Source organism: Alosa pseudoharengus, unplaced genomic scaffold, assembly GCF_046254945.1.
Source record: "Alosa pseudoharengus isolate Yale_2024_CS ecotype anadromous, Long Island Sound unplaced genomic scaffold, YU_APseudo_1.1 YU_APseudo_1.1_scf_10, whole genome shotgun sequence".
NCBI classification, from domain to species: domain Eukaryota; kingdom Metazoa; phylum Chordata; class Actinopteri; order Clupeiformes; family Clupeidae; genus Alosa; species Alosa pseudoharengus.
Window position 1 is genome coordinate 40,386,729 of NW_027468565.1, and position 72,089 is coordinate 40,458,817.

At 42.1% G+C, this 72,089-nt stretch overlaps 2 protein-coding genes and 1 long non-coding RNA gene across 4 annotated transcripts; 2 read left to right on the top strand and 1 right to left on the bottom strand.

Moving 5' to 3' along the window:
• Positions 1–10,413: 10,413 nt before the first annotated feature.
• On the top strand, positions 10,414–18,199 carry LOC143141525 (galectin-2-like). Its single transcript, XM_076302424.1, has 5 exons — positions 10,414–10,520; positions 16,735–16,910; positions 17,100–17,179; positions 17,504–17,666; positions 17,987–18,199. Exons 2-5 carry the CDS (start codon positions 16,815–16,817, stop codon positions 18,131–18,133), a joined length of 486 nt encoding a protein of 161 aa, XP_076158539.1. The 5' UTR covers positions 10,414–10,520; positions 16,735–16,814; the 3' UTR covers positions 18,134–18,199.
• Positions 18,200–27,079: 8,880 nt separating this feature from the next.
• Positions 27,080–53,485, top strand: LOC143109347 (calcium-independent phospholipase A2-gamma). 2 transcript variants are annotated; one of them, XM_076272050.1, is made up of 10 exons: positions 27,080–27,274; positions 27,948–29,199; positions 30,710–30,859; positions 32,167–32,318; positions 32,505–32,599; positions 34,898–35,069; positions 35,368–35,425; positions 35,661–35,855; positions 48,829–49,024; positions 51,353–53,485. In XM_076272050.1, exons 2-10 carry the CDS (start codon positions 28,033–28,035, stop codon positions 51,622–51,624), a joined length of 2,457 nt encoding a protein of 818 aa, XP_076128165.1. In that variant the 5' UTR covers positions 27,080–27,274; positions 27,948–28,032; the 3' UTR covers positions 51,625–53,485. The 2 variants fall into 2 exon arrangements, with proteins under 2 accessions (XP_076128165.1, XP_076128175.1); XM_076272060.1 differs by having other exon boundaries at positions 27,080–27,238.
• On the bottom strand, positions 45,374–47,583 carry LOC143109356 (uncharacterized). Its single transcript, XR_012983836.1, has 3 exons — positions 47,360–47,583; positions 46,609–46,674; positions 45,374–46,208 (listed from the first exon to the last, which is right to left on the bottom strand). It is a non-coding gene; the product is annotated as an uncharacterized LOC143109356 (long non-coding RNA).
• Positions 53,486–72,089: the final 18,604 nt, after the last annotated feature.

Sequence of the window (72,089 nt, forward strand, 5' to 3'; positions counted from 1 at the left end):
TCTTCAGGCTCCTCTTCCGGCAAGAACTTCTCCCATGGCCGCAGGCAGCTCCAACCGAAAGCTCCTCCCCTCCGTCGGCAGTAGCGATAGCAGGCCCGGAGCTTTTTAGTAGCCCTTACAAGGGCTCTCTCTGCATCCTCTTGCGTGGGCCTCCACCCAGTGATGAGGTCTCCCGCTCCCAGCTGCTCCCGCTGAGTGGAGGCCATGTTCGAAAGTCGCTTCTGACACCAATGTAACGATTTGATAGCAAACCACACAGTTGTCCAATCAAAAGATATATTCACTGGGAACGAGAGCCGGGACACAGATAGACCAAGACACAGAACACAATGCAAACAGGGCAGGTCAAGCACGCACACACACTACACATACAGGGGAGGACGCAGCCTCCCACACAAAAAGGATCACACACGAGGGAGAACTAAAAGGGAAACATGTCACAATAAAGACGCTAACATTACACTTATAACTTAGGAGAATAACGACATAAACCCCCCAAATGTTCACCCTCGTGTCCCAGCATGCCTTTCGCTGGAGAACGCTAACACAGTCTTTATGCGCCGACGTTACAGTATTATGAATCTTTATTTAGAAAACAAAATACACATTGGTTGGCCTATTCATGATGCATCAGCAATTACACATGTTTAGGGGAATAGGGCATTATTAATATACCATGTAAGGTGGTATGTGCTAGAAATGGGTAAACCAATATCAGTGAGTCTGACCGTGAGGTGGGGGCACCGCCGCGCCAGGCAGTGTCCCACATTGTCCCTCAGAAACATACCCCTTGTCCCCCCTTGGGCTTATTAGCAGGTGGTCACCCTACTTACGCCTTACAGTATCAAGCGGACTTAAATTGCCATATCTTGGCGAAAAGTTGTAATAAAATTCACGCAGCTCCATGAGTCAAGGAAAGCGCGAATGAAGTAGCCACTTCTAAATGGGACCCACTAGCCTACACAGTAGCTTAAGGTGTGTTGCTAAAGCAGCCATAATGAAATGAAGGTGTCATTGTTTGGATACTTCACGCATGGGCGTAGATTTAGGGTGGGACGCTAAGGACTAGTCCTAATCAAAATTTTAAGATGACAAAATTGTCCCCACCAATACTTTAGCGAACTTATTTGTACTGCTGATCATTCCGACAGCCAGCACGACAATACAAGAAACGTCAGGGTTATCTGACACGCAGGCTACACATAGAGAATGCCAATGCACAGGCTACTTTGCAGTGGCAGTCAAGCGAGCAGGTGTGTCAACGACAACGGTAAGTTACCAGGGTTGTCTGCCAATACATACCCCATAAAAGGCCAAAGTAAAACATTTTGATATTCCCTTTGCCCTTCAGTGTACATGTTTGCCCCTTTTTGTGGTTTGTAGATCAGCTATGCCACCCAAGAAGAAGAAAGGGGACATACAAAGCCTTTTCATTATGCAGAGTCTATAGGCAAACTAGCCATACAAACTGGCGACTAGTGACCAGGCTTTCAAATTCGGATTTTAGCCTACTGTGTAAAATAACATTAGCTGTTAGGATTACCCAGGATATTGTCACAGCTAAACCTAGCTTCTGCAATCTTTCAACCAAAGTTAGGAGTCATGTTGAATATGGGTGTGCCGTACGGAGAGTCGCATAGGCTATAGCCTAGCACAGAAAAAGAAGCCACTAGGCTGGCAATCTTGCAGTAGGCTATATTTGTGAATGTAGCCTGCACAATGCAAAGAAATAAAAGATAAACTAAGTGCATTTCCATAGAAATTAAAAAAAACATTGCGAGACACCAGATATTTCTTCTATGATCTCATCCCATAAAGCTTAATTTTCTTTGACTTGTTAGTTTTTTGAACATTTATTTAATCTAATGACATAGCAAACATGATTAATTGAATCCACATATCCTTGCACTTGCGAAAACTATTTTTCACTAGCCTAAAACAATGAGGTCGCAAAAACAATGACTTCAGACTTGACTTGCGACTCCACTCAAAAGACTTCAGACTCGGACGCTTCGAGACTCCTGAACAAGCTGTATTTCATGCAGTTATTGCTTTTTTTAATCTAAATGTATTCATGTATTTCTATTTTATTGCAACATACAGTATACTTTGGAAAACGTATAACGAGCGGCATGGCCCCTTTGCCATAATGTGCAACGAATGTGCGCACACTCACAGATAAAAAATGCATTGACCATGGCGACAAGAAGTCCTCCCGGTGTTGTGCCTTTTATCATTACTTTCGGTTACAATAACTTCGTGCACAGAGAAAATAAGCGAACAGCTACATGCAAGGTGTGTGGCAACAACGTCTGATTTCATCTCCAAACGCACCCATATAGGTCAGTCACTTAGGCCTAGCATATATCCTCACAGGTGACAAGCTAACCATCGCAAAGTGTTGTGCTAATGCTGGGAACAGGCAGGGATGAGCAAAAATACATCAGAATGTATTTCAAAATAAAACACCTAATAGGCCTACCCTCATTTTTAATGTATCGAAATAAAATACTGTATTTAGAAAATACTCAAAATACTTTTTTCAAGGAAGTATGAAAGCACTGCAAAAAAGCTTTTTTTTTTATCCCAAACATTGAACCTATAAACTATACAGTAAAAAAATAATACAATTTGGCCCCTGTCATGCCATTTTGGATATACCGTATGCAAGTTCATGTAGTGTGATCAGAATAAAGAATAATTCAAGAATTTACATTTCCATTTAGTCATCTAGCTGATGCTTATCCAAAACGACTGACAGAGCTTTCAATTCGGCAGCCGTTGCCTACTGGTTAGCGCTTCGGACTTGTAAACGGAGGGTTGCCGATTCGAACCCCGACCCCTCATTGCTACCCGAGCGCTGCTGTTGTTGCAGGCAGCTCACTGCGCCGGGATAAGTGTGTGCTTCACCTCACTGTGTGCTGAGTGTTTAACTAATTCACGGATTGGGATAAATGCAGAGATTATATTTTCTTAAATGCAGAGATTAAAATATACTTATACTTACAATTAACCACATTATAATCAATAGGCCAAAATCATAATTGTGTATCTGTGCCGAATTTCGTAATTCAAGTCCAGTGTAGAACTGAATAAGAAAATCATAAGGCTGTATATCTTGAACTTCCAGTATGTGAGAAACTTGACTTGCCTTAATATCTCCAACCTCAAGTATGCAGCTAATAAGGAAATAGAATTGTTGGGCATTTCTCAGATTTCGGGCCTATTTGGGTTACTGAAATTTTGAAAAATAAAATTCAAAATTGTACTAATTGGTATGCATCAAATTATTAGTCATTTTGATAGGAGTAACCTTGTGAGCTTGGTTGAGACCACAATATAAGGGAATTTATGATTTTTTGTCATTTTTCAGGTAAATGTCATTACCATCACATCATCTAATATGTACATTTTAAAGATGAAATGGTCAATCAATGATCAATCAATGATCAATTATGGTTTCACATGAAGTCTATTTTTATCTTGAACTTATTAGAATTGTTGAATATTACTTACAACATGAATTATAGTCGTTTAAGTATCTTATTTTTTGATTTTTTCACTCGACCCTGGCTTGGAATTTCATTTATTTGAATTAAATGCCATATATCATATCTGTTTTCATCCAGTGGCAATTTAGACTGTCCAACATTGTCAAAAATATCTAATTAATGTCATTTATTGTAATTTATACATAATCTATTGGCAAAAATATGCATGGTGATGGTGATGACATTGCAGTTCTGGTAATGACATTTGTTGCGGTGATGACAAATCACTGATCGTAATCTATTGCAATTAAATGTTTATAATTTAGAAACCCAAGTTGAACTGACTTTGTGAAAAAAAAAACTTATTTCTTTTAAAAAGAGTACTTTAAATGTATCTGCAAAAATGTCATCACCAACACAGTTGTCATTACCACTACATTTCAAGCTATAATGTGCTGGTAATGACTGTGCTGGTGATGACATTTATACCGAAAAACTACCCTGAGAAGCAAAAATGATCACCATGCAAGTGTAGCTAGCTTTCTACATGTAATGTACATCATTTAAACTATTAAAGTCATTTTAAAATTTTAGGAATATTCAAAAATACAGAAATACAATGCGTATGGTAATGACACATAATAAGTGTACATGCCCAAAACGAGGGATAAAGAGTAGATTTTCTTATGTTTCTGGACATCAAGGCATCAATCTTTCTGCTTGACACCCATGTATTCCACTGTGATAATAGGTGACCATGGTTACCAAATATTTTTTTGATGAAAAAACAGTAGCAAAGTGCCTTTATGTAGAGTGTGCTGGTAATGACGGCTAAACCATGGGACAGGTAAACATTAAGCAAAATAAAGCAGGAAATGCATATATATGCATAATGTGTGCATGCAGTTCATTAGTGCAGATAACATTTACTTCATATGCATGATTTTTTAAATGAATTTTTGATAAATAATGTTTGAGATATGGCACAATATGTGAAAACTCTGGTTGCGGACAACACCAAAACACTGATATTGTACCATAAAACACCAATAAAATGTGTCTAAATCATGAGTAGGAGCAACCATTAAAAAAGTCTAGGCTTGTTTTTCTTTATACTAATTAGTGATGCTAAACATTATTAGATTTAATGTGTTTTTAATAGAATTACACCCTGTGGACAGGAATAGGCCCCAATTCTGGGAAATACCCTGTTATTTAATTAAACAAGGTGAACTTCTCCCCACTGTGGAATGCAGAAAAGGATGCTACAAGGAAGGGAATTCAAACACACTCAACACCTTACCATCTATTGATGTCATTGTGGTTCATTGAGATATCTGACATTTTTTCTGTTAATTGGCTTGGATACAAAAGGACATTGTTGCCTTTGTCGGTGTCCTTATGTGAACTTGCACAGGTAACCTTGCTCATCTTTACTTGCGTATGACTTCACACCAGTGCTTCAGGGCAGCCGTGGCCTACTGGTTAGCGCTTTGGACTTCTGACCGGAGGGTTGCCGGTTCGAACCCCGATCAGTAGGCATGGTTGAAGTGCCCTTGAGCAAGGCACCTAACCCCTCACTGCTCCCTGAGCGCCGCTGTTGTTGCAGGCAGCTCACTGCGCCGTGATTAGTGGGTACCTCACTGTGTGTTCACTGTGTGCTGAGCGTGTTTCACTAATTCACATATTGGGATAAATGCAGAGACCAAATTTCCCTCACGGGATCAAAAGAGTATTTATACTTATACTTCAGACCAGAGCTGATGCTTCAGCAAAGGCCGTCACTGAAAAGCTGTGAATGTCGTTGAACACAGCTGTTCTCACATTAGCTGATTGCGATAAACATTAACCATTGTTGCCTAATTACCAATTATTCATTACACCTGTGTGTATAGTATCTACTTTTTTTAGTGTTTTTCACATATAGTATTTTGCAGTATTTTTAAAATACAAAAATACACAACAATAAAGTATTTTGATACAAAATACAGAGCCATTTCCTTCAACCCAATAAAATAAAAATGACAAAATACTATTTTGTATTTGAAATACATATTACATGTTTCAGAAATCTTGACATGTCTAAGTTTTGGGTTGCAATATACAGGTAGTGGGCTCTCTATTAATTTTAATGAGTAGGCCTAAGCCTAAAGTTACAGCATTTCTATCACAATTGACCAGACTTTGACCTTTGGTCTGCTTTTAACAAAATTCTGGCTATGATTGTTCCTTGTATTGCATCATGAGCCATCACTGTGCCTATTGCATTCTGTTAGCCTTAAGCCTAGCTCAGTCATTATGTTATACCACAGCGCCCTCCATTAGAAGTGCAATGAGCTGCATTGAGCATAATAAACTGCATTTAGAATTCCAAATTCATATTTCTAGATATTTTGGTGAAAGTAACTCAAAAGTAATACAATAGTAGTGTAATGCCTTACAATTCAGATACATATTATAATGTAACAAATTATTTTAAAATGACAGTGATGAGTAATACATAATACATTACGATTTTGAAGTAACTTGCCCAACACTGATGACAACCATCACTTTCTATGTATGTCTGTGTTTGTGTGTGTGTGTGTGTGTGTGGAGGGTCAATCAAATTCTATGATTGCCACTGATGTGAATGATCTCACAAATCACACAAACCAAAAGAAGTTTTAAAAAATTGCAAAAGTATCGAAATTGAGATTCTTCCCTTAGTATTGGTATTGAAACAATATTGTGACAACAGGAGTTGGGGATGTGTCCCCACCAAAGCTGAGACCAAACCTACGCCCTTGACTTCACACACACGTGCTTTTTAATTTCACAGACTACAACTACCAAGCTGGAATCAAAGCACATCGATTCCCCTCTCACACCCTGCACGTACTTCAAACAAAATAAACAGGCGTCTCAGTCTCACGCATGTATAGGCAAAACTCAGTGTTGGGAGTAATGCGTTACAAAAGTAATGTAATTACTGTAATATATTGCTGTTTGCGGTAACGCGGTAATGTAAGGCATTACAAAAAAAAATTGGGTAATATATATACTCGGTACAAACTTCAGTAACGCGCGTTACAATGCAGTTTAACCCAAAATTAAGCGCTTGTTTTGTTTTGATACATATTCGCAAACACCATGCGAGAACAACAGAGGAGAAAAAATCCGCGCAAAATAGTATCTCCTGATACTGGTTGAATATGACTGTGGCTGCAGCAGACTCGCAGGCGGACTCTATTTGCGGGATGGACATAAGCCTACGCTCGTTATTTTCAGCTTGTCAAGAGACAAGGCTATGAAGAACATAATAGTTAGTGCACTTTGTGTGCGAAACCGAAAGATTTCTCAGCTCGCGAAATAGCAAAGTAAATTAATGAAACATCTACAGTAGTGCCACGCTAATCTTTTTGATTCTTGATAAAACACAAACTATGCTGTTGTGCATGTCAGCTTTGTGCTGTGAACTTAAATTGAAGAGAATAAAGGGATAGAAATGCAGAAAAAGATTGTGTAGCCTGGCAGTGCCACCGCTCCCACCACGCGCATCACGCACTTTGCGTTGGGCACCAAAGGACAGAGGGGGCACCCAAATGTAACCAATGAATAGTAGCTTTACTGCAAACTGCGTTTCACTCTTCATCAATAACGTTTACAATGTCAAAATGCACTAACACGATGTTAAATGCAAGTTTGATACCTTTTGGGTTCTCTCAATCACCACGTAGTACTAGAATTGGTGGGTCTTCAATCATTCCTTTTCCAAGCATTTAGGCTACACGAAGCACATGATATGCTGAGTCGACTGAAATGCATTCCATTCAGATAGCTAGGTGGATACCAGGCTCATAATTCACTTGTATTCGCAAAACGAAATGTGAAGCAACATGTCATTGCATACTTCCATTTTCAAAGCAATGAAGGTTGCTTAAAACAACTTAACATTGTGCATATTATTGTTAATATTGTGCTATCAATGTAACTCAAACAAATAAGGCTTGTAAACAAGAGCTGGCAAAAGGGCATTATGACAACGTAAAGATCAATGCTCTTAAAGTGACAGTGCACCATTTATAAGTAAAACAGCATTTCTTCAGAAATTAATGTTTAAAAATACACATTAATGGTCTGTAAATATTAGGCCTTTTATTTTACTTGATGTGTTTGAGTTATCATTTAAATGTCACTCACTTAAAGCCACTCACTTAGGGCACCGAAATGGCCAGCAGGCCACCATCTTGACATGTCTTTATTAAAGGAACCGTATGTAAAAATTGTATTTCAATTCATCATAAAATTGCCCTGATATGTCACTAGACATTAAGAAATCATGTTCATTTCAAATACTTATATCACTGACAACAGTAGTCTGGCCAGGATATTGTCATTTAAAAAGTGAAGTTGCAGCCCTCAACTGATGTTGATGTTGTCATGTTGTGTTTTGGCCTAATGCGCCACCCTCCACCTATCTACTTATCACAAAGTCAGTAGTGTTTCGTCATCCGGTTGCCAACTCTGCCAGTCAGAGGGGAGGGGAGGGGAAGGGGATACACCGCTCTACAGTAATTTGAAAGTGATTGTAGTACCTGTTTTGGCCACAATCTATACGGTTCCTTTAAGCTTTGATTTACAATATAGTAGGCTCTCTATTGATTTTAATGAGTAGGCCTAGGCCTTAAAGTTACAGTATTTCTATCACAATTTACCAGACTTTTACCTTTTGTCGGTTTTTAACAAAATTCTGACTATGATTGTTCCTTGTATTGCATTATGAGCACTGTGCCTATTGCATTCTACTGTTGCCTTAAGCCTAGCTCAGTCATTATGCTATACCACATCTCCCTCCATTGGAAGAGCAAGCTGCATTGAGCGTAATAAACTGCATTTAGAATGGCAAATCCATATTTCTAGATATTTTGGTGAAAGTAACTTAAAAGTAATGCAATAGTAGTGTAATGCCTTACAATTCAGAGACAGTAATATTATAATGTAACAAATTACTTTGAAATGACAGTAATAAGTAATGCATAGTACATTACGATTTTGAAGTAACTTGCCCAACACTGGCAAAACTGTATCAGACCGGTGTAACGTTGGTAAATCTTCCATTGCACAGAATGATTTTTGTAGCATGTGCAACAAATGACAGTCGAAAGATACAATTACAGTGCTGCTATCAATTTGCTTGGTATAACCGCATTTATAGTTTTCTACAAATGCAATCAATCAAATTGGCCTCCATCACTCAACCAACGCTAACGGTAACATTGCCTAGGTCCTTATTGATATTATAAGATTAACGTACCTGCAGTAAAAACCAAGCATGTCCGATAAACATCCTCAGATTTATTTCGGCTTCAAGAAGAAATGGGAATTACATTTCATGTGAACATCATCCTATCCTTATTAGACGTTCTCTGCGGTAAACTATAGTCCTTGTAGGAAGCGTCCATTGTTATTCCAACCCACGTTTAACTTCCAACAAAATTACGTCTCACTGCAACGATGCGCCATCTAGTGGACAAACGACTACTTATCGCCAATACTGGAAATGCAGCCATGATGATGATGATGAATATTTATTTTGGCTTTCTTTTAATCCTACTGAATTTGTAATTATGTATCGGCCGTTCTAATACCGATAGTATGAGGGTGCCTGTGTGTGTGTGCATGTGTATATGTGTGCACCGCCATCTACAGGCCAATGAGTGTACAGTCACTAAATGTACACATAATCTATTTTTTTAAAGACCCCCCCATGGATGAAATTCTACGAAACTTGGCATACCCCCAGAGAATGCCAGGTCAATCATACACATAAAATGTGGTGCAGTTCTGAACATCTTAACTGAAGATAGGGGCGATTAAAGCAGAATAATATTGCATTTTCATTTTTTACCGGGGGAGTGCAAATCACAAATGAGTGATTATGGGCCAGATTGATGTGGGCCCTTGAGACCAACATACCATAAAAGATTCTTCATCCTCGGTGCCACGGTTCAGGTAGTTATTTAGGAAAAACTGCTTTTTTTGCGGTTCGGGGGGCCCAGCACGGGGGGGGGGGGGGGGGGAGTGGACCCCGGGGACGAAACAAAATTTTTCCGTAAAAGTCTAGTGGGGCTACATACCCACCAAATTTCATGTGCCCCGGTGGTTCGGTGTCCCGGGTATCGTTGACCAAAAATTCAGGAAGTAGATGACGAAAAAAAAAAAAAAAAAACTTTGACAATCCCTATATGACCGCTTCGCTAGCGGCGGTCATAATAAATGTAACTTATGTGCAACATTATGTGCTACATTTTGTTACATTCTACTGTCTAATTAAATTACATTTACTAATCAGAATGTTGTTTTTTTTTTTAATTTATTTTATTTTTTTATTTTATTTAAATGACACACAAAGTACACAGTGACAACAATTAACATACACATAGACATATACATGACAAAGTTCACCTGTTCACAGAGCTATCTAAGCTTAACTAGCTGTATTGAGCAGCAACACGTACACAATCATTACAAAGAGCAGACATAGTAGTAACAACATTCATCGGCTAAGGAATCAGCGTTGCAAATACTGCAAAAAGGGGGACCATGAGTCTTCATATGATGTCATGTTGTTTTTCAAAGATGCAGTAAGTTTTTCTAAATTTTAATGATTAGTTAAAAGATTGAGCCATTGATTTATAGAGATTTTTATTCTATTTTTCCAATTTAATAAAATAGTTTTTTTTGCAATAGTAAAAGCAATCAAGATAAAAGGCTTAACTGTCTTAACCCATTTAGGCCGGGAAAGCATTGGCGCATTTCTACCATTAAAGCCGGGAGCGCTGTTGCGTAATTCTACCATTGAGGCCGGGAAAGCGTATACGTCAATTTCCGCGTATAAGGTTGTTTTTTGCACCAATTGTCGGCCTCTGGGCCAATGAAATGCATCAGAATAGACACGAGGGAGTGTCGTCATGTTCCTCGTGACATTGTTTTGAAATTTCTTCGAGCAAAGCATGGAGGACTTTGATAGCGAGGAGATTTCGGAAGGTATGATTTTGAGGAGATTCTCGGCTTCGATGACATTATTGCTGATGACTTTGAACGCGCTCTCCCCTCCCTAATGTTGCCTGCTTTTGACATAGCCCTGGTAGGCTACAAAACTTGTACCCTACTGATTCTGTTTGTCTAATTGATGGATTTAACCCCGATTCGGATTAGGCTACACCTGCTTTTAAAAGGCGGAACATCACTGCAAAACGTGCGCTGCATTATGTAGCCACTCTGCGTCTTTTTATGTGCACGTTCACATTAAATCCATTTCACTAACGTTATCGTAGAGAATACCGTAAAGTTTTATTTTGAGCACTTTCTAGGTCTCACTCATTGGATCAAAATAACAGAAATAGCGAACTCCAAGTTATGGTAGGGTAAGTTAAGATATAAGCACATAGCCCGTTAAACATGACCAAGGAAAAAGTCAATGGGACAACACACAATGCCACGGTAACATACCTAGGCTATGGAATTGAGAATGAAAGCTAATTACTTTCACGTTTTTTCTCAAAGTGACAGGCACTCAATTATATCTACATATCACCACTGTAATGTCATTAAAGACAAGTGCAATAGTTTAAAAATCAATATGTATTCAAATTACTGAATATTTTTAGCTATAAGTAATTATGCAGATCATAATTAAAATATATAAAGTTTATGAATTCAAAATATGAAATAGAAACATGACAAGCCATCATTTTGTGTGTGTATGGAGGGTTGAGCAGAGACTAGGATCACCACTACTGTGAATAATCACACAGTATTCATTATTACTGATAAGTGTCAAGGTGGTGGTGGCCCCAATTTGCCTATGTTTTTGTAATATAATAAACACAGTTACACTTTTTTAAACTATTTCAGCTTGTGTAGGCCTATCAGAACATACCAATAATACATATAACCAGGCAGTAGATGTCAACCAGAATGACAAGCTGTAGAAAATGCACTGGTTTCTGATAAAATAGTGCTGTTCCTGCACTGACACATTACATGTTTTATTTTTGTGAAGGTGTAACTAAATAAACCCAATTTCTTAGCAAAGCCACAGGTATAAGCTCTCAAATACTTTTTACATTTTGTTCCTATCTGCTACAGAGGCTGAGAAATCAATCATTAAGTAGGCGTTGACACAATTGCTGAATTTCCAGAAAAACTTCAGGTTTTAGGGGGTTTTCTGAAATCGCCCTTAGGTTTTACAGGCATTTTTTCCAGGCATTTTAGGCCTAAATGGGTTAATGACATCTAAGTTAGACAAGTCACCAAGGAGTACAATAATGGGGCATAAGGGGATGTCATAGTTCAGTATTTCAGATAGTATTTTGATCACTTCTGTCCAAAAGGAGTTGATGCATATACAGTCCCAGAGAGCATGGAAATAATCATCAATCGAATCTGGACAGTGTAGACATTTATTATTTTGACTAAAGCCCATCTGGTAGAGTTGCTTCGTAGTTATATGGGCTCTATGTAGGACTTTATATTGGATCAGCTGAACTTTAGAATTACAAGACATAGAAAATGTATTGGTACATATTTTTTGCCAGTTCAAGTCTCTAGGTAGATTCTTTATGTCCTTAGACCATTTATGTATGGGGATTGACACAGCTTCTTCGTTAGATGTTAACAAGTTGTAAATTTGCAAAAGTTTTTTCTTTGGCTTTATGTAGCACAGTTTGTCGTATAAAAGATATATGTATTCGAAAAAGCACTGATTTGGAATATTGAATTTCTCTTGAATCTGCTTAAAGGACATAAAGAACCCATTATTAAATAAATGCCCCAATTCCGTTACCCCTTCCCTCTTCCATTTTGGCATTAAAAGGGGTTTATTGTTCACAAGAAACATGTGGTTGTTCCACAGTGGGGTGTGTGTGGAAACTGAGAAGTTAGACTTGAGGATTTCATTTGTCTTCCACCATGCTTGTAATGATGTACTGATTGTACAACTACCGTAACCTATAGATTTTTTAATGGTTTTATCCATAAATAGAGGGTTCTGCAGTCTTGGCCCTTGAGTTAACATATTTTCTATATCTAACCAGGGAGGATTGTCAAACTTAATCCAATGGCAAACATGTAGGATCTGATGTGATAAAAAATAATAATGAAAGTTTGGGGCTCCAAGTCCTCCCCTGTGTTTTGGCCTCTGAAGCGAGCTTAGGCTGATTCGTGCTTTACCCCCTTTCCAGTAAAATCTGGTGATGGCACTATTAAGGGAGGAGAACCATCCAGAGGGAGGAGTAACAGGGATCATGGAAAAAAGATAGTTTACTCTCGGAAGGATATTCATTTTGACGGTGGAAACTCGTCCGAGTAGGGATAATGGCAACTTAGTCCACCTTTCAAGGCTATCTTTGATGTCCTGCAGGAGGGGGTTATAATTAATCTTGAATAGATCATTCAGGTTAGAAGGTATTTGGATGCCGAGGTACTTAATTACTTTGGAAGGTTCTTTAAAAGGGAGATTCCACTCCTCAGCCTTCCAAACCATGTCTGCTGCGTCTGGTACCGACAATATTTCAGATTTTGACCAATTGATAGAATATCCTGACACATTGCCATAGTCTTTTATCAGCTTGTGGATCAGTGGGAGTGATGACGAGGGGTTGGTAATATATAGTAATATATAGTCTGCATAAAGACTTATTTTGTGGTGATAGGACTCAGATCTTATTCCTGATATCTTTCCACATTGTCTAATGCCAGCTGCTAGGGGTTCCATAAATAAAGCAAAAAGCATTGGGGATAGGGGGCATCCTTGCCGGGTGCCCCTTTGTAACTGGAATGGTTTGGAGATTACTCCATTGGTTATTACTGAGGCCTGTGGTGAGTTATAGAGTGTTTCTATCCAATTGATAAAATAGAGGGGGAAACCAAATTCTTTTAATGTTGCAAAAAGGAAGGACCATTCTACTCTGTCGAACGCCTTTTCAGCGTCGAGGGTGGCTATGATGAATGACGAGTTGGATTTAGTGAGGCTACTCCTGTGGGCATTCATTAGATTAAACAATCTTCGGGTGTTATCTGAAGATCGCCTTCCTTTAATGAAGCCTGTTTGGTCTAAATGTATTAAAGATGTGATTACTGACTCCGTTCTAGTTGCTATCACTTTGCTTATGATTTTAATATCTACATTAATCAATGATATAGGGCGATAATTGGAGCATTCGCTATGGTCTTTATGCGGCTTGGGAATCAGTGTGATATATGCCGTGTTCATATGATGAGGTATAGTACCCTTTTGTTGTATTTCAGCTACCATTTTAATAAAGAGTGGGGAAATCAAAGGCCAGAATTTTTCGTAAAATTCTGCCGGATAGCCATCAGGCCCTGGAGATTTATTACTGGGCATGAGATGGAGGGCTTTAGTGATTTCCTCTAATGAAAGAGGGCTCTCTAACTGCTCTGTTTGTATTTTAGACAGCTTGGGTAAAGCTATGTTCCCCAAGAAATCTTCTATCTCCTGAGTTGAGGCATCCTGCTCTGAGGTGTACAATTTTTTGTAGAATGATCTAAAGGTTTCATTAATCACCTCAGCCTTTGTAGATGGAGTACCAGATGCATCTATTATTGAGGATATGATTGACTTCTCATGTTGCTGTTTAATTTGATTGGCTAAAAGTTTGCCTGTCTTGTCTCCAAACTCAAAATGATGTTGTCTGAGCTTGAGACATACCGCTTCTGTTTTCTTGTTATATATGCTATTCAATTTATATTTCACATCCAATAACTCTTTATTTACTGATCTGTCAGGTGTCCTAGAAGATAGAATTTCCAGTCTCTTAATTTCTTTCAGTAGTTGTTGTTCCTCTGCCCTGTCTTTTTTCTTTTTATACGAGCAATATGAAATTATTCTTCCCCTCATGAACACCTTGGCAGTTTCCCACTATGTACATTAACTAATGTCAGGAGTGTCATTACAATACAAAAAAGAATCCCACTCAGATGCAAAATAATTATAAAATTCTTTATCACTCAGAAGTGAGGTGTTAAAACGCCACCTTGGAGGTGGGTAGGAGTGTTGGTCTGCCAAAAGGGTAATACTCACAGGACCATGATCTGAGATGATAATACTATGAATAGTTGAGTCTATAATATTGCATGCGCAAGAGTTATTAACCAAAAAATAATCTAGTCGGGAGAAACTATTATGAACAGTTGAATAGTAAGTGTATTCTTTAGAGGCATGGTTTTTCAGTCTCCACACATCAATCAATCCATTATCTAGCATGTATTGCTTAAGTGTTGAAGAAGAGTGATTCGTTTTCTGTCTGGTAGTCAGAATGTTGGTGATTACATCCATAGATTACATCTGAACAGAGAGGGTTAAAGCGGAGCAATCAAGGATCTTTGATCTGAACGCATTCACTCCTATAAAAAGCTTTGAAGAATATCAAATCATTTGCATTTCTTTGCTGCTTTTCAACGTCTGCATTCTCCATTAATTTGGCAGCACGCATTCACATGGTGACCTGAACCATCTTTTCTCGTTGCACTACCTTACTTACCTTACTAATCTACATTGTCTGCCTTTTGCACAGGGTGTATTTTACTTGTGTCTGGTTTAGTAATAAAAGTACATTCTCCGTTTATTACTGTCTGTGACGGAGGTTGGGAACTCCAGGATAAAGGTTTGACTGAGTGGCAAGATATGGATTGCGATTTCCGGTCAGAGAATTCACGGACACAGATCCACTGTTTATCTTCTTTAATCTTCACAGTTTCGTAACTTGAGTTGACAACAATGTTTTGTATGTGTCCATCTGATATGTTTAGTATATGTATGTAATTGTGTGTGTGGTTTCTGAAATGAAATAAGGAATAAACGTGGATTACTAACACAGCCATTAATGTTGTGCATGAAATTCCTGATTACCATTACAATTCAATTAATTGCCACTAGATAGCCACTAGTGTATAAGGAATGACCAGACTGCTAGTACACTCGTGAACACAAGGTATTAAGTGATTAACTTGCCATTGCTACGTTGTTAAGCATATTAATGCAACACAGTTAATGTCAATGTTAACAGACATTACTAGGATACTTCAACACATGGACAAATGATAATTAAGTAGATGAAGTGGTAAGCTAACATGTTAGTTAACTAGACTAGCTAGACTAGCCACAAGAACACAGGATATGGCTTTACTAATAGCCTATTGTATGCAAACGTACAAAATACACCAAGTTAACAAGCTAACGGGTTCACATTCCGGTGACCTAATGATAAAATAAAGTAGGTAACTTATACATTCTGCATTTACGCACACAGGAAATAGGTACATTGTTATTCACGGTTTTAGAGAGACAACTGCAACAACGGCAAAACGAGGGAAAGTAAAATGGGGGGAGGGGGAGTCGATACTTGATGTCATCACTTCGTCTCTCCTATCACAGGCTTTCTCACACTGTCTATATTTGTAGTATATTGCATTCTCTATGACTTACTTCATCTACTGTGTTTTGTCTGCATTGTATTATGAAGGCTAGTATAGGCTGCTTTCTGTACTGCTAGAGAGACATAGTTCCCTGTGTGCGTAAACATCGGCCATTAAAGCACAATTCTGATCTAATTCGTCTACAGATGATTTACCAAGTCTTTATAGGATAATTCTTTTGAAGAACATTCAATTTATTTGTTTTTCAGCCTGGGCTCTCAAATAGTGTTGTGTGTTATTGTATCGTCAACTGTTGGTATTTCAACTATATTATCATATCATAAAATTGAGTTGCATAATAATGTTTTTTGCCATTGCACAGGGTCTAAAATGATCCCTTACCATTCCACAACTGCTGGATGGCAAGAAATTTTCTTTAACTGAACGAAAGTAAAACTGATATAATTATTTTTGTACCATTGCCAGCCATTGTTTTATGTTTGTTTGTAAGCACTTTAGTTCAACTCAGTTGTTTTTAAATGTGCTATAGAAATAAAGTTGACTTGAAAATATACATTTTTCACTGAAAATATTTTAAAAAAATCTGCTGGAACCAAGAGGGTTTCACCACATCGATATTCACACCCTATCTGAGCCAATCCTTTCAAGGAAAGTCTGGTCAAATAGCATTGATGTGAGGTGACTGAAATGATTAACGAGATTTAATCACTCAAGCTATCAGCCACTATGTGAAAGCAGCAAGGAGGTATGCAGTCAGATAAAACTTGAAAGTGTCTCTATTTTATCTTCCCAATGTGTTCAGGGCTGAAGCATGGAGCAGCTGACCTGGTGGTGGGGGATTGCAACTCTAATCATGTGTGTTCATAGGAACATTGATAGGTCATGTATAAAAGCAGTGAAACATCAGCTCTACCAAACCACAAAGGACACCCTCTCAGCCAGCTGCATTGTACTGCTGAACACATCCTGAAAAACATGGTAAGCGTATTGTAAGCTTCTGAAATAAATTGTTAATTTGTAATGTATAGGTTTGATAGTTGGAGGTTATATGATATGGTTCATTTGTAATGTATAGGTTTGATATAGTTGGAGGTTATACATTTGTAATGTTTGATTAGTTGGAGGTTATATGATGGTTCTCAATGTCTTTTATTTCTGTCTGTGCAGGAGTGTGAGCTAAAAAATATTGTACTGAGATCAGGAGATCAACTGAAAATACAGGGGATAATCGTCAGTGATGCAAACAGGTACGGAGACAATAGATAAGCAGTAAAATACCAATGTTAAAATGTTGGAATGTTAGTAAGAAGACAGCTGGATATTACAATAAATAAGCAGTTAAATACCAATGTTAAAATGTTGGAATGTTATTGAGAAGACAGCTGGATATTATAATAAATAAGCAAAGTAAAATACTAATGTTAAAATGTTGGAGTGTTATTGAGAAGACAGCTGGATATTATAGTGTTGTTACAATGTTATTGAGAAGACATAGGTACATTTTAAATTGTGTTGATTCTTTGATCAGTGGCTTGGCTATGTTTTTGTTAATATGATTTGTTGTCGGACAGGTTCCAGATTGATCTTGGTACTGATAAGGATAACCTAGCCATGCACTTCAACCCACGCTTCAGAAATGAGGCTGTGATTGTCTGCAACTCCAAGCATGAAAGTACCTGGGGAAATGAGGAAAGGCATGACAGAAACCCCTTCCACCCAGGCACAACAGTGAAGGTATGGAGAATGAAAGAGAATATGATCTGTTTTACTTCATCAGGCACAACTTTGAATGATTTCCGTATACTATACTTTATATTTCACAGAAGCTGTAATGTTGAGCCTGCAGCAGTGCAGTAAAGAACTCGTGCCTATATGGTTTAGAGTGAAAGTTATAGGCCTACAGTTTCATTCTTTATATCAGTTGCAATTGAATAACTGAATAATGGAAATATTTGAAAATATTTAAATATCATGACCTGTATTTTATGTATGAGTTATTTGTTATAATTTCTTATTTTAGGTAATAATTTGTCTTACTTGTTTTCTTAATGTAGGTTAGAGTTAAGTTGGCTGGCAACCTGTTTGAGGTGGAACTTCCTGATGGAGAGGAGATCCAATTCCCTAATAGAAAAGGCCTGGATGTCATCACTTATGTTAGGGTTAAAGGGGATTTTAAACTCACCTCTTTCAAGATCTATTGATTTTATTGTATCATACCAAGATGTCTCAGATATTGTGGCAAAAACGCAGCGCAACAATAAAGTGCTTTTTTCTCCCGCTACACTGTCTGAGTCTCTGTGGATACATAAGTTGATGCGAATGTGGATATATAAGTTGATGCGAATGTGGATATATAAGTTGATGTGAATGTGGATATATAATGCTGTATTCACTACTCCTCAGCTTCTAGCATTTTATACTCTGTGACTCTTAATAATATAGATGTTTGGCTACAGAACTGCTTTTTTGTTACAGTATACCGAGTCATGGGCCATGTGATGCTTTTTGTATTACACCCTAGGGCATGTTTCTCAAATGATCTGAAGTGATAGACCTAAACAGTTAACAATTAATGCAAGATAGGTCCTTCAGTAAACAGCAAATACAGATACAAGTCTTTCATCCCAAAATATATAAACAGTAAACTTCTCAACTTTGCTCAATGTGATGCCAGAACTTATTGGTGGATAGGAATGTATGGCATTTATATGGCTGTAGCAAATAGCAATTTCTGGCTACTGACTCAAACAAAGTCTCAATCCTTATTCTTCTGGATTTGAGTGCGGCATTTGACACCATTGATCATAGCATCCTAATTCACCGCCTTGCGAAGTGGGTGGGTCTCTCTGATAATGCTCTAAACTGGTTTCAAACCTACATTACTGGCAGAGATTTTTATATCAGTCTAGGAGATCATGTATCTGAAAAACATGACTTGCCTTTTGGTGTGGCCCAGGGGAGCTGCCTTGGTCCCCTGCTATTTTCCCTATATGCTTCCGTTGGGAAACGTCATAAGTCAGCATAATGTAAACTTCCACAGCTACGCAGATGATACCCAATTGTATATTTCTGTGGAGCCAACTAACCCAGATGGCCTTTGCTCCCTCACTGCATGCCTAACCTCCATTACTCAGTGGATGAGCAAAACATTTTTGAAACTAAATGATGACAAAACAGAGGTACTTTTGGTTAGACCAAAACTAAAGCGAGATATTGTTCTTAGTAATCTGGGGAACTTGGCGCATCAGGTCAAACCAAAAGTAACAAGCCTCGGTGTCATCTTAGATGCAGAGTTAAGTTTTAAGCCCCATATTAGTAAAGTTACTCAGACAGCCTATTTCCACTTGAGAAACATTGCCAAAGTGCGGCCCTTTTTAACTCAACAAGATGCAGAAAAAATAATTCACGCCTTTATCACTAGCAGGTTAGACTACTGCAATGCACTTTTCACTGGTCTTCCCAAAAAACATCTAAAGAAATTGGCACTCATACAGAACTCTGCGGCTAGACTTTTAACTCCAAGAAGAGAGAACACATCACCCCTGTGTTGGCTGAACTGCACTGGCTCCCTATTTCCTATAGAATTGATTTTAAGGTTATGTTAATTACTTACAAAGCTCTGAATGGCATAGCACCTTCATATATCTCTGAGCTTTTAATATCTTATCAACCACAAAGGAAACTTAGATCATCCAATTCTAATCTTTTAATCGTACCCAAAGTGTTCCACAAACAAAGTGGAGAAGCTGCTTTTATCCATTATGCCCCCAAACTATGGAACACCCTGCCTCTGTACATCAAGCAGGCGAGTTCAGTAAATATTTTTTAAAAAGATCTGAAAACATACCTGTACAGGAAAGCTTTTAGTTAACTCATCTTATCCTGTAAGACTACTTTTTCAGATTATTCTACATCTGCTGCTATTGGAGGGCACAGCCAGCCAGAAGCAGATGGGCTCCCCCTATTAAGTCAGGTTCTGCTCAAGGTTTCTTCCTGGAATATGGGAGTTTTTCCTTGCCACAGTTGCCATATGGCGTGCTTGTGCGGGGTGGGTTAAGGCTGCCAGTCTTATGACATGTCATTTTCTATATTTTTGATATGTTGCTGAGTGGATCATAAACAGCCCCAGCAATGAAGAAAAGTGATTGATGACTGACTATTATTGTGTTACATGCTTCAAATGTAAAGCACTTTGAGCTGCATTCTGTGTATGAAAGGTGCTATACAAATAAAGCTTATTATGAGTCAATGAGATTAATTGCACCATGGAAGTATGGATTGAACAGTGCGCCCTCTAGTGACATTTAAAGTGTTCTGCAGGTTGTCTAAAAAGTACATTGTTACAAGTTACAAGTTGTAGGCTATAGCCTATATGTATAATGTTTCTCATGCATTCATTCGATTAGTCAATTCAAAGTCAATTTATTAGCACATTTTATGCAACAGGGTTGACCCAAAGTGCTTTACAAATGATTACATAAGAGTAGTAGCAAAATAACAAATAATAATACAATACGCTACAGAATTCAAAATACCTACATAAGAAATAAAATAAAGAGTACATGAAACAATAATAAAGCAGTGGTAATAGTGATAAACATGTAGTAGTGGAGGTGTGCACATCCCCACCGGTGAGGTGCAGGGCAAATGGAACTAGAACTGCAAAGGAATGAAATGCCCGCACTCTGCTAAAACTCCCATATATTTAATGTTGCAACGTTGCAACATTAAATATATGGGAGTTTTAGCAGAGTGCGGGCATTTCATTCCTTTGCAATAGTGATAAACACACACACATACACACACATATATAAATGAAATAAAGATTATGTTGGAAGATACAGTCAAATGAACTCAAGTGAAGGGGGGAAATAAAAGGTTTGATTTATAGTGTTAATAATGAAATAAATAGGCAAATAGGCAAATTTTTATTTTTAAATAAAAATAAGAATGGATTTAAGAAATTATATTAGTAAATTATAATAGTATAGTTTTTATAGTATATTTAGTATTTAGTATTTTAGTATCATGTTTATCTTTTACTTCCGTGCACGCGCAAGGAAACCAGAAGGAGCACATCACCGGGGCAGATATAGAGCTGCACAGTCCCGCCCACAGCCGATGCCGGATGTAAAAATTCAATGCAATTTCTCCATTGACAATTGCGGTGTAAGCCATAAAAACTTAACTGCACGTGGTAGACTTAAAACCAGCTACGGTTGTACTAAGCGATTGTATATGCTCCTAGACACCAAGAGTTTGTGGGGCTCTAACCTTGTTTTGAGATAAATGCCTTTTTTTCGCGATCTCTTGGATAAGTACTTCATTACCCACAATCCCACAGTGATGCCTCTGATTGGTGGAAAGGCCGTTATGGTCATAGTTTGAAACTTTCTCAGCGAAAAATATTGAAAAAGATGGCGGAGTCTTTTACTGTCTATGGCGAAAATCTTAATGTGATTAAAAACTTTCTTGACGAATATTGGTACTTGTATCAACAAGGATTGGGGTTTATACATCACACGAACTTAGTCAGGGCCAATACACTATCAAATAGACCACTGTAAATGTTAGTTTAAACACTCAAACTTTTCAGGTAGAACTAGCCGACAGGCTAACCTTTAGCATTTCCGACATTGTATGTCATCATATTTCTATGGTATGTCATTACATAACGCAGCTAACATTAGCCTACATGCTGCAACACAGGTATGAAATATATTACGTTTTATTGAGTGTCCAAAGGGGTGAAAGCCACTTTAAATCGGGTCACATTATTGACTGTTGTGTGTCCGAGAGTCAGTTTGTGGGTTTTGTAAGGGCCAGCATGAGGGACAAGACCTACAAAGTTGTGGTGAGTTAAGCAGGGAGGTTGGTAACGAATGCTGCTAGCAGTGCTAGTTAACATTAGCTAGGCTACTGTAGCCTTCATACTGTATGATTCATACAGGGTTGCCAACTTTGGGTGATTGGCTGGAGTGAGATTTTGTGAAGTCATAGTGCGTGTGCGTTACATTTTTCCCTAAACCTAATTTTAAAAATGTCTGTCCCCTGACTTTTTTGATATGTACAGTATAATCCCTGATTTAAGTTTCTTCAAAATGTACAATTAAATTATTGATTGCACTTGAAAACAAGACCAGTGTTTTAACCCCGTGGCATGGAAGGATTATGAGCCACTGGGCCCCTGGGCACAGACATGAAAAGGGCCCACCTGAAAAAGGTAGTAGCTCAGTAGAAAAAAATGAAAAATAACCCCTTAAATGATTACTTCTGGCGAGTTTTGTGGAAAGAAATGGACAGATTGAGACTTATGAATGTGTGTATGAGTGTACGTATGTATCAGGGATGGAAATAGCCTAAAATATTTTTTTCCACCTACCATTGTGGCTGGTGGATTCCAAAGTCTACCAGCCACTAGAGATACAGTATGAACATTTGATGAAAAATCATGACCAAAATGATTACGGTTATTGGTATTGCAATATGATTAAAATGTGCTGACTTTTCTTCTAAACCTACCATCAATGTTGGACAGAACTCATAATTGGCCTGCCCTTCATGCCCAGTAGCAACAAATCTAAAGGTCAACAGAACAGCTATAGTGTCATAAAAGTGGTGTGGCTCCTTTAAGACCCAATCCACTGGTGTGAATTCTGGAGCCATCCAACTTCTAACTCTATACTATCCTACATCATCTGATTTTAATATTATGTCTAGGCTACAGTATATTTAACATTTAACATTTATTTTCTATTTGGCCTGTTATGAAATTATGCATTGACCAATATAAGCACACTTTTTTAAGACACTTAAATGCATGCTTAGCATTTTGTGAAAACAAATCATTATGGCTACATCGACAAACTCTTAGCCATGAGCTATATCCTCTGATTTTAATATTTACACATATGTAGGTATTTAAGCACAGCTCAGTTTTAAGACACTTAAAGCCCAAAATTGGAGACCATATAGAAATTTGCTACCATTTCAAAACCGGATTACTCTGGAACGGCTTATTGTACAGGGGATTGCATTACACCTTTGTGTTAGGTAAGGTCTGCTGTTTATTCTGGTTTACGGTTTGTCATGTGTGGAACGAAAAGTTTGTGAGATATTCCTCCTATAGGAATTGAAATGAGCGCAGAGCTATAGTAGCCTAATATGATTATTTCTTGAAAGTTAATTTATTTTTCTCGCGAACCGTTTATCGCAGCAAATAGCGGCTATAGCACCTTATAAAAGATGAGAAAAAGTTATTTAATGTGATGTCTGTGAGGCTACTTCGCGAGTTCCATGAGTTCCGTAAAAGGTTCCGTGAAGGTGTCGCGGACCGGATTAAAATACCCTAGTCAGTGAATCAACAATCAGAGAAAACTGCGCTGAGAACGTTGTAGGCGGATATTAGACCTACCTGCTGTTGGTCTAGACATATGTACCGGTATACCTTAAACTCGTATCCTGTAATTTAGAAACAATGATGTGGGCTAGTCTAGTCATCAACAAAAAATGAACGGATTGCAAAAAAAAAAAGAATGGATTTGGCGTGACATTTCTTGAGTGTGCGTGAGAGCGTGAGATTGGTGCTGAAAGCGTGAGTGTCACGCCAGATGCGTGAGAGTTGGCAACCCTGTTCATATCAATCATTAACCTAGGAATACTTTGTGCATTTAATGAACAGTGTTGGGCAAGTTACTTCAAAATCGTAATGTACTATGCATTACTTATTACTGTCATTTAAAAGTAATTTGTTACATTATAATATTACTGTCTCTGAATTGTAAGGCATTACACTACTATTGCATTACTTTTAAGTTACTTTCACAAAAATATCTAGAAATATGGATTTGCCATTCTAAATGCAGTTTATTACGCTCAATGCAGCTTGCTCTTCCAATGGAGGGAGATGTAGTATAGCATAATGACTGAGCTAGGCTTAAGGCAACAGTAGAATGCAATAGGCGCAGTGCTCATAATGCAATACAAGGAACAATCATAGTCAGAATGTTAAAAACCGACAAAAGGTCAAAGTCTGGTAAATTGTGATAGAAATACTGTAACTTTAAGGCCTAGGCCTACTCATTAAAACCAATAGAGAGCCTACTATATTGTAAATCAAAGCTTAAAGGAACCATATGTAAGATTGTGGCCAAAACGGGTACTACAATCACTTTCAAATTACTGTAGAGCGGTGTATCCCCTTCCCCTCCCCTCTGACTGGCAGAGTTGGCAACCGGATGACGAAACACTACTGACTTTGTGATTAGTAGATAGGTGGAGGGTGGCGCATTAGGCCAAAACACAACATGACAACATCAACATCAGTTGAGGGCTGCAACTTCACTTTTTAAATGACAATATCCTGGCCAGACTACTGTTGTCAGTGATATAAGTATTTGAAATTGACATGATTTCTTAATGTCTATAGTGACATATCAGGGCAATTTTATGATTAATTGAAATACAATTTTTACATACGGTTCCTTTAATAAAGACATGTCAAGATGGTGGCCTGCTGGCCATTTCGGTGCCCTAAGTGAGTGGCTTTGAGTGAGTGACATTTAAATGATAACTCAAACACCTAAAGTAAAATAAAAGGCCTATTATTTACAGACCATTACTGTGTATTTTAAACATTAATTTCTGAAGAAATGCTGTTTTACTTATAAATGGTGCACTGTCACTTTAAGAGCATTGATCTTTACGTTGTCATAATGCCCTTTTGCCAGCTCTTGTTTACAAGCCTTATTTGTTTGAGTTACATTGATAGCACAATATTAACAATAATATGCACAATGTTAAGTTGTTTTAAGCAACCTTCATTGCTTTGGAAATGGAAGTATGCAATGACATGTTGCTTCACATTTCGTTTGTGAATTATGAGCCTGGTATCGACCTAGCTATCTGAATGGAATGCGTTTCAGTCGACTCAGCATATCATGTGCTTCATGTAGCCTAAATGCTTGGAAAACGAATGATTGAAGACCCACCAATTCTAGTACTATGTGGTGATTGAGAGAACCCAAAAGGTATCAAACTTGCATGTAACATCGTGTTAGTGCATTTTGACATTGTAAACGTTATTGATGAAGAGTGAAACGCAGTTTGCAGTAAAGCTACTATTCATTGGTTACATTTGGATGCCCCCTCTGTCCTTTGGTGCCCAATGCAAAGTGCGTGATGCGCGTGGTGGGAGCGGTGGCACTGCCAGGCTACACAATATTTTTCTGCATTTCTATCCCTTTATTCTCTTCAATTTAAGTTCACAGCACAAAGCTGACATGCACAACAGCATAGTTTGTGTTTTATCAAGAATCAAAAAGATTAGCGTGGCACTACTTTAGATGTTTACTTGTGCTATTTCGCGAGCTGAGAGATCTTTCGGTTTCGCACACAAAGTGCACTAACTATTATGTTCTTCATAGCCTTGTCTCTGACAAGCTGAAAATAATGAGCGTAGGCTTATGTCCATCCCGCAAATAGAGTCCGCCTGCGAGTCTGCTGCAGCCACAGTCATATTCAACCAGTATCAGGAGATAACGTTCTACTATTTTGCGCGATTTTTTCTCCTCTGTTGTTCTCGCTGGTGTTTGCGAATATGTATCAAAACAAAACAAGCGCTTAATTTTGGGTTAAACTGCATTTTAACGCGCGTTACTGAAGTTTGTACCGAGTAAATATTACCCGATTTTTTTTTTGTAATGCCTTACATTACCGCGTTACCGCAAACAGCAATATATTACAGTAATTACATTACTTTTGTAACGCATTACTCCCAACACTGTTAATGAACATTTTGTGTAATAATTCACGGCAAATTAATAAACTGAATATGGTGGTCCAAGAGCAGACCACCATGCACCAGTCCATGCACCAGCCCGACTGAGCAGTGATGACAGCATAGGATGAGTCAGGTAACGTTACGAAGCACTGCCGTTAACGTTAACCGCTTTCACACACACACGATATAAAATACACGATGATAAATATAAAATTCAATATCAAAACACTATTATTTACACGATTACTCCTGAAATAACTGCTATTAACTGCACATTCACTATATAAAAATCACTGTTTGGAGGAAAGGGTTCGTGTGTTGTCGCCGGTTGGAAATGATTTCGCGCTGGTTCGTGCATTGCTTATATATTATTCAGTGAGGCGCGGTGGTTTATGGGATGAGTAGTTCCTTCGCTCAGAAATGAAAATATGTACACAGTCTTGTACCTTTGACTTTTTTTGGATTTTCTCTTCGTTTTTTCACTCGAAATGATATGTTGTATGCTTATGAGTTATGCCGTAGCTGGTTAGTAGACATGCTGTAAAACTCTTTAGATACAGATTTTTCCAAACGTCAATGGGACAAATGAATAGGAATCTTACATCCGGCACCTAACCGCGTTTTGGCTGTGGGCGGGACTGTGCAGCTCTATTTGCTAGCACCAGAGCCCGTTTACGGAGAGCCGGATCACTCCCTATTAACTCCATTGTACCTGAAATCTGTTGCAGTTCCGCTAGGGGCGATCACGAATAAGTGCAAAAACAATGGGGGTCTATGGAGTTAGACGGCCAAATTTGTCTCTTTCACCTGGTTGTCATTGAGAAATTGAAGATTTGATTGTGGTTTCTGCAAGCTCAATATGGATTATAGGTCAAAGGTTGAATGAAGGAGTAGTCACGTCCTTTCGATTTCTTACAGGTTGGGTTGTCGTTGTGGCCCACAACACACTCTTTCTGCTAATGAATGACGTCATTGACACATTTGAAAGGCTTTTTAGAACAAATAAGTGACTCAAAAAATATAATATATCCCGAGAAAAGTGGATTTGTGAAAAGAAGTGAAGTGAAGAGGGATACAGCTCCATAGGCCTCCATTCATTCTATCTGCATTCTATCTCTATATACGGCTCTGCATTCTATTATTCGTGAGCGCCCTCGTGTGGAACCAGAAAAGGAACTGCAACCAGTTCAGAAACCGGAAGTTGCCCGAGAATGGCGGTTCTCCCCATACGTTCTCCCCTTATTAGACATTTCTCTGCTAGCACTTCGGAGAACTCCAACCCGTGCATGACTGAAGAGAGACTTCACAGAAGTAGGCCGGCCAATGATCCGTCGTTCACCTTCAACCAATAACCACGTGAAATTTTAGGGGCAGACTGCCAGAAGCCAATCCAACCTTGCAGCCCAAGCACGTGATCAATGTTTTTCTGTTTTTACTTCACGGGAAGCATTCTTACCGCAATGACCTAGCTAGCCCACAAACGTTGACAGAAGCTGTGAGTTTGAATCGACTTTACCATATTTTGGTAAATGGATGCAATTAAACACATATACATTTTCTGGTATGTAACTTCATTAAAGTGTTTTTTTTTTTTAAATATTAGTTACTCGCTTAAACCTGTTCTTGTGTCCCTAACTCGTGCGTAGGTAACTGATTGCTAACTGCTAAATACACATAAACTTGCCTTCTGTGTTGTTGCCGCTTTGTAGCCCTCTATAAAGACTCTCCTGAAGGTATACTATAGTCAAACGACGTTAACAATCTTCACAGTCCTAAACAATAACAATAACGTTACTATAGCTATTTAGTCTCAACACCAGTTGTGTGTTAACGTTACCTCGCTGTTGTGTTACTCTCAGCTTGCTTGCTAGCTAGCATTACAGCTTTAAGAAAATGTGTTATTTTAAGTCGTACAGAAATGCTGTGCATCTGAATTATTTTAGTATGTATGTAATGCTGTATTTTAACCGACAGAGCGCAGGTGCCGTTCAGTCATTATCTCAATCCCGCCTTCAAAGTTTGTGGACTGAACGGTTAACTTGGTTAAGCTTTTCTACAACGTTGACAGGTGCTGTCGGTTATGTAACGTAAAGTCAGGCAACGCCTAATTATCATTAGCACAACGTCATTCTTTCATGAGAGAGCAAGAGTCTAGCCTATTTCAGTTATGGTCAGTGTCCATTAATTATGTTGAATGTAACGTATGATGCTGATCTGTTTTCTGTTTCTTCCAGATGTTTGGTTTAGTTGGAATGACACAATGATGTTCGTGGTTACAAGAACACCACAGCCTGTACTGCCCACAAAAGATCATGAGACATGACCGTTAGATGGGTTCTGGATACCTGTGTGTTTTCTCTAAACAGGGCTGTCCACTTGGGGCATACACAAGGCCAGAGGCCCCTGACCATTGTAATTTCCGCTGCTCTAAACCCATTTCACAAGCCTCATGCAAAATGCCCCTTTGGCCACAGAGCTAGCCGTATCAGCTGGATGCACACTCCGATCCTGAAAAGCCGAGTATGCAAGGCATGGCTGTGCAAAGCTAGCTCTCTCAGACAGAGACTTGGTGTGTACCCCTGCATCGCCCACTTCAGCACGTCCAGATTCAGCGGATCAGCCGATCTGAGTCACTGCATGTCACGCCTAAGGACCACTTTGGAGTCAGTCTCAAAAGCAGTGAGCGGGACCCAGTCGGACCTCCTTGCCAAGATAGCACGGCGCAAACCCGCCCAAGAGGGTAAGGATGTCCGGTCCAGTCAAGAGGCACCGGTGGAAGAGAAGGGGAGCGTAGCATCCACCGCCGCCGCCTCCGCCCCCCCAGCCTCCGCCGCGCTGCCCCCTCAACCGGCTGTCACAGTTGCTGCTGCAGTTGACCACGAAGTGGAGGAAAAGAGGCCAAAGCCTCCAGGAGATTCACCCGCTCAAGCTAACTCAAATAAAAGGCCTCCTCCTCGCAATGCAGACATCAGCTCCAAGAGCAAGGTTGCCCCTAAACCAGCCACTCCACTTTTTCATCCTGGAACTTTTGCAGTCAATTTGGATGATACCTACAACTATGTAGCCCATCATATCAATGCATACTTTGGTAGCACCACGAAGGGAGCAACAGACACTGAAGAAAAGCAGCTTCAACTTGGAGATGGCATTAGCCAACCTACTACTGAGGAGCCAGAGCAAAACAAGGACCACACAGCATCACCTCTATCTCCCAGCCAAACCAGTCTCGCCTCTCCAAGCACCCCTCCCTCTCCAAAGAAGGGTCTGAGCCACTACCTGTCCTATTCGGCACCCTCGGTTCAAGCCTTTGTGGGGAATTACATTACCCCCCTTGTTCCTAAGTTTCGCACAGAGGCAAAAGCCGTCGAAGCTGAGAAGGACGCTGCCCCTAAAGTAGATGTTGTTAAAGAGAAGAAAGTGGTTGAGAACAAGGAACAGAAGGCTGCTGAAGAAAAGGCCAAAAGGCTTCTCTTGCAGAGAGAGAGGGTAAGTGATGAAAACATGCCATTCACCAGGTCATGATGGTTGAGATGGAATAGATTTGATCTAGCTCAACATGATGGTACAAACTGTTCAGTCTAGAAGTGTTAGACAGCAGTGTGTATTTAAATTTTTAAATTGCTGTCATCCTAGCTCTTAAGTTACACATGCCAACCAAGTGCTTTCACAGAATCACAATACTTCAGAACAAGACACTGTAGAGTTTCTCAGTAACATATCCCTTGGACTTAAAGGAAGGCCAAATCTATGGAGGTAACATGCCATAGATGGCTTGCCAGCAAGAGTTATATGATCCGCATGTGGCGTTGGCTCATATGTTTGTGGACTGATCCGCATGTGGCGTTGGGTCATATGTTTGTGGACTGGTTCATTTAATCTCACAAATAAACCATGGGCATCATGGCTATGTCTTGGAATATATTTAGAGTGACTCCTTTTCTTTCTTTCAGACAAGGTAGATTTTTTACATGAAAATGACTCATTTTCTTAGAAGTCCATGAAAAAAAACTATTGATTACTAGAAATGTTATTTTAGTATTTTTAATAGACTAACATGTTGAGTAAGTGCTCTCTGTTTATAAATATGCTGCTCATGCACACAGACCCCAATCTCAATGAAATGAGGTCTGGTGTTAGCCAGGCTACTATTTTGATGGAATTCACATAACAATCTTATTCATGAGCCTATGATTAATATAATAAGCCCTAACAGTATAGCCCATACCTGTCCACATTTAGCTTTCCAAAAACGGGAGATTTTTTTTCGGGGGGGGGGGTGGATGATCAGTGTTTAAACCGGATCTGTGTTTGCATATTTAATGCGTTTCATACACGTGTTTCAACACTGCATTTCGGTCGTTGCTTTTACCTTACCATTACCTTACGAATGCCAGTTATGTATCCACCAGCTGCCTGCCTGCAGCCTACTTCCAAAACTCCAAAGCTGTGAGATTTGGTTCCGAGGGCACAAGTTCAGTGTATCAACAACACTCAATAACAGTTTATGTAATGTGTTAATCAATTAAATTCCCAACAATTTCACAACAGCTAGTTCTGGAGTAGGCCATTCAACTAGCCCGCTTGCTTACGACGAGACTCAGGCTGCGCAGTCGGCACTCGCTTCCTTATTTGGGTTTTGGGTTGCCAGGTTTTAGCCTATGACAAAACGGTTGAAATTGATGAGATGACCTTGAAATATGGGAGAAACCCGGGAAAAACGGAGGGGTTGACAGGTATGGTATAGCCGGTCTTTATTTTCAGTTGTCTTGACGAGAAGTATTTACAAACTGTACCTGTTATTCTCAGACCAAAACAACATGTGAACTCTTTGTCCTTCTCTGTGTTGCCTCTAAATACTGATATGACATTGGCCTACATTTCCCAGAGTCACATTAGGTCATATCTCTAATTAGGCTGTGTAAGCAAACATGAGGCCCCTAGTTCCCCTGTACTAGTTCTATATGTCCCACATTAACTGGGTGTATACCTCTTACAGATCATTGCCAGGGTGAGCGTGGACAATCGGACCAGAGCACTAGTTCGGGCTTTGCACCGAGCGATCGATGTACGAATCTACATCAGCCGGGTGGAGGACCTCAACTACCACCTGATGGAGTTTCCAGAGACAAGAGTAGTGGCAGTTAAGGTATTACGCTAGCACGCTAGCACAAATGCTACATGAGTACATGTGAAACCTGCCATGTCAGGCCTATGAATGACCCCAGACAGTAGCACCACACCGTGATGTGTTATGTCAAACTTGTCACACTGGTCATTCTCTCCGGAAAGACCATTTTATCAGGAAACGTGACCGTGGAACACATTGCTTGGCACTATTGTTAAACTTGGCCAGTGTTGTAAAGCATTGTTGTGCTGGGAAGAGTGGGACTGCGTGCTAATGTTCTATTTATACTGGTGTGATGTGACTGTCAGATGCCTTCTCAAATGTCAGTGTTGCTGTGGGAACAGAAGTGACAAGGCCCTTATCTGCATGGCTGCACTGTTGAGTGGCCTTTGTTCTCTTTCAAGTGACATTGCTGCTTTTGACCTTGAATTTCTAATAATTTTCTCCTGTAATTTAATATAAAAAAGGAGTGTAGAGTAGTTTGATTATTCTAGTGGTGAACTGAAGAAATGCAGGTTTCCACTTACGCATATCAATGCACTGAAAGACTCGTGGGTGTGGGTGATGGAGGGGTAATATGCTTCATTACAGTCTTAAAGACTCGTGGGTGTGGGTGATGGAGGGGTAATATGCTTCATTACAGTCTTAAAGACTCGTGGGTGTGGGTGATGGAGGGGTAATATGCTTCATTACAGTCTTAAAGACTCGTGGGTGTGGGTGATGGAGGGTAATATGCTTTGGACTACGTCATTACAGTCTTACAGACTTCATTCATGGTATTTTTCTTTCCACTGGAAATCCCAGAAAGCCTTTTTTCATGTAGAATGAGCTGAGGTCATTCAAATCCCTACTGTCAATATGTTTATCTTGTGCTGGGCTTTGTAGGGCTCTTAAGATGTAATGTCTCTTTAAGAAACCAGGTCTCGCTTATCTCAGGTGCTTGCATATGTGTCATCAGCCCTCTGTACATTTAGCCTTTGGCTTTAGAGATAACATGGCTTGAACATGTCACACTATCCTGAATAGTGCAATAGGCATCTAGCCTACATCACATATATCATCAGTAAATGATGCAGTATCCTGTGCATAGGGCAGAGTACACCGTAGGCCAACCCATAATGGCAGAGGTGGGCAGAATATTTTGTTGAAGTGTATTCTGAATTTGAAAAGTGTAAGATGACCTAATCATACCCTTTCTGTTGTTCTGATTCTACCTTCTTGATTCTACATTCTCTACATTCTGATTCTACCTTCTTGGTTGGTGTCCAGTATATAATTTGTGCCCATTGGTGTGAGAGCTGAAAGTGTTGATGGTGCTGTAATTTCAGGAGAAGGCCATCCCGTGCTTGCTCCGCCTCCGTCAGGCCACAGACCCCGCCCTGCAGGCCTCCGTCAGGCAGGCCCTGGCATTGGTCGGCTACATTGACCCGGTTAAGGGGCGGGGCATACGCGTGCTGTCCATCGATGGAGGGGGCACAAGGTAGGCACACAGCACTGTGTGTTTGGTGTTTGGTGTAGACTCTCAGCAGTTGGAAATTGTAAAAGATTATGGCCTGTTCTACACATTCATTGTCTGTATCTGTATCTTTGTGGGTGTGTGTGTGTGTGTGTCTGTGTGTGTCTGTGTGTGTCTGTGTGTGTCTGTGTGTGTGTCTAACTACCCCAGGGGGCTCATTGCCCTGCAGACGTTACTCAGACTGGAAGCCCTCACAGGGAAACCCATTTACCAGCTGTTTGATTACATCTGTGGTGTCAGCACAGGTATGTTGCACATATGTGTTACACACACACACACACACACACATGCTGGAAAAGAACTCTCCACTGACCTTAGATGAGTCCTCCTCCCAGTGCCCCATTTCAGGCCACTGTCAGTCAGCACTGAGTGGAAACCCTAATCTCTAGTCCTGTGCATGCTGTCACGTCAGCACAGAGTGGAAACCCTAATCTCTAGTCCTATGCACGCTGTCAGGGCTGTCAGGGCCGTGTGGCCATTTGGGTGCCAAAGCCACTAAAGCTTTTCCCGTTTACTTTTGGGTTTTTGTTTCATTAAATACGATGAGTGCTCAGTATTCCATGTTACACAGTCCTGATAGCAGAACACATTCATGTTTTGTTTATAAAAATGTAGATTTTGGAGATTTGTTCTACGTTTGTTTCTCCAGACTTTAATTAAAAGGCTCTACAAGTATATGTTTTAAATGCATCTTCTCAACTTACCTCTGTCTGAATCAGTTTAATCAGGAAATCATTTCAATTAAAAGTGATCAACTCCCCCATGATCTTTTGGCATTTGCAGCGCTGCTTTATTCCGCCACTGGGGGGCACTGTGTATTTTCTTTTCACCACCTCTGCTTCAAGTGAACTGCAATTGCTTGTCAAAGATGGGAAGAAAATGAGTGGTTGTCAGAATTGAAGATAACTCATCTCATCATTTGGCCCTTGTGTTGTACCAGTCGGCCTGCCCTTTTTCATGTCTGTAGTGCAGCCTTTGAGAGAACTGGACACTGTGCGTAATCTTCTTCGTGGTTGAGCATTGAGCGTACATCTGGGACACATCTGTCTGAGCGCTATCATCAGGATGGCCACCTTTCTTTCTTTTTTATCATGCTGGCCATCCTCCTTTCTTTCTTTCTTTCTTTCTTTCTCCTTCACCCCCTCCCTCTCTCTCTCCCTCTCTCTCCCTCTCTCTCTCTCTCTCTCTCTCTCTCTCTCCCCCTCTCTCCCTCTCTCTCTCCCCCTCCCTCCCTTCTCTTCTCTCTCTGCTGGGCTCCTGGGCTGCTGCTTGCCCAGTGAGGGGTCGTGCCACCACCCTCTACATAACGTGTAGATCTCCTGGGGATCTGATGTGGAAATGCAGCAGGACATGCCCCTCATATAGCAGAGCTACCTGGGGATCTGATGTGGAAATGCAGCAGGACATGCCCCTCATATAGCAGATCTCCTGGGGATCTGATGTGGAAATGCAGCAGGACATGCCCCTCATATAGCAGAGCTACCTGGGGATCTGATGTGGAAATGCAGCAGGACATGCCCCTCATATAGCAGAGCTACCTGGGGATCTGATGTGGAAATGCAGCAGGACATGCCCCTCATATAGCAGAGCTACCTGGGGATCTGATGTGGAAATGCAGCAGGACATGCCCCTCATATAGCAGAGCTACCTGGGGATCTGATGTGGAAATGCAGCAGGACATGCCCCTCATATAGCAGAGCTACCTGGGGATCTGATGTGGAAATGCAGCAGGACATGCCCCTCATATAGCAGAGCTACCTGGGGATCTGATGTGGAAATGCAGCAGGACATGCCCCTCATATAGCAGAGCTACCTGGGGATCTGATGTGGAAATGCAGCAGGACATGCCCCTCATATAGCAGAGCTACCTGGGGATCTGATGTGGAAATGCAGCAGGACATGCCCCTCATATAGCAGAGCTACCTGGGGAAAGGGGGGGAAAGCAGGTAATGGCGGCGAGTTAGTCGTCTGCTGCATTCCATTCAGGGGCAGGCGGCCGTGACATGTGAGGCAGTGGCAGCCTGTGATGGATGATTCATGTGTTGCCTTTATCCCTCAACCCATTCCAGTTGCCATAAAGGCCACTGCTTTAAGAGAGGGGTGTTTTGTAATACTGTACTAGTGGTCGTTGTACGGGAGTAGCAACCATGTAATGTATGGTAGCCGTCTTTAATCCCACCCATTGAGGGAATTGCAATAGAATTAATGTCCTTGCAGTGTGTACATGAGACAATTATGGTCCCCATTGTTATTGCATCCTAAGCCTCGAGCCCTCATCCCTGCAGCCGACTGACCAGGTGGCAAATGGGGAAGCAGATTTGCCAGTGCTACTCTGTAAAGGTGATTTCTCAATAATTGTTTGTATTATTGTGTGTGTGTGTGTGTGTGTGTGTGTGTGTGTGTGTGTGTGTGTGTGTGTGTGTGTGTGTGTGTGTGTGTGTGTGTGTGTGTGTGTGTGTGTGTGTGTGTGTGTGTGTGTGTGTGTGTGTGTGTGTGTGTGTGTGTGTGTGTGTGTGTGTGTGTGTGTGTATCCGTGTCCTTAGGTGCTATCCTGGGCTTTTTGCTGGCTGTGGTTCAGATGCCACTGAGCGAATGTGAGGAACTCTACAGGAAGCTGGGTTCTGATGTCTTCAAACAAAATGTCATAGTGGGAACGGGGAAGATGGTCTGGAGTCATGCGTTCTATGACAGTGAGATCTGGGAGAACATCCTCAAGTGAGTCAAGCCAGCCTTAGAACCCAGTAACTAAAAAGAACTCTTTCAGAATACTACATAACTAAATCAATAACAAGCCAGCCTTAGAACCCAGTAACTAAAAAGAACTCTTTTAGAACACTACATAACTAAATCAATAACAAGCCAGCCTTAGAACCCAGTAACTAAAAAGAACTCTTTTAGAACACTACATAACTAAATCAATAGCATAAGATTTAATCATGATCGTCTGGATCGCTTCTCTCACATTTGATCGTGCTACCACTACTACATTGCATCCCCACTGTTCCTTTCACAGAGAAAAATTGGGTTTGGATCTCATGGTGGAAACGGCAAGGAGCCCTGACTGCCCAAAGGTGAGAATTGATTTATGAAGCTGAATTTGTGTTTGGAGTTAGTTTTTGTTAATCTTGCAGAACAAAGATTGTTGCTTTCATCTTAAGACACATCCTCGTGGTTGATAATTAGAAGGAGCCCTAAGCTCTCAGACGGAAGTGTGTGTGTGTGACCTGAGACTCACTGATCAGTGCTGTGCTGTGCTGTGTCGCTGAGACTCCCGGTGATCAGTGCTGTGCTGTGTCCCTGCTCCAGTTGTCAGCAGTGAGCACTGTGGTTAATCGCGGGACCCCCCTGAAGGCGTATGTGTTCCGGAACTACAGCATGCCCCCAGGCGTCCGCTCCCACTACCGAGGGGGCTGCCAGTACAAGCTGTGGCAAGCTATCCGCGCCTCGTCCGCCGCGCCAGGCTACTTCCAGGAGTTTGGCCTGGGTGGAGATCTACATCAGGTAGGCACCTAATTGATCCTCACTGTAAAGCATTCAGGAGTTTGGCCTGGGTGGAGATCTACATCAGGTAGGCACCTAATTGATCCTCACTGTAAAGAATCTATCTATCTATCTATCTATCTATCTATCTATCTATCTATCTATCTATCTATCTATCTATCTATCTATCTATCTATCTATCTATCTATCTATCTATCTATCTATCTATCTATCTATCTATCTATCTATCTATCTATCTATCTATCTATCTATCTATCTATCTATCTATCTATCTATCTAATCCTCACTGTAAAGCGGGGAGGGGGAGAGAAGCTTTTTGAGTGATTAAACCTGAATGGTCAGCTTCGATGCATGCTGGATAAATTATTTGTGTAGCCCCTTCCAGAGAACTTAATCTGTCTGCACGCAAACTGTCAGTTTTGTGGTATTTTCACAATGCTCAATGTTATTATTATTTTTATTTATGTTTTAAAATAAAACGCATGTGAATGGTTTATGATGATGCGTATCATATGGAAGTCCTTGAGAAATTGCTGATTCTCCACATGACACGTGCTTTCGCTCTGAAGAGTCGTTATCACTGGAACATGACTAAACCCATCAGCAGGGTAGAAGTAATGGAGCCCAGGATTACTCTGTCAGCATGCATGGTCAGGATGCTATCTTGCTGTTGAAGGGATGGAGGGGAACACTCAACATAATGCACCTGGCCTTAATTAACCAATGGGATGGAGCTTACCACTCCGATGCATTTTACAGATCAATAGAAGCTCACAGATTATTTACCGGCAGTGAAGTACAACGGCTCATTATGGAGGAACGGCAGAGACGGGAACATGTCTGAGTGCTTTTTGCAGGCGGATTTGATTGGCGCTCACTGCTGCGCCGCCTGAAATGCTTTGTTTGTTTGTTTGTACTGCGCCACTGGACATTGAGGAACAGGAACCCTATATGTGCTATCACTCAGGCTTTACCCAGACATGCTTAATGATGTGTTAATTACTGGCTGCGCCCTCCTCCAGTGACTGGGAAGAGTGTGGCACTTCAAAGAGGGGATGCTGTATGCATGTGATGCTGTTTGCCGGTGCTTTTAATTGAGGAGCAGCATGCTTGTCTATACCGGAGTTCCTTCTAGAGGAATGAAAGAGAATGGCTGATGCTGAGATTCCCGGGTGGAGGGAGGATCATCTCCCAGAGGTCTCTGCTGCCTCTTTGTCTCAAGTTCTTCCAGAGATGCATGAGAGATGCAAATGATTGACATATCGGGCTTGTGACATTTTGAACACAACAGAGTTGAGATGAAGTTTGTCACAAATGATGTTTTTTGAACAGAGAAGCATGTTGTGGTGAAATGGAGCTCTCACACAAAACATTTTCACAGTTAAATCCCTATTCAGCCAGTTTTCAAAATGGTGAAACTGTGACTGAACTTTGTGTGCAACTCTAGTGTTTATCCCGAATCTGTTGCTATAGCTCCTCAGATCCTATGATCTCACGTGAGGAGTTTCTCGTTTGTCCGTCGTCTCATTCACAAACAAGACACAAGGAGAATGACACACAGACATCTTGGGAGAGCAGTTCCCAGGAATCCCTCTGGCCATCCTCCGGACCCCCTCCCCACGTGTTGTCTGCTCTGCCAGGCTGGACTCCCCCTCCCTGTCCTTCTCCTCTTATTCAGGGTGCTCAGGCTGGCATGTCAGCCGGCTGTTGGGTGCCCCCCTCTTCCCACGCCACCTCCCCTCTCGCCCAGGCGTTTAGCTCCGCGGTCTACGCATCCATGAAAGACAGCGAGTTCCCTTTACAAGCAAAGGCTCCATGTCCTCAGCATCCAGTGTCCCTAAGGCTTTCTTCTCTGAAAAAATGGCACTGGTCCAGCCAAGCATAGCCATATCGTCGGCTCGATGATGTAAGGATTCTCTGTGGAGGGAGTCATCGTGGCCTTTTCCACCGTCGCCTACAGAGTGCGCCGCTTCCATCTAGCGCTCTATAAAGGCCCCCATTGTGTCCAGTGTAAAAAGCTTGTTTTCAACATCTGCGTCTAATAAATGCGAAGTTGAACCTATTCTGTTGAGTAAGTAAGGATGGGCCATGGTGCAGTGGAGTGACACTTTTTGAACAATCTCTTTCAACATCTTTTTTCACAGTAATTGTTCAGCGTCCCCTTGAAAATGCCCACGTCCATTCAGTGGCTCACAAGTTGTGATTTTGAATTATAAATCGAGTCACTCGCCAGTGCCCATGCTGAATGACCAGCGGTTGGAGGAAGTGAAGCACTGTGCTCCTGCCAGGGCCGCATGGAGAAGCCGGGATTTCAATGGTTGCCATGGAGCCCTGCCAGGGCAACCCGAAGGAATCGGGACGTTACTGTGCCCTCGCTCTTGAGTGGCGAATGAATGATGTCAGGTTGTAGTGCACCGCCAGGCTTACTACTGCTCATCAGTAGATCACACACATAATATGTGGTGGCAGCCTCTTATTACTTGAGCAGCAGTCTGAGGAGAGCCAAATTAAGAAAGCTGTTGTGTTGTTTGTTATTGGACAGGTTATATGTACAAGTAGGTGTCCATCTTGGGTAGGGCTGGGATAAACGATTATTTTTTAAACGATTAATCTAGCGATTATTTTCTCGATGCATCGATTAATGTAATGATTAATTTTTTCAGTTCGATTTCGATTCGATTATCTCCCCCCCTATTAATTGACTAATAGCAACTTATACATGTTGATTTACATCTCTGAATGAAAAAAACAGGAATTCTTTAACATTGGAATATATGTTTATTGCTCTTAAGATTCCAAAATAAAGACTATACAAGTGCAAAGTAATACATTCTTAGTCAGAGGTAGCATTCAGTTCAGTAGTGTATAAGTCTAATTGAGTGCCTGTCACTTTAAGACGACGTTCGTGAGGGAATCCTTGCAATTAACATTAACACAGTTAAAACGCTGCTGATGTGTGGATGCAATTCATAACATAGTTAGTTCAAATAACGGTTCGTACTTCTCCTTGGGACAAACACTTTTCTATTTACATCGGGATTTTGCAAACATTCAGTGTCAGAGTCAATAAAATGAGTGACTAAATGAATAACGAAATTGACAAACAGCTGTAAGCATGCTAAACTCAACATCCAAACAATATTCTAACGTTAGCTTTGAGATACTGCTTGATTGCATAACTTCGCTAAGGTCTCATTACAACATAGTACATTGAGGAGACCAAACTAAGTAGAGTTAACTTTAATGCAGCAGTTTTGAACAAATTTGCGCAGCATGGTCACGATGCTAAGCTGATTTAATAGCAATTTAGCCCGCCGTGTTCTATGCAATGCTTCTATGTGGCAACAACAATCCTTCAACAATCCTGAATATTTTGTTAAATGCACATGCAGAGGAGGGGCAGCGGGCTCGTTACAAGAGAGAGTAGCCGGGGCAAGGAAAGGCTGCGTACGTGAAAAGCGCAGCTCAATGATTTCGTGGCCCCCAGCCACAGATTAGTCAACTTATGGGAAACACTGAAGGTGTAAAATTTAAAATATTTAGAGGCACACATTATGCTTAACGAATCGATGCACATATTTTGCGTCGACGTATTTTTTGCATCGACGTCATCGATTACGTCGACGCGTTGTCCCAGCCCTAATCTTGGGCCATCTGCAAGGTCTCGAGCTGGCAGCTACAGTTCATCTGTGTGCATATTACCTACCTTGTGATCTTGGGTGCTTTGAAAAGCGCTATAACAAATAAGATGTATTATTATTATTATTATTATTATTATTACACCCATGCTTGTTCCAGATTTTCCTCTAAAATATGTTTTGGCCAGAATTAAGATTTTTGTTTCTGTATGAACAGAGAAATTACTTTGACACTGTGGTGATGTTGCACTATGAGCAATACTGAGACACCAAACACTCAAATGAGCTCCCACTTTGACTGCTCGTTGAGCCTCTCAGCATCATCTCCTGTCTTCCACTGGTAGAGATGTGCTAGATGGTTTGTTTGGTTGTTTTCTACTACACAGAGCAATAGCTCTAAACGGTGCAAATGGGAAGTCATGTTCCCTCTAAAATACTGCTCTCCTTGGAAAGTGATGAGTGATGAATGGACTGTTGCTTGGCAGCACTGGTGGCTGAGGTCTGAAGGAAAGCTGCATTTCCTGGCTTTCAACATGGTGTGAGCTAGCAAGACGGCCGTAAGGCTCTGGGATTGTGGGCTTCCTCCCTGATCTGAGTTGGGCGACACAGCCAAGAATGATTCACTGCTTTAATGTTGTGTGCTACAGCCCACCAGGGTGGCCAGAACACAGCCCCCATTGCCCCCATTGCCTCTCCTGCCTGAGGGCAGTGTCTGTGGCTCTCAGGCAGATGGGACCCCCTTCCATTCTGTGGCTGGAATGGCAACTTGAACCTCATTACGAGCCTTTGGCAACCAGGGTCAAAGGTTGTGAAGGAGAAGCCGTCGGGGTAATTACATAATATGGCGTGGAGACCTCCGGTCATGAGAAGGCGCGAGCCTGAGATGTCCATCATACTTAGGCATTTAGGAAGAAACAGCTTTGGGTTGATTGCTAGGAATGTGTTTGGTAGGCTCTGCTTCATCAGATCTGTGCTGGCTCTCGGAGGGAGCCACCTTGTCATCTCAGACTGTTAGCATTTTGGTTGATGAGGTTCAGTCAGATAGATAGATAGATAGATAGATAGATAGATAGATAGATAGATAGATACTTTATTGATCCCCAGGGGAAATTCAAAGTCTGGTTCTTAGGAAGCGGTTCAACCTTGTGTTTACAAATTCATGCCAAGCCAATTCAAGTTCCCAAACAATGGCTTTATTTTGTGCAGAAACATCCTATTATCGCTGTATTATATAAAGCTGATCCTGGGAATGGTCATTCAGCATTTTGTAAACCATGGCAATAGGCGAACCTTTCCTTGCCAAGCTCAGTCCAAAGGCATGAAGGGAGAAGGGAAATGTTAGGTACTAATTGCTAACGGAGGCTCAGTTTATACAGTTTGAGTCGGGCAGTGCCGCTGGTGTGGGTTTGAGAAGACCTCTGTCCTTTGTGCTGTAATTGTTCCTCCTCAAAGCCCTTTTCCCCAGACCTCAAAGAGGCCTCTCTGTACACATGGTGTGGGGGGAGGGGGCAGATAGAGAGAGGGGTTGAAGAGGCGCTCTCCTCACTTCCAGGCTTGGCTGGCTATCAGGGTTTGCTGCCGATTATGTACCCTGAGCCATGAAATGGCTTTCATTAGTGACAACCAGCCACAGTGATAACATCACCCGCTTTTCCATCTCAACGAAGCCACATTTTCGCCCCTTGAATCTTTTCAGGGTTGACTGGATTGCTAAATTTTCCTGGAGCATGCTCCTGCAAATATATAGATGCATTGACTCTAACCACACTAGTTTAAACACAAAGTCTTGAAGCGTGTAGGATGGATCATTGTGATCATAGCATATATCTTAATGACTGAAGCTTCCTGCTGGACCCAGGTCCCACAGGTGTAGTGTGGAACAGCCTAATTAATTGAGATCTCGCTTTAGTGAGACCAGAGGAAATTAAAGAGGCTGATTATGGAACCATTGGTAAGTGCCTAAGGGGTAGGCCAAGGATCTGTCTATTTCAGCAATTAGTCCAAGCAGGAAGGTGGAGGATAAACACACTGGTTTCCTTTTACTGCCCTATTTTTTTAATCACTAAATAGCAGTGGATCTGACTCTATGTATCAAAGGCTCATACTTGCCTCAAGGTGTGGGGAGGGGTGGTGACAGTGTGCCTCAGTAGGGTTTGCTAACATGTCTTCAGGCATGCTGATCCGCAAGTGTACAGTGTTTTTGGCTGTGCAGCTCAACCAAGTGAGAGTGGCATTAGGACTGCAAATCCTCTTGGAAGGAAACCACCTATGGCCTGCGTCATGCTGAGAGTTTGATGGGCAGCTTAGGTTGGGGTTTGTGTGTGGCAAACACTTGTGCAGATTACCCTAAGTAGATCATTGTTTCAAAGTTGACCCTCACCCCCTAAACTCTGCCACCTCCATCCAAATGTGAGAAGATCAGCCCCTCGTGCAAAGGAAGTGGCTGCTGTCCAGTTATGGATCCCTGAAGGCAAGATACAAATGTGCCAAAAAAGAGAGCCAAGGGCCACATTGTTATGAGTTGGCTCTATCAAAAAGTCATTGAGTAAACTCTCAGACACTCTGTCTTTCTTGTTTACTTGCATTCTTCATCTGTGTGTCTCTCCCAGAGGCGCATTTGAATCTTGCAGCTGTTCAGAAATGACCTCCTCAAATGAGCAATTGATATCAACGAACGTGCTGCTTGTAGACAAGCAGCCATTAGACATTAAGACTTTAGTCACGTCGAGTTTTTTCAAGCTCTCTCATTTGCCTCGTGTGCAGTTGTCTGAGGCTCTGAGTTTTTCTTAAAGAGCTGGGAAAGTCAGATATAGGTGCTCTCCTGTCAACAAGCCACCTTTCAGCCTCCTCATGAAGAGGACATTGACTCTGCTGCCTGCATTTCCATCAGGGTTTGTCCCTAAATTGGCCTTAAATACAGCCCAAAGCCCCCATTCAATTGAGGCCACAGAGTGACTGTTCAGGAGAGGGATGAGCGAAGCGCTGACTGCTTGTCATTCAGGCGGAGGAGGTCTCCCGCTCCAGGTGCCCTCCTCTCCCATGATTCCCCATTAGCTGGCGTACCAAGCCGCGGTCCATCTGGCGAATCACCGCCTCCGCTACACGGCTCAGACGGGCAGGAGAGTCCCAGAAGCACGGTGACACAGACGTCACCTCACCAACCCGCTGCCTCCGGAGTGATGCTGCAGTCTCTGACTTTTCTGCAGGCTGGAGTCCTAATGACTGAGTGCTATGTCGGAGGCTTTCTGCACAAGACCGCTGTCTCCATTAAAATGATTGGGATCTATGTTGAATAATTCACACAAAATGGAGAGCAATTGCTGTGTCGCTTAAAAGAGATCAGCACTCAACAAAATGTTTTTTTATTTTGTCAGTAGCTGCATGCTTCTGTGTCTTATTAGAAAGAGAACTCATTAACAACTAAGAGGCTTAATTGAGATGGTGATTAGGATTAAATCTGAAATAAGTGGATAAATCTATTGTTGGATTATATTTGTACAGTTACACTTTTTCCTCCACCTTAGTAGTCATTGTGCAATACCATGTATCCATGACCACCACCTCCCAATGTCTGTGTAGAGGCAACAGGCAGGGCTCTCTTATCTGGCCTGGGTCTCATCTCTGAGGATTTGGAAACCACATGCCCCATCTTTAGCCCGAGATGGGGATCAAATTGAGAGGCGGGCCTGTTCTTTAGAGCCAAATTCATTTGGGCTCCGATGCCATGGGGGGGGCATCAATGTTATTGCCCCCCCTGCCCCCATCCCCATGAGAGCCTTGAGGCGGACACTCCATTTCTCAGGCCAGACGTTCCTCCAGCATGATGAAGAGTCCCTGGCCGTGTGTGTGTGTGTGTGTGTGTGTGTGTGTGTGTGTGTGTGTGTGTGTGTGTGTGTGTGTGTGTGTGTGTGTGTGTGTGTGTGTGTGTATGTGTGTGTGTGTGTGTGTGTGTGTGTGTGTGTGTGTGTGTGTGTGTGTGTGGCCACCTGCAGCTGAGCTCACCAGCCGCACATGGATCTGCGCATAGGGCCTCTCTCATTACACCCCAGCAATGCTTGAGCAGGGAGAGGAAAAGATGGGGCCAGGAACCCCTTAAGGCATCTCTCTGTCTGCTCGTCTCTCTCTCTCTCTCTCTCTCTGTCGCTCTCGCCCGTTCTTGCTCTCTTCTGTTTTCTAGCTTGTCTTCATCACCTTTTCTCCCCTCTATCTCTCGTATATGCCTTCACTATCTTTCACTAGCGGGCCTTGTCCACGCTGCCATTAATGAATTTGCCCCCTTCCTGGTTTTTTAAGACTCCCTGCAGAAAGCACTCTTGCCTACTCAGAATGTCTCTCCATTCCCCTGAGGGTGCTGGGTGCAGTTCTGCTTAGCAACTCCCTGCTGCCTCGCCTGTGAAACTCAATAGGGTCTTTGAAAGATCCCCAGTGGAAGATGATGGAAGTTATTACCCTAGTAGCATTAAGTAAATTGCTTTTGAATTTGACTTTTTTTTTTGTTCTGAATTTAAAGGTCTCATCTCATCGTTTTTTCATTAATTTTGCAGTGGTCTGTAGTATTGATGAATGCCCTGTGAGCCGGTTTTGGTGAAAAAAATGCTGTCCTGCGTCTGTTTCATGCTGTTCTAGTTTGGTGGGGAAGGTGGGCGGGGAGGAACGACTGGATTTCGCCTCGTCATGAATATTAATGACATGCTAATGAATTCACCTCTGATTGGCTAACAGTACTGTGACGCTTCCTCCAGTGCGTCCTCATCCGATTCTGCCTGTGCTATGCTCCATATTCAACTTTACAGTGCTAAAACCTGGCTAAAACTCGAGTCAAAACTGTTGCACAAAATGTCTTCGGAGATACAACTTCATGTGTTTGATCCTAGTATCCGAGTAGGAAGAAGAACCGCTTCCTGATCGTTTGTCGGTGAACGTTGGTTTAATAGAATGGTAACAATTGCCTGTCAGCTTAAAATCTCTCCTAAAAGAGGTAAACGTTTGTGACAATCGTCATCTTGCTTTCAAGTAATAAACAGTTGGAAACGTTTTAAAATAAATACCTATTTCTTTACACAGTCAAAAGTCTTTGCAATCTTCCTAGTAGATATTTTACTTCACAACACAGGTAAGCACCCTAAATGCAGTTCAGCCACTGACCTAGCCTGCTAATGCTATCGGAATAGATAGTTATGGTTTGAATTCCATGATACTATCATTGAAAGACCACTTGGTCATAGCCCAATATATATATATATAGATTTAAATGCAAACACACCTACCTAGCTATATTTTGCTGGAATTGTACCAGAATGCCTACAGAAGCAGAGAATGTTTGCTGCAAGACTTCTTAACGAGAATGGCTTTGATAGCCTGACATTGGCAGAGGTTAGCCTACTCAAGTTGTTTTCTGTCACGTATGACAGAAAAAGTAGCCTACTATAGGAATCTTATACTATAGTATTTTGGGACTAAATATTACAGTAATCTTATAGGAATACTATAGTATTTGGACATACTATAGGTACTATAAGACTACTATAGAAAAACTATAGCGCTTACAGGATATTATAGTTATTAGTAGTACTTCTACAGTATGTCCCAATTATTCCTATAATAATTATTCCTATAAGATTACTATAATATTTTGTCCCAAATACTATAAGATTCCTATGCTACTTTTTCGTAAGGGGATTGCTCATGTGGTTAGAAAAATGGGCAACACCAGTACCCCTGTTGTCTGTATGACCCTGTACCCAGGATTAGAACCAGTCTGCCTTAGCATAATATACTCCCTTCAAAATGCACTAAACATTCGACTATGACGACTATGGCCCTCTGTGAGACAGAAGATATGAAAGGTAAGATAAACCTTTATCTTAAAAGGGACAAAAACTGATGAAACTCCTAAAACAAATATACAAAACAGGTCAATTTTCAATAAATAACTTTATTATATTTACATACAGCAGTGGTACTCAAAGTGTGGTCCGCAAGCTATCTCCAGTGTTCCACAAGAAGATGTGGTAAAATATAATAGATGAGTTGTTTGCAATATTGAACCAACTTGTATGAAAATCCAAACAGTTCTGCAACACTGATGTAACCTATGCCAGTTTAAATCATATGAATCCTCTGACACCATAAGCAAGGTGCAAAGACAATAAGCAAGGTGGTTCAGTGAGAAGGCCTATTGTGTAATATACTGTTGAAGTAGGTCTACTGTTTTTTTCTTTTTGCTAGGTGGTCTGTGAAACACTGACAAATAGTAATATTGCAGTCTATTAAAATAATGCAAACACAAAACAAGAACATCCAAACTATGCACAGAATTAACAATGTCCTCTTTTTGCCAGACGATGCAGACATCTGGCCTACAGATCCTTTGTAAGATGGTGCTGGGATTATTTAGGGGAAAAGGTCTGAGTTGTTGTTTTGGCTTGTATTGTCCTGGGGATCCGAAGGGAAAACACACAAAACACATTCATTGGCTGTGATGATTCTATTACATTGCTCTTTGATTGCGCTGGGCCATAGGTGGAGCCATCAGGTGTTATTGTGGAGATGTCGCTTTCATCCTCCTCCTCATCTTGATCAACCCGAGGTCTTCTAGCTGGCCTTGGATGAACAGGCTTGATGGCAGTAGAGGTAGCAGGCCCCCATGCCCATGGTGTATCCGAAGTGCTTGTATCAATACTCATACTTTTCATGAAGTATTCTGTTTGGGTACCTAAAGTAAATAAATGTGTATTACTGTCAAGTTACAAGATACTAATAGTACACAGGACATTCACTCTCTTACACAAAACTGTACTGGCACAATGGAAACAAAAATATTTTAGTGACTGCGGTAAGGTGTATGATGTACTAAGTAGCACACCCACAAGAAGACATTCGGTAATATCAATTCTATCTGTTATGCAATTCATGGGTTTCATCAGGTCCATTTACACAGGTGTATTAATCAAGCACCATGCAGTCTGCATTCATAATCGAGGTGCTTGATTTTATACACCTGTGGAAAGTGACCTGAAGAAACCCATGAAGAAGCACATAAGAACCTGTATTAGCCTACTAGAAAAAGACTTCTAGAAACTAACTAGCACAACAAAAAAAGTTAGATCACAAACCTTTGCTTCTAACGTGATGACCTAATGTAGGCTAGAAAGCTGTGTAGCCTGACATGAGGATGTGCTCTGGAAGACATACAAAAAACTAAGTAAACAGCAAGTAATCAAACAAAACATCATTGTAGGTCTACAAAGGTCAATGTAATAATGGCAAGAAGACATAAATTAGACTGAAGTGTAAATACCTGAGCTCTAGTGATAGCAACTTAGCCTAATAGTGCACGGGTATTGTGTTTTTGATTTTCCCTGTTTAGACTAGAACAATATCTGTACTTAGTTGAGCATAAGATATTATTGCTAATATTATTATTTGTGGTTTAACGCTTAGGTTAGAAGATTATAGGTTCAACAAGCTAAATCTCTGGGTAGTGTGGTCAGTTTCTTATGAGTGTAACGTTAGCTACACCAGGCACGTAACTGAAGCATTCCGTTCGCGTTATGTAGGCTACTGCAACAATAGCTTCCAATAGGCCTAATCAATGGAAGTAGCTACACCTGGCGTGTTAGTGGCCTGTAGGCTACGTTTGGGAAAATAGACCATTCCTCTAATGGATTTTACCAGAGCCCTTCCTATTAGACATTCTCTGATTTTACACGTCAACAGAACACTTCAGTTACGTGCCTGGTGTAGCTTCCTGTAATATAGGCTAGCCTAAGCCTAGCTTGTACCCTTTTCATGCATGCTAACGTGAAGAATATGAACATGCTATTTTGTAACAGACGTTAGGTGAAAAAGTTTGTTTGTACTTACAGCCTGTGAGCTGGTGGTCGATCGTCATGACAGTACAGAACCAGGTTTTCAGAACATCGATGCAAAACCACTTTCTAACTGTAGGCAGTGAGTGTGGTCGAAATGATTGGAACACAGAACTAATGTTGCACTACTTCGGTGGTGGTGTTCCAACGATAAATCCGAACCATTTCTTCCTCAACTCGTTTCTAAGGCAAGACATGCAACATTGATGTGTTATTGCCACAAATAACACAGGCACGATTTTTTTTCCGCCATGTTAGCAACTTGCTGTTAGCTCCTACTAGCTGCAGAGAGACAATCCCCTAGCCGCAAAATCTTCCAGTCTTCCTGTAGGCGGTCACAAGCCAAGGTGGGCGAGGCCATGAATAATCAGTTTCCCTTCGGCGTCATTGGGAAGGGCTCTTTCTGATTTGCTTGTTTTTCCGTGTATTTTCTTTCATTGGCTAATGCGGGCAATGAGTAGAAGATCATTTTCACGTGCAGCATGCATATGCAACTTGGAGTGAGCTATAGTATTTCGAAAGTAACAAATATTAAACAGTTTCTCAGTGAATGAGACCTTTAATCAGTCTAACACTAATACAGTGTCAAATCTAACCATTTTTAGACTCTAGGAATGTGTGATCGTGTGGTTGTAGTCACACGTGCAGATGTTGTGCTGTATTGTTGCACATATTACGGTCGTCTGCATCTTCGCCCTGCCTCTGTAGCGGGGGGTTGTCTTTGAGGTCGCTCTCATCGTGCCTCTGGAGCGGGGGGTTGTCTTTGAGGTCGCTCTCATCGTGCCTCTGGAGCGGGGGGGGTGTTTTCGAGGTCGCTTTTGAGGTCGCTCTCATCCTGGCTTTGCAAGACAGGGCCCAGCAGGGGTGTGCCACTGAAGTGAGCAGATAGCAGAGTGGTGATGTGAAGTGCGATACGCTTCATGTTTAATGCGGCCTCTTCCCTCGCACAGACCGTGAAGTGTTGGTACACGAGCACAACGCCACGTTAGAGTTCCTTTCATCAGTGCTGGGATTCACACAGCAAAATAACACCATATCCTGGCCGCTGTTAGGTTTTAGCATCCCGGGCGCTGTTGGGTTTTAGCATCCCGGCCGCTGTTGGGTTTTAGCATCCCGGCCGCTGTTGGGTTTTCCACTGTTTACTTCAGGGCACTGCTGAGGGCAAGACATGAAGCGTCAATGCAAAATCAAGCGTGAAGTGACGCGGGTATGCCGTATGGGCGGCTCCTGGGACAGACTAAATAGAGTTAGCTTCTTCTGGAGACACCAGAATGTTTTGCTCAACCACAGTATTTTGAAATGTTGAGCAATTTTGTAAAAACAAAAGTCATGTATTACTAGTGACATTCCACCGCAGCTTGTTTATGGTCTCCAGCGGCTTCTCGTCCATATAAACTGCTGAGAGGGCAGCCTTTGCTGTTCTCCGAGTTAAGCGTAGTTTCCTTCCTCCCTTTCTCTGAGCAGGATGGAGGGCTGCTGATCAACAACCCCACCGCCCTGGCCATCCACGAGTGCAGATGCCTCTGGCCCAAGACCCCGCTGCAGTGCGTCGTCTCCCTGGGCACCGGGCGCTTCGAGACGGTGGGCAAGAACAACGCCACCCACACCAGCCTCAAGACCAAGCTCACCAACATCATCAGCAGCGCCACCGACACTGAAGGTGGGTGAGCACACTGTGCGCCGCCACCGAAGCGGGCTAGAGACGTCCTTGCACCGCAGCTGAAAAACAGCCGAGTAAAGTTTGACCCAGTTGTGTACGTGTTTGTGTCTGTGTGTGTCTGTATGTGTCTGTGTGTGTGCCTTCGGCTCGGACTTCCTGAGTTTGGGATTAAACTTCTCCCCCGCTGCGTAATCACAGGAGTTATTTATAAATCGCAGCTTAACACACTCCCGGGCCAGATTTGGCCTCCCTCTTTCCCTCTCCATCTCTGCAGAAGTCCCCCTCTGTCTCTCTCTCTCTCTCTCTCTCTCTCTTTCTCTTTGTCTCTCTTTTTCTCTCTCTCTCTCTCTCTTTCTCTCTGTCTCTCTTTCTCTCTGTCTCTGTCTCTCTCTTTCTGTCTCTCTCTTTCTTTCTCTCTCTCTCTCTCTCTCTCTCTCTGAGACCACACAGCAGATTGCAGAGGCTCCCACACATTTCCATCTCTCAGTTGAGGGCCGATGTGGAGGAAGGAGGTCACAGAGCCAGCCCACAGAGCTCACAGACCCAGCCCACAGAGCCAGCCCACAGAGCTCACAGACCCAGCTCACAGACCCAGCCCACAGAGCTCACAGACCCAGCCCACAGACCCAGCCCACAGAGCTCACAGACCCAGCTCACAGACCCAGCCCACAGAGCTCACAGACCCAGCCCACAGACCCAGCCCACAGAGCTCACAGACCCAGCCCACAGAGCTCACAGACCCAGCCCACAGACCCAGCCCACAGAGCTCACAGACCAAGCCCACAGACCCAGCCCACAGAGCTCACAGACCCAGCCCACAGACCCAGCTCACAGAGCCCACAGACCCAACCCACAGAGCTCACAGACCCAGCTCACAGACCCAGCTCACAGACCCAGCCCACAGAGCTCACAGACCCAGCCCACAGACCCAGCCCACAGAGCTCACAGACCCAGCCCACAGACCCAGCTCACAGAGCCCACAGACCCAGCCCACAGACCCAGCTCACAGAGCCCACAGACCCAGCTCACAGACCCAGCCCACAGCCTCTCGCGTGTACACTCCTCACATCCCTGACTCTTGATTTGTAGCAGAGCTCAGTCACGACACATTGATTTAAGATGTTCGCATGGAACTAATCCGTGTATGTCTCAAGATGAAAAGGCTATAAGGCAGGTTGTAATCAACGAGCAATTACTGGACATACGATGCAGCAAGCGTCGCTGGGTAAGGGCTCTTTAGCAAGTGGAGTGGATTTCCTGCTGTCGAGGGTCATTTAGTGCGTGATTAGGCAGAAGATTTCCCAAGGAGGCAGCGTGGTCACCGCTCTGCCACGGATGACCGTGCCGTGATTGGATCGGTGACCCTAGATGTAAGGGGAGCAGGTGAGGGTCTGGACTTGCTGGTGGCCGGTCTCAGTTCATGGGCCACAAACAGCAGCACCTCTGGCCCTGCTCAGACGCCAGGCCTGTCTGTGTGTGTGTGTGTGTGTGTGTGTGTGTCTGTCTGTCTGTGTGTGTCTGTGTGTGTGTATGTCTGTGTGTGTGTGTGTGTGTGTGTGTGTCTGTGTGTGTGTGTCTGTGTGTGTGTGTGTGTGTCTGTGTGCTGCTCAGACGCCACTTCATGCAGCGCTGGAGACACTCCGTGCTCTCTGTGTGGTCTGAAATATCACGTGTGTGTGTGTGTGTGTGTGTGTGTGTTTGTGTGTCTGTGTGTGTGTGTGTGTGTGTGTGTGTGTGTGTGTTTGTGTGTCTGTGTGTGTGTCTGTGTGTGTGTGTTTGTGTGTCTGTGTGTGTGTCTCTTCACTTGAATGCTTGATTGAAAAAAAAATGACCCAAAAAGAAAACACACAAGCATTTAGGTCTTTGGATTTTCAATTTGTTTTCAATTTGATACCATTAAAATGTACTTGTCAAAATGTTTATGTAATTTGCTTAATTATACTGCGAGGAGATTTAGTTTGATTATAGCTGAATAGTTTAACGCCGAGGGCTGAGTGTTAAAAGCACTCTGATTTGTTTATTTGCTATGTATGTGCTTTTGCCTGTTGCTCTGCACATGTAGCAGTTAGCTAAATGGAGAAACCCAGCATGAACCCTGTGTTTGGACAGCTGGGCTAGATGGGCTTATCTGAGTAAATCATCAGTAAAGTTTTAAACAGCTTGAAGCTTGTGAACCCCACATGGTTTCCCACACCCTCTGCTGTCTCTCGTCCCAGAGGTGCACACCATGCTAACCCAGAGGTGCACACCATGCTAACCCAGAGGTGCACACCATGCTAACCCAGAGGTGCGCACCATGCTAACCCTCTGCTGTCTCTCTCGTCCCAGAGGTGCACACCATGCTGGACGAGCTGCTTCCGGCCAACACCTACTTCCGCTTCAACCCGCACATGCCCGAGGAGATCAGCCTGGACGAAAGCCGGCAGGAGAAGCTGAGCCTGCTGCAAGCCGAGGGCCTGCGCTACCTGGAGCGCAACGAGGAGAAGCTCCGCAAGGCCGCCCGCTTCCTCACGCGGGACAAGAGCCCCGCACAGCGCCTCGCCGACTGGGCCAAGCTCAAGGTGGACATGTACGACCACGTGCCCTTCTCCAGACTCTAGAACCTTCTCTGGATCGTTTTACCCCACCACAACCCCCAACTCCAGCCATAATAGCCCCTCACAGAGCATGATAACACACACACTACACAGTCCCCATAGTCTACACTGAAATCTAGCATTAATAGGATGTAACGCATGCCATCTTTATGTTCGCTACACTGCACTGAGCTAAAGATGGGTCTCCTGGACCCACTACAAAGACTCCTAGCGGTGCAGTGCAAAGCTATCTTTACCTTAGCAGGTAGTGTATTTATGTGTCCATTATTTCAACTCGAGCGAGTTGCTAGCTAATTGAACCTGAGCAGCTGTGGCGTCCTCATTACAGTGTCCGAGTACTACGATCCCACCTGGAGGAGGGGAGGGCAGGGGGGGAGGGGAGGGCAGGGGAGGGGGTGGGGGTTTGCTGCAGATATGGATGGACTTGAATTTCAAAGGCAGCTGCAGAAGAGGATGCTGCAGCAGCTTCACTGGCTGCACATGTTCCACTGAGGTGCTCCTTGAACTGCACATAGATGTGGTGTTAACAACTGAACTGTATCGAGGTACTGTCAAGAGAAGTGCCAAGTAAGCACTTATTTTTTTAAAGCATTCTTATTTGAAGTACATAACCACAACCACTATCACCTCAGCCCATATTTATTCATCGTTTGATTTTAGAGTGGGAGAAAAGGAATAGCTGCAGATGGTTGTTTTAGATGATGATGCGTCAAATATTTACTTGAATACTGTCAGTTATATCGACACGATTTGAAGTTAAAGGAAGGTCGTCAGGAGGACATGATTTTACTTGATTGCGTCTGAGGATGCATGTAATGTGTAAATCCCAGAGTTGTGGACTTGACTTGTCTCCTAAATCCTTGGGCTCAACCAAAGATGATGGAATGCTGTGCTTATAGTTCACTCATTTGAACGTGATTAATTCCACTTTATGTTTGCTAAATAAATTAATGATCTGATACGATACACTGTCAAAGTGGATAAGATTTAACCGCTCAAACAATTTCCACATGCAATATGTGCATGTGTTTCTTTTAGCAGAAGAAATAGAAGTGTAGGTGGCATGCCGTGATAAAAGAGCTCCGAGTTGACCCATTGCTATATTTGCTTTATGTGGTTGCCAGTTTTAGATTTGAGCAGTTCAGATAAGATTGAACAAGGATCGGCTATAAGAGGGATTGCTGTGTCCACCCACAGTATTTGAGATTTCTATAGAGAGAAGGCATGATGCACTGACTCCATTATTAGTGTCCATCGTGTTCATTGACTGCATTAATCATAGAAATAATAGTTTCAAAACCAAGTTGTGATCATTTGCAGATATTTATTGTTCGTGCTTCTAGTAGTCTAGATTTCTGAATAGCAAAAGTTAGTTCCTGCTTTCCTGACTATAAATTTTTGGATGTTTTGGTTTTGGGTGCAATAAATTTGAATAGAGAATTCACTGTAGATAACTCTTAGGGAACATTAAGCAAGCACTTTTATCCAGTGACACCTCTTGTGCCCAGATTCTCAACCTCACCCAGTCGTGAAGTGTGTGTTTGTGTGTCCACAAGCCTCTGAGCTTTGACTGGGGTATACGCTGCTACCTATTGGTTTTTGGTTTTAAGAACTGTAAGGGACTGTAGCTACTCAGACTTTCATGGAGGAAGAAAAAAGGAAAATGCTGCACAGAAGGTTGGTGTTTTAATAAGGAAGGACAAAGTTCTTATTCTGATATGCTTCTAGTCATGTCTTGTTGGACTGAAAGCAATACGGTGGTGATAATCATTAAAGGTTTGTTTTTAGTTTGCCAGCCAGATTGATTTTCCATGCCCTTCAACCTGCCATGTGAAGAGTGTATCCATTAAAATTTTACCTTTGATTCACTGCCTTTGATATCTGTTTTATTGCACCAGTAATTGCAACCCCCATTGTTCACATGTACATTATAGACCCTTTCAACAATAAAAATAAAAACAATGCTTGAACGTTCTATTTGGTTCCCAATCGACTTCCTCTGCATTAAGATAACATATGGAATGTTAAAACAGAAGTCTTGTGGGGCCAACTATGATGCTGATAATGGAACTCTCTTGAAAGGGTCAAGATTTAACACCGGTCAGTTATTGTTTTCCTGTTCACTTTATCAATTCTCATGTTTCAAAGCTGAATCCTAGAAATTCCATCTCTGTCGGGTCCTTTACAAATGAGATTATATGGGGAGGGGGGCACTTTTTAGAGGCTTTCACAGTGAGATTATATGGGGAGGGGGGCATTTTCTAGAGGCTTTCACAGTGAAAGGGAATCAAAGGAAAACAGCTTTGCTGTTAGGACAAAAATGATTGCAAAGCTATTTCCTGCCCAGACTAAATAATGTTTGGATTATTTGACAGTGCTTAGACAGCACTTCATATTTTACCAGTGGAAATCATGACCTCACTGTGTGTGTGTGTTTTGTGTGTGTTGTGTGTGTGTGTTGTGTGTGCGTGTCAGCATGTGACTGATAAATGAAATGTGAAGTCTCACTCCTTCACCGGAGGCAATGCTAGCTGTTTTATGACAGACGGCACACTGACAGATTTGGGAAATGCTGTCTGCATCCCAGAAGGCCACATTCTTTCGTTCTTAACACAGTGGCTCAGGGTTCTCTTTAAAGGAGACAACTGTAGTCCTAGACCAAAACAATGGAACTCTTTACCGTTGCCCTACAGGTGAGGAAGAATGAGTGAGAATGTTCACTCCTGTGTCACCCTGACAACCTCAGATAAACACTCCGGCGTGGAAGCCCAGATGCTGACGTGACGCGAGGGGTCTGTATTGGCTTGATTCAGGTGAACTGATGTCACTCTATGAAAGCTCTGAAATGGGCAGTGAAACATTAGCATTCATAATAAGTAGCCAGTGTTGGGAGTAATGCGTTACAAAAGTAATGTAATTACTGTAATATATTGCTGTTTGCGGTAACGCGGTAATGTAAGGCATTACAAAAAAAAAATTGGGTAATATATATACTCGGTACAAACTTCAGTAACGCGCGTTACAATGCAGTTTAACCCAAAATTAAGCGCTTGTTTTGTTTTGATACATATTCGCAAACACCACGCGAGAACAACAGAGGAGAAAAAATCCGCGCAAAATAGTATCTCCTGATACTGGTTGAATATGACTGTGGCTGCAGCAGACTCGCAGGCGGACTCTATTTGCGGGATGGACATAAGCCTACGCTCGTTATTTTCAGCTTGTCAAGAGACAAGGCTATGAAGAACATAATAGTTAGTGCACTTTGTGTGCGAAACCGAAAGATTTCTCAGCTCGCGAAATAGCAAAGTAAATTAATGAAACATCTACAGTAGTGCCACGCTAATCTTTTTGATTCTTGATAAAACACAAACTATGCTGTTGTGCATGTCAGCTTTGTGCTGTGAACTTAAATTGAAGAGAATAAAGGGATAGAAATGCAGAAAAAGATTGTGTAGCCTGGCAGTGCCACCGCTCCCACCACGCGCATCACGCACTTTGCGTTGGGCACCAAAGGACTAACCTGGCCCTAGCCAGATGAATTTCGCTCCGCTAGCTCCACTCATCCATCTGGAACCGATCCATTGAAGTGTTGCTTCAGAAGGCTGGACCTAATCAAAAAATGCTTGCATATGATTGAATAAGCCACTTGTCCGTCATCTATTGGCGTGCTACTTCAACCACTCACATCGAAGCTAACCCGTGATGCTGATAACAGTCTCACAGTCGCTTCTACGCTATGTCACATCTATGAAACTCCCGCCCTGTGTCCTGATTGGCTAAACCATAAAGTTGGTTGGAGAAATCACTCTCAATGGAAGAGGTTCCAGATGGATGTGAGTGAAGCTAGGCGGAGATAAGCGGAACGACATTCATCTGGCTAGGGCCAGGTTACCAAAGGACAGAGGGGGCACCCAAATGTAACCAATGAATAGTAGCTTTACTGCAAACTGCGTTTCACTCTTCATCAATAACGTTTACAATGTCAAAATGCACTAACACGATGTTAAATGCAAGTTTGATACCTTTTGGGTTCTCTCAATCACCACGTAGTACTAGAATTGGTGGGTCTTCAATCATTCCTTTTCCAAGCATTTAGGCTACACGAAGCACATGATATGCTGAGTCGACTGAAATGCATTCCATTCAGATAGCTAGGTGGATACCAGGCTCATAATTCACTTGAATTCGCAAAACGAAATGTGAAGCAACGTCATTGCATACTTCCATTTTCAAAGCAATGAAGGTTGCTTAAAACAACTTAACATTGTGCATATTATTGTTAATATTGTGCTATCAATGTAACTCAAACAAATAAGGCTTGTAAACAAGAGCTGGCAAAAGGGCATTATGACAACGTAAAGATCAATGCTCTTAAAGTGACAGTGCACCATTTATAAGTAAAACAGCATTTCTTCAGAAATTAATGTTTAAAAATACACATTAATGGTCTGTAAATATTAGGCCTTTTATTTTACTTGATGTGTTTGAGTTATCATTTAAATGTCACTCACTTAAAGCCACTCACTTAGGGCACCGAAATGGCCAGCAGGCCACCATCTTGACATGTCTTTATTAAAGGAACTGTATGTAAAAATTGTATTTCAATTAATCATAAAATTGCCCTGATATGTCACTAGACATTAAGAAATCATGTTCATTTCAAATACTTATATCACTGACAACAGTAGTCTGGCCAGGATATTGTCATTTAAAAAGAGAAGTTGCAGCCCTCAACTGATGTTGATGTTGTCATGTTGTGTTTTGGCCTAATGCGCCACCCTCCACCTATCTACTTATCACAAAGTCAGTAGTGTTTCGTCATCCGGTTGCCAACTCTGCCAGTCAGAGGGGAGGGGAGGGGAAGGGGATACACCGCTCTACAGTAATTTGAAAGTGATTGTAGTACCTGTTTTGGCCACAATCTTACATACGGTTCCTTTAAGCTTTGATTTACAATATAGTAGGCTCTCTATTGATTTTAATGAGTAGGCCTAGGCCTTAAAGTTACAGTATTTCTATCACAATTTACCAGACTTTGACCTTTTGTCGGTTTTTAACAAAATTCTGACTATGATTGTTCCTTGTATTGCATTATGAGCACTGTGCCTATTGCATTCTACTGTTGCCTTAAGCCTAGCTCAGTCATTATGCTATACCACATCTCCCTCCATTGGAAGAGCAAGCTGCATTGAGCGTAATAAACTGCATTTAGAATGGCAAATCCATATTTCTAGATATTTTGGTGAAAGTAACTTAAAAGTAATGCAATAGTAGTGTAATGCCTTACAATTCAGAGACAGTAATATTATAATGTAACAAATTACTTTGAAATGACAGTAATAAGTAATGCATAGTACATTACGATTTTGAAGTAACTTGCCCAACACTGTAAGTAGCTATATAACACCATTAATGGGGAAACAATTTAGCTATTGCATATGCATCAGTAGTCAGTGTAATGTCAGAACATGGTTGTTGCAGCACTAATAGTGTAGTATTAGTAGTTATGTGGCTGTGTTTTAAGAGCGTATGCTGTATGTGGAAAAGGGCCCATATTAGTGAGATTTAGAGTTTGACAGAGGTACGGCAGCTGTGCATTTTTATGATGCAAACTGACACAAACTGTCATAATGATCTATAACTGGTGACTTGATGTCTTTGAAAGCACTCTTGCTGATTGGCTCTAAGTGCTGCCCTGGCAGTATTGCAGCATTGTTGCAGGGACTGTGTGTGTGTGTGTGTGTGTGTGTGTGTGTGTGTGTGTGTGTTTGTGTGTGTGTGTGTGTGTGTGTGTGTGTGTGTGTGTGTGTGTGTGTGTGTGTGTGTGTGTGTTTGTGTGTGTGTGTGCTGTATTGACTTAAGTGCTGCAATCCATATGGGTAGAAATAATGAGGCAGAACACACAGGCGTTCTGTAAGCGCTTGGAATGAAACTATTTGAGGAGTGCAGTCTCTCTCTCTCTCTCTCTCCTGCTAGATTCCATCGATCTGCCGAGTTGTTCCGTAGCAAACTGCAGCATCAGACATCTGATTTGGACTTCCAGGTAGAACTTTTCAAGAGTGTATCTTATCTTTTGAAGTTTTTGTTCCAAACACTACATTCACAGAAGCCAGACATACAGTGATTAGATTGCCAAGGGTCACTATTTGATGAAGACCAATGCCTAGGGTCAGTATTGATGAGGACCAATGAATTAAACACACGGTAAAAACTAATATATCATCCTAGTGAAAAGAGTGCCATTTTTTTAATGTTTGAACATTGTTTTAGATGCTTTGAGATATTTGTTGAATGGTCCTTTTGAAAGGGCTCACGAAAGGAGAGATTTTCTGGCCCATTTTGGGTCTAGCTGTCAATCAAAAGTGGTTTGAGTGCTGTCATGGAAACCTTTGTGACATTGCCAACCGCTTCAGATAAAAATCTATTTCAGAGAAGTGGCCACTCAGAATCTTCCATTACGTTATGTGCTTCAGCATGTAGCCCAATTTATCACAAAGTTCTAGTTGAAGACCCTCACTCACGAGTAAATGTGGTTATTGCTGGCTATGCTACTGCGTATCCTTTCAGATCTAGTTGTTTTAGTGAGTGGATATGACGAGGTGAACCAGGCAGGAGACGGAGCCACTCCAGCGGATCCACTCCATGCTGATCTGTATCTCTCTTATGTAAGCCTGCTCATGCTTTGTCTAGCACTCAATTCCTCAGTGCCAGGAGTTCATTTGGACTGAATGTTCTCATTCATTCAAGGCTTAATTGGTTTCTGGAGAATGTCTGTTGGTTGTCTGTTGTCATCTTTTAAATAGCCTAACTTAAAATTATACATTTTCTATCTGAAGTGGATGTGCTGTCAGTATGGTAGATTGTGAGAACATCATCTGGCTTTATCCAGTCAGTGAAGTCCTATTGTTTAAGTCTCTTATTATGCCATGTTTTCATTTAACACTTTGCCTCGGTGGTCCTCCTCATTAGGTCATTGTTCTGCAGTGATGGCACTCAGTAAAGCATCAAGCTATTTAATGGCTGACTAGGCCTTTTAATGGGGATGCTCCAGTCAGACCCACAGGGCCTCGTTCTGGATCACACGTGTCATCACCTGCTGTTGGTTTGTCTTCTGGTCCACTTCACATTAGGGAACAGCTAAATAATGATGCAATGTTTAACTCAACTGTTACAGCAGCAACCCACAGCCCTTGCCATTAGTTAAAACTGAGATTATGCTCAATACAATACATGTAATGTGATCCCTGCAAGTTTATGGTGTTTCCCCACATTAGCTGTGTTCTAGCTAACGGATAAGCACATTTACATTTTTACACTGTTCTTTACACTGTTTTATTTCAAAATAAACATTTCAAAAGGAATTTAATTTGATTGTTTCTAAGCAGATCTCCAAATGTAATAAAGTATCCAGACTCTTCTCCTTGTATGTTTGGTAACACACAATGATCACCCTTACAACTCTGTTACTAACATTTTTATTTGCTTTTATTTGGTAAAATAAATCCAGCAGCTGAATATGCAAAACTGCTGACAAATGATCAAATCTGTTACAGGTTCTTAAAATACAGTGATTAGTGTCACTCAACCCATCTAAAGCTCTGTTCTGGGTTGATCACCGTTTATATTTGGGTGAAATAAAATTGTTTTTTGCTTTAGCTTTTTAAACTATAGACACTTTTAAAAAGAGATGAAATTTGTCCAAAACATGTCTGTTATCTTCCACAAATAATGGAGATTCCACATACTTGACTATTATTATTTGACTATTATTAGTTTTTTTTTTATTAAAAATAAAAAAATGACCTGAATTAGAATGTACCGGCATAAGGGATGTCACTCTTAAATTGAGTTCACTATGCAAAATGAATTGGGGACCAATTATAAAATGGCCCTGTATTTAGCCGTCCATGTGCCCACAAAATTTAAAAAATTAAAAAATTGCTGAGAAAATGTTTGGGGTAATATGCGTGTCAAGGACAAAATTAATATTTTAATTGGATTCAAACAAAAACACAGACATAACTCAAGGCAGTCTGAGATTAAACCCAATCACAATTACCACACTTCCTATTGTAGCACAGGGCCGAGTATGGAAGTCTATCCCAGGATTCCTTGCAGTTGATAATGAGTGTTGCCTGGGGGGCTTGGCCATGAATTGCCGACACATCATAAATTGGTGTGATATTTGAGGTTGCTGGGGTCTGGGAACAGTCGGGCCCTTCAGAGCTTTTCTAGCGTTGCAACCGACAGCTGCTCACTTTCTGTGTTGTTTTCATATGTCCTCCTGATCACTATCTACAGTATTTGACCTTGTGTTTCAGTCAAGCAGTACAAACCAATGGGTTATAGAGAGAGAGGGAGAGAGAGGGAGGGAGAGAGAGAGAGAAGAGAGAGAGAGAGAGAAGAGAGAGAGAGAGAGAGAGAAGAGGGTAGGGGGATTTGATTCCAGCTTCCATTTTATGGGCTGTGCCTCAGAGGATGTGTATCACAGAGAGCAGTCTGGTTTATGAAATGAAATGACGATTAAATCAAGGGAAGACTTCCACAAGGTGGCTTGTTTCTCTGACACACTCCAACTGACCCCTCTGCCAGCTGGATCTGAGTGGCTTCAGCGCACCTGCCACAGAGCACAGAGCCATAGAGAGCAAATGAGAAATGCAGGGCCCTGGAGATCGATCCTAGGGGGCCTGACTTTGAGGACTATGAAAAAGCTTATACTGTACCAGTTAATTTCTTTTGTAATCAGGGGCGTTATGAAACTTACATTTTGGGTGGGCACAATTTGAATGGGGGATACAAAAAAATACTAGTAGGCACTGTGAGGACTTTTGGCAGTTTCTAGAACATGCAGTATGAATTCTTTCTTCAGTCATTCGGACAGCTTGGAACTGGTGATTATTGTGTTCCTCTGACTGCAGTTCCTATAACTATTTGAGTTCCTACCTTGGGGTAAGGTATTTTCCCTGCAAATACTGTAGGAACTATGATTGATGCACATGCCAACTTGGCCAAGGCAGCAGAAGTGCCAAAAATCTCTGTAAAAATAATACAGCTTGTTTAAATTTGCTTAACATAAAAACTATGCGAGAAGGCTGCAGAGGCTTGTTGCTGTCACGCAACAATTTGCCTTCTGGACAGATGAGAAGAATAAGGATGAAAGCAATGCTGATTCTTTTTTACATTTTTTTTCAACTGTTTACACACTAAATCTTTGCTTGTCACACAATTTTCTAAACATGTCTTCCAAACAACACAACCCCACCAAATCTGCAAAACCATACACTAATTCTCAGTGTTTGACTCAATTTTCAATTTACTAAAACACATTTTGCAATACACCACACACAATTTTCTCCTTGACACACAGAAATCAGGAAGTAACAGGAAGTAACTTGATTTCATTTTTCAAACACAACCCATCAAAATGCTGTACATCTGCTTTGTTTTTTAAATACTGTATTGGCAACAGAAAATTATTTGGGAAAAATCACTATTTTTGGTTTCAATATTGCTTGCATTTTTACTGTACATTTTTACTGTATATTTCAACTTCTCTTTGTAGATACCATAACTTTCACTCTTCTATGTATAAAGCCTATGAAAGACAGAAGAGCTTTAGGCTTTGAGCAACAGTGTGTATGACATATCCAAAATGTCATTTTATGACAAAAGTCTTTAATGTGAGGCGAATGTTTGCTTTAAAGATGTGTTTATGACATTTTGAATGTTGTGTGTCATTTTGCTGGAGATTTGAAGCATTTTGCAGTTTGTGTGAGCAATTGTGGGTTTTGTGTGTGGAGTTTTGAATAATAGACAGAGTTTTGAAAACGTGTGTAAACAGTTGTAAAAAATTGTAATACTTCCTGATACCATGAGTTTGTAGTTTGTCAATAAACTTCAGTAGCTAGTAACTAAATAGCAATGCTGTCTGTTTTATTGCTTTACATTCATAATTGGGCTTCCAATGTGTGTTAAGCCATCTCAGAGTTCCATCTCAGAGTTCCTACAGTGTGTGAATGCAAACAGAAAACCCCCTAGGAACCGTGTAGTTCTAGAAACTGTGTAGTTCTAGGAGCTGTGTAGTTCTAGGGGTAGGCTCTCCAGTGAGTAGTTAATAGAACTGTGTTCTTAGAACTGTTGTGTGCGAATGCACCTAATGATGCAATATCATATATATCTAATGACTTTGAGGGGATTACTTTAAAATGTCACTATATGGGTGGGCACCAGGTGGGTACGTGCCTATCTCACTTTATTGGGCACGACACCAGTTTGGTAGATGTTTACTTATGTTTGATATCCCCCTCTAGTAGTTTGTGTTACCAGTGCCCACTATCTATTCTATCTATCTATTCTATAGCCCATTTGACATCTAAGCATGTCTGTATTGCAATGTGTGTAAGTCTGTGTGGGTTAGAGATTATATTGACATGTTTATTAAAAGCCAATCCACATGCAAGTCCTATCCATGTGAATGAAAATAATATGTAGGTCAATGTATATTTAACTGCATGCAATATGTTAAATATGCAAATGTACCATTATTTTATGGCCTGATGAGATTACAAATAACTGTAACTCTTAGTCAACTGTTACAGGGCACAACATCCACAATGTCCAACATGAAAACCACAATTTGGAAGTCTGGACAATTCTAAATATATTTCAAGACAACCTTACAATACCAAAATCTTACTTTATGTCAGTATGTTTCATTTAGGAAATTCAAGGTCAAGTGAAGACAATAGACACACGCACCTCTATTATGTTATTGGCCTACTGCGAGCCTACATTGCTCCAAAAGACATAGCCTAACTAACGTGGTGAATTTGGGATGTGGATATGGCATGAAGATATTCATTGTAGAAGATGATAATGGTTGCCAAGTCAGGTTTGTCCATTTTCAGGGGATCATTTCTTAACTCCGTGTACTGCATTAAGTCCTTCTGTCGCTACAGCTGGTCTCATTTGGATTGGCGTTGAGGAGCCGAGGGTACCACCGCTCAGATTGGACACATTTTGCTCATACAGACCATCGCCTCACGGCCACCATCCGTCGCTAGAGCGTCGCTGCACTGCACACAGAGACTGCGCGGAAAAAAAGTGCTGCTGGGATAAGCCGCTGGGAAAGGACTAGTGGAGAAGGCGAGGAAGCGCGCTACCCGTGAGGCGACTCCAGCGATAAACAGAGGTGGAGAGAAACAGATCTTATTTTGGTCATCGCTCCTGCACCCTTACTGGTAAGTTATTGGTGATTATGTCTGTTTATAGTGATACCCGTTAGACGATGTGCGTTTGCTATACTTGTAGCCCATAAATAACGGGAGTGTGTTATTGGTACCTTCGTCTTAGCTGTCAAAATACAAATGCGCACAGCATGAGGATAGGCTGCCTGGGCTCTGCTAAGGGACGTAGAAGTAGCCTACTTGTAGTGTTCTTTCAACAGTTAATACAAATAGCATACCAATGTGTGTAGCCTATAATGTGTGCCGTCTTGCTAGTTTCGTCATGTTAAGTCGTTTAAGGTCTAAACGTCCTATCGTCCATTCTGTCATTCTGTCATCAGCTCTGTCGACTGCTGCAGCTGTGCTTCAAACAGATAATTAATGTGATATTGACGGAGTATTAACATTTTGACACAATTTAGAAGCCCTATAGTAATTAGTAGACTACGGGTGATTATACATTTTTGGGAACGTTTTATCACTTAACAGGTGCATCCACATCTGCTAGACTTATCAAATATCGTCCAGTCCGTCATGTGTGTAAATAGATAAGATAGGCTATATAATCTGGTATCAAGCTTCTCTTTGTATCTGGGATCTGATGTGTAGTTTTAGATAACATGTAATGTAGTATTGCGTCACCTCTGATAAATAGAGGCTATTGTTGTTATTGTTGACTAATTTGTTAAGCAAGGCTCTCGATACTTTCCTTCACGTGTTCGGTTTCATATGCTGCGATGAGCCCACGGAGCTGCGTTATCAAACTCCGGACACTTTCCTTTAAGCATTTTAGACTTTCTAATACTGGAGAATAATATCCGGATTAGCTTTGATCATTTCCCCTGTCATCACTGTAAAAAAATATGCTTTTTATACATCAGGATTTGTCAGGCCTGTTCGTGTAGAAATTTCACTCCTGTCTAATTCACTGTATTAATGAGTAGTATTGAGTTGTTTTATCTTTACTTATACAAGCTCATGGAATATTTTACATGGTATTTCATCCAGCAATTATTCATTGGCAGCATTCATGATTGACTGTTACTAAACAGCATAAATATCCTTCAGTCTTTTAATGAGATGAAAAAGCGCTGTTAAAGCGCAGCTATTTTCTTCAGACATCCATTCTGAGTCCAAACAATTGCAACACAGCGAAAACACACCCACCCACCCCCTGTCTGTCTCCCCCAAGTCAGAGCCTCATTCATCCAGAGCCTCCCTCCCTCCCGCCTCCCCTCCATAACCCCCCCATGCAACGCACCCCAGCCTTCTTACACCCAAACACAAGCCACACACACACACACACACACTGCTGCATTCCACTACTAGGTCAGATCATCCAATTAATGCAATGCTAACGACTACTGAGTCATTGTCTGCAGTGTCCCAGAGGAGTGCCACGCTTTCAAACAATCGCTTCCAGGGGCTGTTAGAAAACTGTGGACCTGTGAGGATCTGTGGCCTGATAGCATCAGAGCCTCCAGGCTGTGTGCGCCGCCTCAGAGTGTGCCAGGCTGCCGCCAAGGCCAGGGAATGGGGCTTGTTATTTAGACAAAGTTCACTGCTTGATGTAATGTCAGACGAGATGGTAACTCACTCTTTGCTGCCTCTCCCAAATGCTGTGGGCTCGGCGAGACTCTCTCCCAGTGGGCCAGCCAGTGTAGCCGAGAGCAGACCAGACCGATGGACCGTATGTATGAGAATAAGACACACTCAAAAGATACATATTGTCTGACCTACATGTTTGGACCGTATGTATGAGAATAGGACACACTCAAAAGATACATATTGTCTGACCTACATGTTTGGACCGTATATGAGAATAAGACACACTCAAAAGATACATGTTGTCTGACCTACATGTCTGGCTATCAGCTAAGCGTGACCTTATGGCTTGCCTTCTACTACTACTACTACACACACACACACACACACACACACACAGTGTGTTTACGTTTGTGATTCAGGCTCACGGGCTGTGACTGTCTGTGGCCCCGTGGCGTCCGAGGCGAGGGGTGTCCTGCTCTGTCTTGTGGTCAACGATGGGAAAGTGGAGGCAAAAGAGCACAGCGTGGGCGGGTTATGCATAGTGCTCGCTCATTATGAATGCCACTTATTTCTTCTTGTGGGCAGCGATGGTATGCAGACTATTCTGTCCGAAGTGTCCAGTTGGCTCTGGCTGTCTGGCAGGCCGTCGCTCGGCCGTCTCTTCCCCAGCGCTGAAGGACAAAGCGTCCCTCACATGGCCCGTAGGCCGTCACCGGCGTGCTGATGTCAGAGCCGCTTCCTCTCGTGCATCACTAGCAATCCTTTGTCATCACACTCTACATATATTTGTCATCACACTCTACATATATTTCGGATTTTCATAATCTACTGGTTCACTGTGCGGTCAGGATAGAAGGCTCCGCTTTTAAGTCGTGTTATGGCCATTTTTCTTGCTTTGTATTCAGGTTGGCCTACTTTCTGTCCCCAAAATCCTGTTTAGGAAATGTCCTAGGGGAGCTTCACCAGTCGTTCTTGATATTCCACATTTAGTGTGAAACACCCCCAAAATGTATGATTTGACTTATATATACTGTATATATATAAATATAATATAAATAATTAGGCTTATTGACAAAAATCTTTAAATCGTGAACAAATCAAGGGAAACTAAACTCCAGGAAAACATACTCATTTTAAATTGTCTCTGAATGAATCGTATGCATATATTTATATATTATATACATATATATATATTTATCAGTAACATATTTAGATCCCTCAAGATGAGTCATATGCATATATATATATATATATATATATATATATATATATATATCAGTAACATATTTAGATCCCTCCAGATGTCATACTGTCAGTGTCCAAAAGCGTGAGGGTAGACTTACTGTAGGAGGCAGTTATTTTAGCAATAGCATTGTCTGTAAACTGACTGTATTCACACTTGGATGATATAATATACTGACTAGCTGTGCTATTGTGTTGATATAATATACTGACTAGCAGTTCTCTTGTGCTGATACAATATACTTGTCTTTGCACTGACCCAACTCACCATTACCCAAGCAACAAGCAAGGGAATGTTCTCTGTCACATCACTTTCCAGTTACTGAACAAATGCTCTCTCGGATATGACTAATGAACGGTAAAGGCATACACACACACACACACACACACACACACACACACACACACACACACACACACACACACATCTGTCTTTCTTGTGCCTGTAAGGTGTCAGACTGGTGAGTGCAATTAGTGTCTCACTCCTGGTTAGATCTGGTGGCTAATCGGGATTGACGCCCCTCCTTTGAGCGCCCTCCAAACAACTGCAGCTGTTGTTTACACCGCAGACCTGGACCAAATGATTACGGCTGGATGAAGACTGATGAGAGAATACAAATGGCCAAATGAGGGGAGCGGTACACACTCTGCGGCTATCAAAACACCCCTTCCTGCAGGTTTCCATTAAAATTAGATCAAAATATCTGCCAAGACAATGGGATCAGTTTATGGCTGTGTAACATTGAGATACAGAACAACAGAATCTGAAAAGACAGAGCTGTCATTTCCCAAGCATGAATGCAAATGCTTTTGGATTAAAGGGTGTGTTTTTTTCCATGGAGCTTTGCATATTTGCTGTGCGCCTTAAACCATGCCAACATGAATAATCAAGGAACTGATTTTCTCTCATTCCATAGCTTCTATACCACTGTGTTGTCTGTTTGTTCATTATGGAGTGAGGACATGGTTGCTATGGCAGATGGTTGAGCGGGAGTGGTCTTCTCCAATCACAGTCTCCAACCTAGTGCACAGAATTATCACCCTGTCGGGTTATTAAGTCTTAATCAGGTGATTGCACCCCTTGGTGAGAACAAAACCAAAGTGTTGGTCTTTCCCCCTTCCCTCCTGAAGAACAACTGTGTTGGAGCTTGTCCCTGTGTGTGTGTGTGTGTGTGTGTGTGTGTGTGTGTGTGCCTGTTCCTCCTCTTGAAGTGGCACTGACGCTAATCAAACATGATGCAGGGTGGTGCACGCTCACCCTCTGCAGACTCATGGCTTGACAGGTTAACTGCCTCTGACGTGCACCCCAATCCAAATGAGCTCGTGGCCCCCAGAGGGCCCGCCCACCCAAACATCATTTCACAATCTCAGCGTCGTCTCCTAGGATACAGATGCTCCTGGAGATGAGGGGAGGTGTCATCGGAAGCCTTGTCGGCCTGTCTCGTCACAAGTTGCTTTGCGAGTTTGCCACCCACTGTTTGGGGGGGGGGGGGGCGGTGGGGTGGGGGTGGGGGGGGGGGGGGGTCTGTTTGGGGGGGCGGTGGGGTGGGGTGGGGTGGGGGGGGTGTCTGTTTGGGGGTGGGGTGGGGGGGTGGGGGGGGTGTCTGTTTGGGGGGGCGGTGGTTTTAAGTTGTGGGATCATGTAGCTATGAAAAAGGGAAAGGGTGGGTAAGGGTGGACAAAGGAGGTCTGTTTTCTCTGTGTCTTCTCCAGTCCGTTCTGGGGGGGTCACCAGGGGCCGTTGTGTTCACCCCTTTCTTGTGAAGTGGGGGGTCACCAGGGGCGGGAGCTCCTCACAAAAGGAGTCAGTGCTCTCCCTCTCTCTCTCTCGGTTTCTCTCTCTTTTTCCCTCTCTCCCCCCCTCGCTCTTTGAGGACCATGCCTGCCTGACGAGATGCACTCTGGCCAACCTCTGGGAGGCAGATGTGTTAGGGGGCAGATGTGTTAGGGGGCAGCTAGTGGCTAAATTGCCCCCCAGCTCTGAGCAGAAAAGAAAAAGGAAAATAAACAAAGAAAGAGAGAGAGAGAGAGGAGTTTATGAGATGTGTGTGTGTGTGTGTGTGTGTGTGTGTGAGAAAGAGAGAGACAGAGGGGGTTATGGGATGATGCCATGCCTCTGTGTGTGTGAGAGTGAGAGATAGACAGGGAAAGATGAAGAGCTTTAGAATGAACAGAAACCTCCACCAGCCTCCTGACATTTGCATAATCTTAACCCCCCCCCCCCCAGCTTGCTATCTGAGGTTGGCGCGGTGGCTCTGCCCACTTGTTTTGTTTAATTGCTCAGCAAACACACTGCTGCCGCCCTCGCGCTGCGCTTCACGCCGGAGATTTACAGTCCAGGCAAGCCAACGACTGTCCAAGCCCTCCAGCATTCAGGCAGAGCCTCCACTTGTAATTGTTCGAAATGAGCGAACGACTGTTTGCCGCACTTCAGTAGATGTAGCTGTCAGTGGAACATCATTTGTCCTAGCTGTTTGTAAATATATACACAGTATGGTGTGTAGGAGAGGTTAAAATATGCTCTGATGCTTTAATGCTGTTAAGCTTAAGTGATAAGATTTTCCTGTATTGTTAAGCAGACTAGGCACATCAGAGAGATAAATAACCTGTCCATATGGCAGAGGATGTCCTAGGGAGAATAATGTGCTCGGGTTATGAAGCAGAAAGATATGACACACTGTGATCGTCACTGTGTGTGTGTGTGTGTGTGTGTGTGTGTGTGTGTGTGTGTGTGTGTGTGTGTGTGTGTGTGTGTGTGTGGTGTGTGGTGTGTAGTTGGACCAAAGAATATATTAGCAGCTCAAGGGGGTTCCTAATCCAACTGGGATGACAGCTTGGCACACCATCCCCAGCTCTAGCAGTGAGACCAATGGCCTCCTCCCTGTTCACTTTCCAGAAACCTTTCCAGTTCAGCCGCAGGATCATGGGAGAAGTGTAAGACAATAGAGACACAACCATAAAGCAAATTCAAACTGAGATCTGCCGTCTCTTTAAGCACCAACAGCAAAATATCCATCTTCTCTTCTTCTTGTTGATGGAGAACAATGGCGCTTGGTGTTATCTAGCTGATCTTATGCTACATGTTGTTTAAATGCATAATCTATGTCTGCATAATCTTTGTCTAGGCTTGGAAATGGTTAGGAGAGATTGAGGTCAAAAACCCATTAGAATCATAAAATTAGTGCGTTAGAGCCAACCCCCTCAGTTTGCACTCCCCAATGGGAGGAATTCGAGAGGGTCACATGACATGAGGTATTTGAATGAACCAATGAGTTCCAAGATCTGGACAATAAGCATTAGAAGTGTTTCCTTGGAGTCTAATTCACTCTGTCAGCTATGACAAATTCTCCTTTTTGGAAGCGCTTGCTCAGGCAGAGACTCCATGAGGGAGGGGAAGTGTGTGTGTGTGTGTGTGTGTGTGTTTGTGTTATGTGTATAGGATGTTGTTTTTCTTGCCCACTGCAAGGATTGTTTACACTAGAGGATTTACATATTTTATATTAAAAAAACATCCCAGGCTCATCATCGTGTTTTCATCTGTTGTTGAATATCATGCTAGACTCTGCGCACATAACAATGGTGTGCACAGACTAGAAATGTTTGAACATTGCAAAATGATTTGTTTCTTTTTCTCTCAAATTACTGTTTTGGCTGAGCTCTGCCCACATCTGTTCACCCTCTCTGTGTTTCCATGTCAAATGAGCCCCTAAAGTGCTCTGTTTGGTCCATAGAGAATTACAAAGTTGCAATATTTTCAGTTCTGGCAGCTCTCCGAAAATTGTGTTTGTACAAATCTTTTAATGAAATCAACAAAGAACAAAAGCCATTTGTGACTGTGGCTGTTTACCCTCTTTATGTTTTGAAGAGACCATTTGGCAGTTCCAGTTCCAGTGTATTTGAAAGCTGTATAATCTCCTCTACGGCTGACCCAACAGAAAGGGGGCTTCTTTGCTTTGCTTTTTGTGTTGTTGTTGTTGCAGACTGGCTCCATTGTCCACTAGATAATGCCCACAGCTGGCCCTGGTGCCTCAGCCGGCTCAGCCCATGAAGTGGAGGCAAGGCCTGGGCCTCTCGAAGGCGACTCTACTGGAAAAGCGCCTCCACTGATAACCCTTTCAGGAGCTTCTGGCATGAGGGGCATGAGGGGCATGAGGGGCATGAGGGGCATGAGGGGCAGTGGGCGGGCTGCCAGTCGGTCAGTCAGCCCGTCGGTACACAGCCCATGGCCTCCGCCTCGGTGAAGGGCTTTCCTGGACATGGCTCAGGTGTTCAGGAGAGCACGTGGCTTGGCATTGGCTGGCGGTTGTGAGTGACAGGGGGGAGTGTGGGCGGGCAGCTAAGCATGTTCTGTCTGTCGTGCTGGAATGGTGTGCTACTGCGCACAGGATTGTTTTCACACCTTTTATTTTTAGTGCAGAGTCGAAATGGGCTCATAAGTATAATTACACAGGAGGTGAGTGATGCCTTGGGCTGTTTTCCTTGCAAAAAAAAAAGTAATCTTGCTCACAGTTTATTTTTGCCACTGTTTGTCAAAACACAAATAGAGCCATCAGAGGCCTTCATAAAATAATTTGCTGTCAATGAGGGCTTGTTCCGAATGAAACTGGGGACCGGCCGGCTGAGGGTGCTGATTAAACGTAATTGATTCGGCTTGGGGAAATGAGGGAGGAGAGAGCAGGAAGAGAGAGAGTGAGAGGAGAGGGAGAGAGAGAATGAGTGAGTGAGAACAGGGAAAGAGAGAGTGAGAGAGAGGAGAGAGAGAGGGAGTGAGTGAGAGAAGAGAAGAGAACAGAGAGAGAGGGAGTGTGAATGGACCGTGCGAGTTCTTATTATCTTATTGTTGGACTGGGCTCTTGTGGCACAGCGATTCGCAGCGAGATATTTTTTGACTGTAAACAACATGGCTTGCTAGATGCCTCTGAGCAAGGCAAGACCAATAACCTCAGGTCGACTCTAAAACAAACAGTAAACTTATTTGAAATCACTTAACTGTTAATTGAACATTTGTTTTCTGGTAATTAAAATAGTGTTTTGGCCCTATTTGTAGGCTCAGAGCTTTCTCGAGTTGCTGTAAGATTTCCTGCCTTATTTATTCTCACGCCTCTCAAGCATTGCTGTGTTATTAAACACACATCTATATATATACTATATGTGTTATTAAACACACATCTATACTATATGTGTTATTAAACACACATCTATACTATATGTGTTATTAAACACACATCTATATACTATATGTGTTATTAAACACACATCTATACTATATGTGTTATTAAACACACATCTATATATATACTATATGTGTTATTAAACACACATAGCACATTCTACATATTCTACATACTGGTATGTGCTATTAAACACACATAGCACATTCATCCTGTATTTGGCACGGGTCAGCACGGGTTTGGCACGGGTCAGCGACCACTGCGATGGGTGGGCGTCCCTCTGTGTGGTTGCCAGGGTGGGAGTCACAACGAGTCCATTCGTAGGCAGACTTAATGGACGACTCTGCGAGGTTGACTGGGTCCAGGGGGCCACCTCCTCCTCTTCCTCCTCCTCCAGCTCCTCAACCCTTTCACACAAAACACACACACACACACACACACACACACACACACACACACACACACACACACACACACAATGACTCACGACACAGCTCCTTTTGAGGGGCAGGCGGATACATTTGTCACTTGGGGCAGTGCATGACAGGGACCCTGGTCAGTCCAGAATATATCTCCCAACCCTCCCCACAAAAGTCTCCAAAACCTTGCAGTGATGATGTGTCTGTGCGCAGTGGTCAGCACAGCTCAGTATTGCGGCCCTTCTCTGGGGCGGGCCCTGTGCTTGCGTGAGGACGGGCTAACACTGAGAGGATGTGACAGCAGCTGCTGATGTTGTCATCCAGCGGACAAGGAAGCCAGCGTGCCATCACAAGGCTGTGGATTTTAGAAGAGGAGACGCTGTGCGTTTATGTGTGAATCTTTTGATCTCAATCTGCTCATTTGACTTTACTGCCCAGTAGACTTTACTGAAATGCAGGAATATTCTGGAGTCATACTATCAATGCACTGGGTCTGTCATGTGTTTGGCGTGAATACAGATTCATGAAATCTTTTTATTTTGCTCTGGAATCTGGGCTTATAGCTGATCTTGTCAGATAAAAGAGCAATCACCTCTCAGAGAGATTACCCTCTCACCCCCCCCCCCCCCTTTTAGCTCCTCTGGTGGAACAAAAATCAGGAAATGCCCCATTTGGCTCTCTTCCCTACTAAGAGTGAGTGAGAGAGTGGACATCATGTTTTTGTCTTTGCAGATAACATGCAGCTCCGTTTGGTGTTTTGGCAGGAAACGCTCGGTGAAAGATTGTTGTTTTCTTTTAACGTGAAGGTTCCTTCAGACGAGAATGTCCCGCGGTGCCATGAATACACTTCAGCCACATTT

What these genes read in the sequence shown, in the direction of transcription:
- LOC143141525 (XM_076302424.1), top strand. Translation starts at nt 16,815, where the DNA reads ATGTATAAAAGCAGTGAAACATCAGCTCTACCAAACCACAAAGGACAC. An exon ending in AACACATCCTGAAAAACATG is followed by an intron (nt 16,911 to 17,099) that starts GTAAGCGTATTG and finishes CTGTCTGTGCAG; the next exon opens with GAGTGTGAGCTAAAAAATAT. An exon ending in ATCGTCAGTGATGCAAACAG is followed by an intron (nt 17,180 to 17,503) that starts GTACGGAGACAA and finishes GTTGTCGGACAG; the next exon opens with GTTCCAGATTGATCTTGGTA.
- LOC143109347 (XM_076272050.1), top strand. Translation starts at nt 28,033, where the DNA reads ATGACCGTTAGATGGGTTCTGGATACCTGTGTGTTTTCTCTAAACAGG. An exon ending in ATCGATGGAGGGGGCACAAG is followed by an intron (nt 32,319 to 32,504) that starts GTAGGCACACAG and finishes TAACTACCCCAG; the next exon opens with GGGGCTCATTGCCCTGCAGA. An exon ending in ATCTGGGAGAACATCCTCAA is followed by an intron (nt 35,070 to 35,367) that starts GTGAGTCAAGCC and finishes TTCCTTTCACAG; the next exon opens with AGAAAAATTGGGTTTGGATC.